At 33.0% G+C, this 72,089-nt stretch overlaps 3 protein-coding genes, 1 non-coding gene and 1 pseudogene across 4 annotated transcripts; 2 read left to right on the top strand and 3 right to left on the bottom strand.

The window, feature by feature from the left end:
- Nucleotides 1-4,544: 4,544 nt before the first annotated feature.
- Nucleotides 4,545-6,385, bottom strand: LOC123205853 (berberine bridge enzyme-like 21). The gene has a single exon (XM_044622897.1). The coding sequence runs from the start codon at nt 6,383-6,385 to the stop codon at nt 4,781-4,783; it is 1,605 nt and encodes a 534-aa protein (XP_044478832.1). The 3' UTR covers nt 4,545-4,780.
- A 10,038-nt stretch (nt 6,386-16,423) lies between these two features.
- Nucleotides 16,424-16,530, top strand: LOC123205858. Its single transcript, XR_006499900.1, has one exon. It is a non-coding gene; the product is annotated as a small nucleolar RNA R71 (small nucleolar RNA).
- Nucleotides 16,531-25,888: 9,358 nt separating this feature from the next.
- On the bottom strand, nt 25,889-27,602 carry LOC123205856 (berberine bridge enzyme-like 21). The gene has a single exon (XM_044622903.1). It carries the CDS (start codon nt 27,600-27,602, stop codon nt 25,998-26,000), a length of 1,605 nt encoding a protein of 534 aa, XP_044478838.1. The 3' UTR covers nt 25,889-25,997.
- Nucleotides 27,603-48,551: 20,949 nt separating this feature from the next.
- LOC123205841 (berberine bridge enzyme-like 18) lies at nt 48,552-50,360 on the top strand. The gene has a single exon (XM_044622890.1). The coding sequence runs from the start codon at nt 48,569-48,571 to the stop codon at nt 50,192-50,194; it is 1,626 nt and encodes a 541-aa protein (XP_044478825.1). The 5' UTR covers nt 48,552-48,568; the 3' UTR covers nt 50,195-50,360.
- Nucleotides 50,361-57,668: 7,308 nt separating this feature from the next.
- LOC123205852 lies at nt 57,669-61,711 on the bottom strand (annotated as a pseudogene).
- Between the last annotated feature and the right edge of the window lie 10,378 nt (nt 61,712-72,089).

The following is a 72,089-nucleotide window of genomic DNA, read 5'->3' as shown; positions in this document are numbered from 1 at the left end:
TCTATTCTTATTATTTTATTATTTCAAGATGGTTGTACATTTTCTTTTTCTTTTTTCTGTTCTTTTAAAGAAAAAATATCAAAGAGTCCAAGCAAATTGCAACAAAAAAGCTTTGTCAAATGTGATGTTTGTAGCCACTTTATTAAGTGAAATATATTATTATATGATAATTTCCTGTTAAATTATGTATATCTTTTATTCAAATAATTATCCTTTTTTATCTTGTCCAAAAGATGTACAATCTGTTAATGACTTTAGCCAGTTTGATCAATAATTTTATCACAATCCTATTCACAAGATCATTAGATCAATTTTCCAAACCTTTTTATAAAATATATGATATTAATTAAACATTCCATATCTAATTGCAGAAGAGTATTATTTAAATGTTTTATAATCATGTTTTTTTAATATGTTCAGAATATGTAAAATTTTGGGAAAAACAAATACCCATTTGAATCTTTTTTAAGGTATTTATACATGTATATTGAAATACAACATTTATATATTATTAAAAAATACACTGGTTTAGTCTCTTTCTTATAAAATTTCACCTCTTGAGGTTTGTGCTGTTGTACTGTATTTGCAATTCACTCACCCACCTCCCTGGGATCCTTAATCTCAAATTATTACATTATATTTTCATTTTTTCAATTAAAATCGAGGAAGAAATAAAACCAAAAATATCAATGACAAATCAACTACAAATTTCAATAACTAAAAATTTAAGGGAAAGCAAAGTCAGTTCATGGAAAAAGAAGAAACCACTCAAATCAATTTCTTAATACAAAAAATCCAAGTTTAAAAGAACCAAAAGATCAATCAAGCATCTAGTCAAACTTTTTACCACTTTGTAACACCCACTTGCTCTACATTATGATTTGAAACAAAATGAGTGAAATGTTTAGATTTGAAAGCAGAGAGAAGAGAGATTAAAAAGAAATTTCTAATACACTAAAGAAGATGATATGAGAGAGGAATTACTAGAGTTGTTGCTACAACTTAAAGGGAGATAATTTGTTGTGTTGAAACCCTAGTTATGGTGAAATCGTAGATCACTTGCTATCAAACACGATGAAATTGACTTGTATTAGGGTTTATGTGGCTTTATAAAAAGGTAGTTTAGTGTAAAATGAAGGATAATTTTGTCCCAAAAAAAAAGTTCTTAGGTCAAAACTAGTACTTAGCATGTGTTATTTTAATTGGAGATAAGGGCATTTTTGTCCTAAAATTATTATAAGTGAGGGTAAAATGATAAAAAAAGTAAAATTACTTTGGTAATTTTAAAATACTTAAGATTGATATGGTAATTAAATTACCTTCTATATTATCTCTTATATTATCTGTCACATCAATTTAATAATAAAATATTATTAAAATATTTTATTATTTTCGTAACCAAAGAAAGTACTCTAGGATAATAAAATATAAATTACCAAAGTAATGTTTGATTCTGTTAACTAAACAGCCTCTTCGGGAATATCCCAGGGCACTCCTCATTGTTTGGTTGGCCTCCAAACGGAGACTATGCACCATGAACCTTGTCCAGGCCCATGACCTTATCGCATTACCTAAGTATATGTTATGTAGATCTTTTTCTAAATCCCATGAACTCATTTTCCTAAGCTGTGATTTCTCTTAATTCTTATCTATGGAAGGAAGTCTCAACTAAGACACATATGGTCCGTTGACTTTCCTATAGTTTTCTTTGCTCTATTAGACTGTCATTCACCTCTGCCACAAAGATACTTTAGACATATCCTTGCATGGTTAGTCCTCTCAACCATAATCTATTTCCTATGGTATGAGTGGAATAACTAAATATTCCATCAGCAACATAGCTTTTGCAAAGTCATTATTATTAATGTCTGTGGCCTTGTTCAATCTAAAATTCATGACATAGCCTCTAGGTTTGCCACAACTTGGTGCCATTTGACATATATACCTTGATTTTCATTTTTTGTATTGGATTCTTGTATTGTAGTTTTTTTGGACATTCATTTTTCGATTTCAACTTAATTTGTGATTGGGCTTGAAGTTGAAAAGAGAAAACTTATGTTTGTTTGTTAGAATATTGTTTAAGTGAATTTCATCCCCCCACATTTTCTTATATTGTTATTGCATTTGTATAGAGGGTGGTTTTGAGCTTTTGTTTTAAGCATTTGTGTTGGCATCTCCTAGGGTCTGCCCCTTGTACTTTGTACATTTTTTTCCTTAATAAAAATTTTACAATTTCCAAGAAAATCCCCAAAATTAACTATACATAGTTAATTTAATTTCTAATTTGAAAAAAAATAGTTTTAAAAGATTAGGGACCTTTATGATGGGGAGAAAAAAAAATTATATAATACTCACAAATTGATTCTCAAAAAAATAATATGAATTGAAGAGGTTTTAGTGTAAATGAAATAACAATAAAACTATATATATTTATAATGAATACATAATGAGTATCAATTTAGGTATTAGTGATAATGTGTCACTATCTGATTGGAGAATTTTTAAATTAAAGATAAAATAATAATTAATTATATGATAATATATTATCATTAATACTTAAATTAGTATTAATTATAAATATGTGTAACTTAAATCTTCAAGGGATTTTAGAGTAAATTTCTGTAATGTTTTTATTGGGTTTTTCAATGTTAAAAAAATTCACACTTACTAAAATTGAATTTTCCAAATAGGGCTCCCAAGGAACATAATTCAAAGAAGCATTACAATTCTAATAAGCAACTCTTACCTACCACACCATAGTGCACCAAATAATTGGTCATTGAAGTTGTTTGAGCCCAACAATCTTAAAAAAGGGTTTAAGAAAACCAAACCTACAAATGAATGGGCTCTTGGGCTATTGACTTTACTTCACAAAAGTGGGCATCAACAAAACCCAACCGCACTAGCCACACCCCCTTCGTTTAACCTAATGTTTTTCATACCGGATTGAAGTTCTCTTAGTGAGTGAGACAGTTTGCTCTAATTGAACAGTTTAACTGTTAATTAAACCAGCTAACTATTTAAATAAATATTAAAATTAATATTTAAAATAATATTATATAGTTAATTATTAAATATATAATTTAAATTGTTATAACATAAAAATAAAATTAGTTTAATAATATATATGATCTAATTTGTCATATAAGGTTTTAGGTTTAAGTTTCAGTAATAAAATTTAGTAAATGAAAATTTTCAACTAATGTCGATAATCAAATCAAACCCAAATTTTTACTTGAGTAAATCTCCAATCAAGACAGTGTGATCGAATTGAACCATTGTCCGATCTGATCTATCTCTCAAAATAATTTTTTTATTTTCGTCAGTTTTTAAAACCATGGTTTGACCATCACTATGTAGGCTTTGAAGTCCGTTCCAGCTATGCATCATTAAACATCTCGTTCTTCGCGTACTTTAATCATGGATTGAGACGTAAATAGAGGGGGTAAAAGGCAGTCAATTCCAACTATGGATTGAGATGTAATTATGTTAAAATTTTTGAAATAATCTAGTTAATTGAGAGTTTTGGATACTATTTGGAAAAAAAAACCCCAAAATTAATGGATTAAGAGCCATTATATTTAAAAGGTCATTGGGTTATAAACCTATTCATTAGAGGTCTAATTAAACAAACCATATGGGTTCCTAGTGTAGCTTTGTAACCAAAAAAAAAAAAACAAAATGAATATAGCTTTAGTAAGTCTCAATCTACCTCCAAGTTATACAGCCTCTGAAGTAAATGCCAAAAAAAAGGGTAATCTCTAAAAGGATTACAATCCTAATTTAGGGTTAAACGGTTTTCCTATTGATTTAGGTTCAAGGTGCCTATATAAATGCCCTTAAATTTGGGATTTTCATATAATTCAATCTCCTAATAAATACATTATATACAATAGTGAATTAGTATGTTAATAATCATTAGACACTTTCTAACCTGTATTGTATCTAAGAAAGATATACTTGCAAACCCTTGCAGAATATTTATCTATCGATTTACATTTGATAAAAGTGTAGCATCCACAGACCCATTTTTATTTTTGTATATCAATGTTTCGATGATGGACCTTCGTAATGTTGAGTAGTTCATTCCCTTAAATGGATGAGACACAATTTGGTATCCTAGACGGTTAGAACTAGTTAGCTGGTAGTGAGGTAGCCCCTCAACTTTTGCTTGATGATTCTTTGTTGAAAATGGGCTCAGTCAACAAGTGAGAGGATCATGCAAGTGACCAAGAAGAGAAGATGATCTGATAGTACTGATAAAAGAAAGTGATATAAAATTACCGATACATAATTTTAAGACACATTTTAATTTATCTTTTTTTCAGAATTCTTTAATAAAGTCCCTGATCTCTAGCAAATTTATCCAATTTTATCCCTTCTCTTCTTCCATTCTAGTCCGGGCAAAACTCACTCAACTGTGGTGGTATGCAGGAATTTAGTTGACGAGGGCAAATTAAATAACTGAATGAAATTACTAAATCAAAACCATAATATTAATTATATTGTTTTATGTTTCACAACATTTTAAATGCATTGCCTAATAAATCTATACAACAAATCCATTATAAGGGTGCCAAGCTGCCATATTTATCAATATTCTTTATCCAGGAGTAGAGCTTTCTCCTTCATCTTAAATGAAGAATAATGCAAGATATTATCGGGATATTAAATAAATAATTTATGTGATTTATTTGTGAATGTTGATAAGGTGAAGGTTATGGACGTTTTACATTTCTCCATGGAACTGTAAGGGAGACTGACAATTGTTAACTATTTCTTATTTGGTAGATTTAGGAGGGATGCTTTGCTCATTTCTGAAGAAGTTTTCAGGATCAAACATTGTCTTAACCTTCACCAATCTCTCATAATTCCCATTGAAATACTTCAACCCATAGACTTCACCTTCCTTGGAACTATCTTTACCATGGTGGTTAATCCCAATATCAAGATCTCTATAGTTCAAATATGCACTTCTTGGATTTTTAGACACAAACGGAGTCATGAAACTATAAAGACTTCTTGCCTGAAATGTGTAGTTCTTTTCAAGTTCAACACTGGGTTCTTTCCAAGTCACCGAGTACTGAATTTTGAACAAGTTCCCAGCTCGGTGTGGCATGGCCGTTTCTGAAGCAGGAATTTCATCCATTCTCCCACCATAAGCATTGAAAACCAACCCAGTTTTTCCCAATTCTATCATTTTTTTCCATAGCAAGTTCAGGGAAAATTTCGTAATAGGTTTCTGAACATAATCTGATTTTCTCTTCAAGAAATCAGCCTTGTTGAGATTTCTGTCAAGCAACGCATCCGGTTTAGTCCCATTGTCGAAATTAGCCCACCACAGAACCGAATCAATCCAACTCATCTCCATACAATTTTCTTTCTTCAGCCCCAGTTCAGGAAAATCCTTAGCCAAAAGGGACACAAGGTCATCCGCCTTTCCTAAATACAATGCCAAAACCGATGCTCTGATTGTCTTTGTCTTGTTTCTCGTCACGGGCTGCAAAAGCATTCTCGTGAACAAATTCTTATCCGTCGTCGGCGCCACCAGCTGCCATCGATAAACCATATCCGTTGCCTTCTCTTCCAAATACCTTTCAACTCTAAAAACAGTAACCGTCGCTGGAACCGGAACCAACTTGATCTTATACGATAACACAACGCCAAAACTCGCTCCACCGCCGCCTCTAAGCGCCCAAAATAGATCCTCTCCCATCGCTTTACGATCAAGAATTCTCCCCTTGACGTCAACAATCTTAGCATCAACAACATTGTCAGTTGACAAACCATACTTTCGCAGCATGTTTCCGTAACCTCCGCCGCTCAAATGCCCACCAACGCCAATAGTGGGGCAGACGCCGGCGGGAAAGCCGTGCACCTTACTTTTCTCCCAAATCCTGAAATAAACTTCACCCAAAGTAGCGCCAGCTCCGATCCATGCAGACTCGTCCTTCATGTCAACATCTACTGAACGTAAATTAAACATGTCGAGAATAAAGAACGGACTTTCAGAAATATACGAAATCCCCTCATAGTCATGGCCGCCACTGCGGATTTTAAGATGATAACCAACTTGTTTGGAGCAAATCACCGCGGCTTGGACATGAGATTCTTGTAAAGGAGTAATGATGATCAAAGGCTTCAACGTTTGGGAGTCATTGAAACGGGCGTTTCGGATATACGCCTGTAAAACTGAAGTGTAGGAGGGATTTGCTTGAGCGTAGACTATCTTTGATAGGTCGTCTGTGGAATTTGTTTGCTTTTTTAGGCATTGGAGAAAAGTTTGGTAGACTGAATCTGAAGCACCCCATGTGAGGGACAGATTCAGAAATTGAGACAAGAGAAGAACAAAAATAGGAGAAAGCAACGTCGTTGTTTTCTTCATTGTTTTTAGGTTTTTTGTGCTATGAAGAAAGCTAGAGAGACATTGTATATATACACCATTAATGGCTGTTATCATGAGTCATACTCAACCAAATGCTAGAAAGGAAACAGACTAGCAAATTTAACTACAAATTTAGAGATTTAGGCAAGAAAATTAAACAAAATCTAAAATTACCATATTGACTATTATTAGATTAATCAACCAGCCAAAAAATATTTCCCACCCAAAATTTGATAAATTTCCCACCATTTAAATTTAGAAAGTATTTTGTCTCTCCTCTCCAACTTCCTTTTCCGCCCTTTTTTCTCCTTTGTTACCTAGGAAGTAAATACAGGAAGGGGAAAAAAAGGTACGAGAATTATATAAGTATAATATGACAAATGGTAAAAAAATTTCATAAAAAAGGTTAAAAAATTCGAACACTAGAAAAATATAAAATGTATATATATAGGTTTAATATGACACACTGTTAATAATATGTTTTTAAAATTATAGATATATCAATCATACTTTTAATATTTTCACGGATCTCCTAGTTAAAATTAATATAACAATTCATATGTAAAATATTTAATTGACCATTAAAATTAATACATTATATTCAATCATTGTACCACTAGATGAATATACAACAAGATTTATGAAAAATTAGTGTCTTAAATTAGTCTATATATCAGATATTGAAAGAATTACAAAAATGACGAAGTTACAAACAAGCGAAGGAAAAAATAATAAAAATTCATCTTTTTGGAGAATAACAAAGATGAAGAGTTGAATGCAACAAAAAAAAAAAAAAAAACACTGATTTGTTGTAAAAAAATTATATGAAAAATTTTTTGTTGCTGTTGTGAATATGAATTTGATGCGATGAATGGAGAGGTTAGAGATTTTAATAAAAAAGGGGTTTTTGTTATCAGTAATATGGTGATTAATTGAAAATTAAAGGGATACTTTCATATTAATATCATCAATAAATGCCATTACAAATTGACTCAAGAAAGAGTGAAAGACTTTGTTCATCAAATCCATGAATATTACTGGTGCATTAGTTAATTCAAAGGGCATCTCCAATAACTCATGATGTTCACAACCAATTTTGAAAGTAGTTTATGAAACATTTGACTCTTTAATCTTTAGTTGATGGCACTTTAAGCGCAAGTCTATCTTAGAGAGAAAACTTTAGCACTTTGTAATTGTTGAACAAATATGAAATTCAAGGCAGTGGATACTTGTTAGGAAGTGTCACTTTGTTCAATTGCCTATAATCAATGCATAATTTGAAAGTTTCATTTTTCTTCTTAACAAACAACATTGAAACTCCATATGGAAAAACCCTAGGCTTGTTAAATCTCTTTTCCACTTGTATTGCAATTGTACCTTTAATTCTTTTAGCATAAGATAAACCATTCTATAAGGGGCCAATGATATGAGAGCTATACCAAGAATCAAATATATTGTGAATTTAATCTTTCTATCAAGTGGCAGCCCTGGTAGATTATCAGGAATACATATGAGAAATCTTTAATCAATAGAATATCTCATATCCTTGATTCACTAACTCTAATGTCCACAATAGGTATTAGATAAGTTTGATATCCCTTTCAAAGAAATCGTCTAGCAACATTAGTGGAGATAGCACAAGAATGAATGATATGATGCTTCCTGCATAAAATAAACTCTTGGTTTCCCTGACTTTCTTAAGGTTGCTTCTTTGCGAAAACAATCTATTATAACACAGTGACAAGCTAGCCAATCCATACCTAAAATCACATCAAAATTTTGGATGTTAAAAGGAACTAGATTTACCTCTAACTCATGGGTACCCATTTTTACTCACAAATTGATTCTCAAAAAAATAATATGAATTGAAGAGGTTTTAGTGTAAATGAAATAACAATAAAACTATATATATTTATAATGAATATATAATGAGTACCAATTTAGGTATTAGTGATAATGTGTCATTATATGATTGAAAAATTTTTAAATTAAAGATAAAATAATAATTAATTATATGATAATATATTATCATTCATACTTAAATTAGTATTAATTATAAATATGTGTAACTTAAATCTTCATGGGATTTTAGAGTAAATTTCTGAAATGTTTTTCTTGGGTTTTTCAATGTTAAAAAAATGGGAAATTATTAAAAATAGGCAAAAGTAAGGGGGCTTAAGCAAAATTACCCAAAAAATTCATATTTAAGCAAAAATGCCCAACATTTGTGAAATGTCTAAACTACCCCTATATATAAACAAGCCAAAATTTCATAATTCCCATTGTAAAACGCCCATAATCACTGTGCAAATAAAAAAAAAATAGACTTTTCTCCCACTATGAACCGCATTCCGTTGTCGTCCCACTGTGAAGCCATTTCTGACGATTTTCTTGCTCTCCGGCGATCGAAAATGGTCAAGAAGGTTAGTATATCTTCCGTGATCTTGTTTGAATCAAGTTATTGTTCATATTATTGAGATTTGAGTGAGAATTTGCAGTTTGAAATATTAGGGTTTGCGGTTTGAACATTGCTTAATATGTTTTGATTTTTGGTTGTTTTTGTTAAATTGGTTGAGGGGTTTTGCGTTAAAGCATATCTAGATTCGATTTATGTTGAAATTGGAGGCCGAAATGAGCGATTTTTGGCCGAAAATTGCATCGGAATTCATCGGCAGTGCGACAGTGGAACAATGTTTTCCACTGTAACGATGAACAACCCACTGTGACAGTGGTTAAGGGGGTTAAGTGGCTTTTTAAAAATATTAGGGATCCATTTGTTATTGTTAGTCCACTGTAGGCGTTTCTAAAATTTGCCATATCATAGTGGATTGGGGGGAAAATTAACAATTTTGAAACTGCAAGGGCGGTAAGAACTTTGAGAATTACTGAGGGGCAAAGGATAAATATTGGACCTGTTTGTAATAGACATTTTATCAGGGGGTAAATTGATATTTTTCACATCCAGGGTTTCTCGACACGTAGTTTTCGAATTTTATATCCGTTTTTTCTGTTTTAAGATTTTTCAATACGTAGTTTTAGAATTTTAGATTAAGTTTCTCGATTTTTGTGCCTCTTGGACACATTTTATGATGTAATAACCTCGTATTTTTAAAATTTTTGAAAAATTTTTCGATTATTACCATTACATGGTATTTTAACTTTTAGAATTCGAATTTCAGTTCCGTTTTTTCAAATTTCACTGTTTTACGATAATCGATTCGTACTTTTCAGATTTCCGAAGAATTTTTCGATTATTGCAGTTCTAGGGTTTTTCAACCTTTAGAATTCGAATTTCAGTTCCGTTTTTTCGAATTTCACCGTTTTACGATATATCGACTCATATTTGTCAGATTTCAAAAGAATTTCTCGATTGTTGCCGTTCTAGGGTTTTTCAATCTTTAGAATTCGAATTTCAGTTTCGTTTTTTCGAATTTTACCGTTTTACGATATATCGATTTGTATTTTTCAGATTTTTAAAGAATTTCTCGATTGTTGCCATTCTAGGGTTTTTCAATCTTTAGAATTCAAATTTCAATTCCGTTTTTTCGAATTTCACCATTTTACGATATATAGATTTGTATTTTTCAGATTTCCAAAGAATTTCTCGATTGTTGCCATTCTAGGGTTTTTCAATCTTTAGAATTCGAATTTCAGTTCTTTTTTTCGAATTTTATCGTTTTACGATATATTGATTCGTATTTTTCATATTTCTGAAGAATTTCTCGATTGTTGCCATTATAGGGTTTTTCAACCTTTGGAATTCGAATTTCAGTTCTATTTTTTTGAATTTTATCGTTTTACGATATATCGACTTGTATTTTTTAGATTTCCCAAGAATTTCTCGATTGTTATCATTTTAGGGTTTTTCAACCTTTAGAATTCAAATTTCAGTTTCGATTTTTTAAAATTTTAACGTTTTACGATATATCGACTCATATTTTTGATATTTCTGAAGAATTTCTTGATTGTTGCCATTCTAGGGTTTTTCAACCTTTAGAATTCGAATTTCAGTTTCGTTTTTTTGAATTTTACCGTTTTACAATCTTGAAATCTTATTTTTAAAATTTTTCAATCACCTCTTTTATTGTGTTGTATTTTTTTTCTTTTTATGATTTTTCCATGAAGACATTTGTTTATATATTTGCTATTTATGAATGGCTAACGAATTTTGTAAATTTTCGCAGGAAATTTCTTGCAAAAGAAGACGTGTTAAAAGCGAGCTGCGAATCCCCGATGAGTCCAGACACTTCCGAACATATTTGATATGTTGTGCACTGGTACGTGCTGTCGTTGACACCCAAATTAAATCCTAAATTCCTGTAACAAAAATGTAGTAAAGGAAAGTAGGGATCGTTCCCTCGAAGAGCCTTGATTAGTATGTCGTCACAAATAAATCGAAACAAATAAATAAAAAGGGGGGTTTTGAAGTGAATGCAATTTATAATGAAAAACACTAATTAAAAATTCAGTAAAATAATCTAAAAGGAATAAATCAATTTAACAAACCTTGGTCTTCGGTCACATCCACCATTGGAACTACGATTGATCATCGAAACAAAATATCAAATTAATTAATTGAATATTCGTTGTGGTATTGAATTAACCTGTCATTCCTTACGATTAGTTAACCAAAAACATGTATTCCAATTAACCCTTATTGATTAATAATTCGGATACGATCTCGAATTTAATTAAACAATAGCATTACGAATTAGAAAGACCAATGAAGCAAGACAACACAAACGTACGACGTTGCATTTAATCTAGTTGATTATTTTCCTAGGATTTAAAGTTTCTGACGCAGAAAACGATAAACCTAGTTGCCACTTCGATTAGATGGATTGAACAATTACAGATTCAGCACCTAAACTAGCAATAGATTATATTAATTGATAAACTATTTGCGCACCTTAGAAATCAACCAACACAATCATGAAAAATAATTCAAAAAGATAACCAATACTCAAATAATTAAAAGATGCATTAAAGAACAAAAATAAATCTCACAATCATTGTAGTTCCATGGTTTCAGATCCTTTCAACCAAGATAAATTATTTAGCCACTGTAAACCATATTTTGCTCTCTAATTCTCTAATTACAATGGTTGATAATCTCCAATAAAAATAAGAGTATATATATTATCTTCCTACTAAAAATCTAGAAAATCTGGAAATTGAAAGTCAATCCTAATCTCCTAATCCAACCAAGCAAAGTGATACATATCTTCCCAAAAAGAAAGGAAAAGATATGTATCTTTAATATATATCCTTCTTCCTAAAATATCCTTCCTTATCTAGCTCAATTAATCCTCTTTTCCAGCTGGTGATTATCCCTTTCCTTGGAAGCAAATCTTAATATTTTATGGACTCTTGCAACAGATCTGGACGTTCAGATCTGCTTTCCGAATTCTGCTCTCGTCTTTCACGTGCCCACGCCTAGTCAGCATTACGAAATTTCCAGTTTAATAGATCTGCTCCAGTTTTTCCTCTTTTTGGCCCAACTTACTCCAAAAATGCTCAAAGCTTCCTAAATGCAAAAAGATAAGTAATTCCATTAGATTGAATCAAATTTCCACACAACACAAGGGAATTATAAATCAAAATAGTAACAATTAATGGTCTTATCAAATTGCCCCACACTTATCTTTTGCTCGTCCTCGAGTAAAACAAAAACAAAAACAAAACAAACACAAAAATGTTCCATCAATCTCTTTTCTCACGATACCAAAAAGTGTGCATACCTTAAGATTCAAACCAACCAAGATTCAAGCATCAACACACATCATAATCAAACTTTACAAGGAAATATGCACAAAGACAAATCAAGATAATCGCATTCTAAAGCATGTATAAAGCTTTGGTGAATCATCCTCACGGTTATCACTCATATCACTCATGTGTTTAATGGTTCGGTGTTTCGCTCAAATTCTTCCAATGCAAACATTCTACCATAAGCTTGCTCATGCACCAAATCTCCACCACTTAGATTATATACATGCATAAATCAAAAGGACTTTATTTTAGGTTGTAATGGGGCTTTGGGTAAAGGTGAGGATTAATGGATACAAAAGGTTAAAACCATGAATATTAACAAAACATTTAAACATATAAGGGGAACAAAAATGTAAAGCTAAAGCCACCACATTCACCACATTTCTTTGCTACTTGCCATTGCCTTTCTCTTCTCTCTTTTTTTTCAACTTCTTTTCTTTTTCTTTTTTTTTCTTCTCTGTTTTCTTCTTTTTTTTTTTTTTCAAATTTTTTTCTTTCTTGCATAACTAAGAGAATTGAAAATAAAGCTAGCAACATAGGGCAGTAACAATAACAACATAAGGCAATAACTAAGAGAATTTAAGTCCCCTTTTCCCCCACACTTAAAATTCTTCAAGATAGCAAATTCACCCAACAACAAATTTTTAGTTTAAATGCCCTGCTAATTTTCATGGTTGGGTGAGGATTTTTACTTGAAGGCTTGGGTTTGTAATATGGTTTTAGCACAAAGAATCAAGGGTTTTGTAAGGCTCAAGGGGCTAACTAAGGAAATTAAAATAGGTTGGCTTTTTAAGCTAAAGGGTTCGAACAAGAATGCCTTTATCATTTTCATGCATGCATATTTCAATGTGGTCTCGAAACGGTTCAAAGCAAGTTCTAGAGATATATTCACATGGAAGAATATCACTCATCAAAGAAAATATAGATTGATATGAATGTTTCAATCTTTTTCGGCTCAAAACTCACGAGTTAAATAAATTCACCTCAACTTCAAACAAACTCGAGCACTCAATTATCAAAATTTGTTTAAATGCATACCCCTAATTAATCTAACAAATCAGTGCTCAATGCTCTCCTATTAAATCGGCTAAATTCCAAGGCATGCATACAAATTAATTCATTCAAAGTGAGATTAATGGACTGTTTAGCTGACTAAAAACAGGGAAGGATACACTAGCTGCCATAAAAATCAAACTTTATCCAGCAAGGAGCAGCAACATAGACAAAACAAAGCAAAAAAAATTGAGGCATAACAGAATAAGCATATCACAAAGAAGACAGAATAAAAAACTGGCAGAAAAAACAGAACAGATAGACAGAACAAACTGAAAGCAGAAAAGAAGGATAAAACATAAGAACAGAGCAGAAAAAAAAATAAATATAGGACTGAAAGACAGAATAGTAAACAGCAGAAAATAAAACACAAATACACCCTCCCCCACACTTAAACCAAACATTGTCCTCAATGTTTAAACAAAACAGAATAATAATAAAAACTGAAATTTAAAAGAAAAGGGAAAGAAAACTTCTCTAGATTTGGGGAAAAGGAACACTAGTTCGAATTTTTGGAGAGTTGTAATGGATGGAGGATTCTTCAGATTTTGATAACAGCTCTGGTGCAGGAGGCCTCCGATGGGTGGGTTTTTGCTGCTCTTTGATGCTTGTGAACGGGTTCTGACCATGGTGTTATAGAATGAAGGAAGGGGCTGTTAGGTTTTTAGTTTAGGTGGAGAGAAATTGTGAAGCGTAGGTTTGGCGAATATGCTCTCTGGAAGCAAATAAACCCAGCCTTATAATCACACTAAATCATATGACCCCCTTGAATTTAAGAAAATAGCAAAACAGAAGCACATGACCCAGTTCCAGAATACCAAAATGTAGATTCCTCCCCTGTGAACATTTACAGAAAGCTAATTGGGACCTGCAGGAGGAAGAAGACGATTGAACAGTAACATAAAAATAAATTAAAATAAACCTAAGCAAAAATCATAAAATAATTGCTAATTAAATATCTAAAAATCCTAAAACTAAAATTTAAAACTAAAATTGGAACACATAAACCGAAATTAAAGCAAATGTCTAGAAAATTAAAATTTAAGCATTAATTAAAATAAGATTGAAAGCTTGGGTTGCCTCCCAAGTAGCGCCTTTGTTTACAGTCGTCGGCTCGACGTAATGCCTTCATCTATTTATCCGGGATCTTTCAACTCCACTTCTCTGATGTTTTCAGTTGGCACTCCTTTGTAAAACAGTTTGAGTCTATGGCCATTAACTTGAAATACTTTTGATGTCGCTAAGCTTTGAATCTCTAGCTTCTTCAGAATTTGCACCAGTTTCTCTTCTTGCTGCTCATTTAACTTGCTGGAAATGATCACTGGTAAGATTTTTCCATCTCCTAGGTACACATATTTAAGGTGATTTGGAAGAGGTTTCAGTTCCAGCTCTGGTACCTGCAAAATAGAAGGTAACAATTTTTCATTAGGCACTGGCAGCTCAATATAAAATAAATTACCTGTATTTTTCAGCTCTCTGAACTCATTCATCTCTGTCCCTGCATTATGCACATCTGAAATTAATTTAAATTCATCTTTTTCTTTCAATATATTTTTATGGTTAGCCACCTTTAACTTATCATCACTATCAAGTATATCCTACGCTAGAGAATCAATTAAATCAACTGAATACACAGGAAAATCCACATCAGAATATTTCATAGCATCATAAATATTAAATTGGACAACTTCACCATCAAACTCCATGGTCAATGTGCCCTTGTGAACATCAATTTTCGTTTTAGCTGTTTTCAGAAAGGGTCTTCCTAGCAAAATAGGTGCAGATTGGTCATTATTTTCCATGTCAAGAACATAAAAATCAGCTGGAAAAATTAATTTATCATTAACCTGAACAAGAACATCTTCCATTAACCCCTTGGGATATGCATTTGATTTATCAGCCAACTGAATAATTGTGCTAGTTTTTTCTAAAGGTCCAAGATTAAGAGCAGAATAAATGGAATATAGCATTACATTAATAGATGCTCCTAAATCTAACATGGCTTTTTCAATTTTTGTTCCTCCTATGGTGTAAGGGATGCAAAACATACCTGGATCTTTGCATTTTTCAGGAAGATTTTTGCGAATTATGGCTGAAACATTTTCTCCTACCTCGATTTTTTCATACCTTTTGAGTTTTTGCTTTCTTTTCAATGTACACAGCTCTTTCAAAAATTTAGCATATCGAGGCACTTGTTTTATTGCATCAAACAGTGGAATATTGACTTCACAGTCTCGAAAGGTCTCATATAAATCCGCATTACGTTCGTACTTCAGTTTTAAAGCTTCAGGAAAAGGAGGAATAGGTTTGTATTCGCTGAAAGGAGGATATTTACCTGTCACTACCTTTTTGGAAAAATTATTTTCTACTACCAATTTTTCTCTGTTTTCTGTTGGCTGTGTTGGTGCAAGTTGTGCTTTAATTGGCATCTCCAACTCCTTTCCACTCCTCAACATTATGGCACTAACATTCTCCTTTGGGTTCATCACAGTTTGTGACGACAGTTTGCTTGAATTTTGTGCTTCCAGCCTATTGATTGCAGTAGCCATTTGGCTCATTTGATTTTTCAGATTTTGAATGCTGGTTCTGGTTTCCTGCTGAAATTTCATAGTGTTAGTAGCCAAACTTTTAACAATATCTTCAAGAGATGTACCTGAATTAGAATTTTGAGTTGGTTGCTGCTGTCTAGGAATATAATGTTGTTGGTATGGCTGAAAATTATTTGAAGGCTGATCCACATGTGCATTCCCATAACGAAAATTAGGATGATCTCTCCAACCTGAATTGTAAGTATTCGAATAGGGATTATAATTATGATTTCGCTGTTGCTGTCCTAAAAATCCGCCCACTGTATTAGCATGTTCAGAGCAGTCCTCCTGAAGTGTTGGGCACATATCAGTTGGATGTCCTCCTACAGAACAGATTCTGCAAACTTTCGCTGCCTCTGTTTTTCCTGCAGCCATTTGACGTACAAGAGTAGTTAGATCATCAAGTCGGCTTTCAAGAGATGATACATTTACCTCATTGACGCGCCAAGACGAATGGTCTAATCTATTTCCAAATTGTTGTGAATTCGACGCCATATTTGCAATTAAATTTTGGGCTGCTTCAGGTGTTTTGTCAGCCAATGCTCCACCACTTGCCGCATCAATCATATTTCTCTCATTCGATAGAAGTCCTTCGTAGAAATATTGAATAAGCAGCTGGTCACTAATTTGGTGATGTGGACAGCTTGCACAAAGTTTTTTAAAGCGCTCCCAATATTCGTATAAAGATTCTCCAGTATGCTGCCGAATGCCACAGATTTCTTTCCTTATGTTGGTTGATCTTGATGCTAGAAAAAATTTCTACAAAAATAATCTTTTCATCTCATGCCAAGTAGTGATACTTCCAGCGGGTAGATAATACAACCAATCTTGCGCATCATCTTTCAAAGAAAACGGAAAAGCCCTCATCTTGATTTGTTCTTCGGTTACTCCATTCGGTTTCATTCCAGTGCACACCACATGAAATTCCTTTAAATGTTTATGAGGATCTTCACCTGCAGAACCACGAAAAATAGGTAAAAGATGAATTAGTCCAGATTTTAATTCGAAGGTAGTATTAACATCTAAATTCGAAAAAGTAATGCAGTGTGGTTGTTGATTTAAATTTGGAGCAGCAAGCTCCCTTAAAGTTTGATTTTCAGCCATGTTTTCCTCTGTTTCGTCAACTGCCTTGTGTGCTTGCAGTCTCCTTTTTGTTTCTTTTCTCAACCCTTTTGCAGTCTTTTCAATTTCTGGGTCAAATTGTAAACTAGCTTGTTTCGAAGATCACGTAACGAACGTACAAAGTAAAAACTCCCCGGCAACGGTGCCAAAATTTGGTACGTGCTGTCGTTGACACCCAAATTAAATCCTAAATTCCTGTAACAAAAATGTAGTAAAGGAAAGTAGGGATCGTTCCCTCGAAGAGCCTTGATTAGTATGTCGTCACAAATAAATCGAAACAAATAAATAAAAAGGGGGGTTTTGAAGTGAATGCAATTTATAATGAAAAACACTAATTAAAAATTCAGTAAAATAATCTAAAAGGAATAAATCGATTTAACAAACCTTGGTCTTCGGTCACATCCACCATTGGAACTACGATTGATCATCGAAACAAAATATCAAATTAATTAATTGAATATTCATTGTGGTATTGAATTAACCTGTCATTCCTTACGATTAGTTAACCAAAAACATGTATTCCAATTAACCCTTATTGATTAATAATTCGGATACGATCTCGAATTTAATTAAACAATAACATTACGAATTAGAAAGACCAACGAAGCAAGACAACACAAACGTACGACGTTGCATTTAATCTAGTTGATTATTTTCCTAGGATTTAAAGTTTCTGACGCAGCAAACGATAAACCTAGTTGCCACTTCGATTAGATGGATTGAACAATTACGGATTCAGCACCTAAACTAGCAATAGATTATATTAATTGATAAACTATTTGCGCACCTTAGAAATCAACCAACACAATCATGAAAAATAATTCAGAAAGATAACTAATACTCAAATAATTAAAAGATGCATTAAAGAACAAAAATAAATCTCACAATCATTGTAGTTCCATGGTTTCAGATCCCTTCAACCAAGATAAATTATTTAGCCACTGTAAACCATATTTTGCTCTCTAATTCTCTAATTACAATGGTTGATAATCTCCAATAAAAATAAAAGTATATATATTATCTTCCTACTAAAAATCTAGAAAATCTGGAAATTGAAAGTCAATCCTAATCTCCTAATCCAACCAAGCAAAGTGATACATATCTTCCCAAAAAGAAAGGAAAAGATATGTATCTTTAATATATATCCTTCTTCCTAAAATATCCTTCCTTATCTAGCTCAATTAATCCTCTTTTCCAGCTGGTGATTATCCCTTTCCTTGGAAGCAAATCTTAATATTTTATGGACTCTTGCAACAGATCTGGACGTTCAGATCTGCTTTCCGAATTCTGCTCTCGTCTTTCACGTGCCCACGCCTAGTCAGCATCACGAAATTTCCAGTTTAATAGATCTGCTCCAGTTTTTCCTCTTTTTGGCCCAACTTACTCCAAAAATGCTCAAAGCTTCCTAAATGCAAAAAGATAAGTAATTCCATTAGATTGAATCAAATTTCCACACAACACAAGGGAATTATAAATCAAAATAGTAACAATTAATGGCCTTATCATGCACAATGCACAACATTATCTAGGATTATGTCTACACTGACCCCGGAGCAGTTACAACTATTTGAGAGGACATGTTTCGGGTATCTTCTTTGTTTACCCGAGACCAAATTCTCTGGTATATTAGTTCATTCATTTATACTACGGCAGCTATATCAATTCTCTGCCAGAGATGAGTTTTGGTTTCGGATTAGCGGGTTGATGTTCATTTTAGCCCGTTTGAGTTTGCTTTGGTGACGGGTCTTTCGTTTAGTCGACGCATTGATATTTCTTCATATATTCCTCGCGCCTCTAATCATAGGATCAGAGATACGTACTTTTGAAGTTGTCCGAAGGTGCAGTATCATCATCTAGAGTGTGTTTTTTTGTCGAGGCCATGGGGGGATGACGATATTGATGCAGTCAAGATGGCCTTATTGTATGTTTTTCACATGGTTTTGTTAAGGAATGATCGACGAAAGAAGGTGTCTTTAGAGTATTTACAGTTGGTCGATCATCTGGATGGGTTTAATTCCTATCCTTGGGGTGTTCCCGTGTGGCAGATGGCATACGAGTCTATATCACAGGCAAGTGACAGAGTATGCTCTGGACGGATGCCTGAGATGCGTAGATACGACCTCTAAGGATTTCCTTTCACCTTTCAGGTTAGTTTTAATTTATTGATTATATATATTAATTTGAAAAAATGTCAAATGATTTATTTAAATCGTAAATGATTATATTGCAGTATTGGATATATAAGACTCTGGACACATTACACGATTGGATTGATCTCGTTGATCCCTATTCGTCCCCACGTATGTTTAGGTGGCGTACGCGAGACGTCTCTTGTTGGACTCATATCGATCGTATTTTCACTGGTGATCCGGTATGTACAAGTTAATTATTAAGTCGATTAATTCATTATATGTTACAATTATTTTGACCTATATATCTTCATCATTAGGAGGATGTCACATTCCCTCTTCGTCCATCATCGATCAAGGAGGGTTTACCTTGGTACGATGAGATTCGTGAGTACACCGGTTTATCCGATGCTGATTCCTCCTCATCTTCTTCGATTTCGACTGCGACTAGAGACGGGGTGTCTCCAGCATCAAAACCTTTAGCTGTACCCGTCGAGTCTTCTGAGTCACATGAAGAGCCTATTCAGCCTCTTGTTACGGAGTAGCCTATATGTTTCCCTGAAGTTTAGAGCCTACGGACGACAGACCATCCTGGAGACGAGGACTATCCTAGAGTGGAGGACCATCCTGGAGTGGAGGATCGCACTACCCATCATGCCACCGAGCAGTGTCCCCCCATTCGTAGCACCCAGTATTTCTACATTAGATGCTACATTAGCGCACTGGGATGCTACGATTTTACGTGAGATATCGAGTTTTTGTGACGATATCTCTTCCCAGATATCCTGATTACGTGACGATATCTCTTCCCAGATGACTTAATTAGAGGATCATATGACTCGTTTGAAGGACATCGTCACACTTACATATCCAGTCCTCGTCGCTCAGGTTGTAAAACCACTTCTAATTTATTACTTAAAAAAAATGTCTATAGTATTATTATTCTGACAACTATTATTACATTCGTATAGGAGAGGGATGACGATATCCGACCGATGTCCCCCATTGATACCGCAATACCATCTCATCACTCACACGAGGTTCGTATGACATTTCAAATTTATATTTATTGTTAAATGTCATTATTATATTATAATATTGTTATTTATGAAATGTCACTAATTAAGTTATTATTACTATTATCTTAGGGTAGTCGCTAGGAGGACGCATCGGTTAGCCCTTTTGTTGCATTACCTGTCCGAGCTGAGGTATTTCACTTATCAATGGAACTTTATTTTGTATTTTTTTTGGTTATCGATTAATATAGGGAATATATATTCGTATAGGGTCTTCCTCATGAGGGTCATCCGGTCGGATCTCATACAGGTTCTTTAGATTCTCCACATGAGGTATGATAATTATTATACATTATATCAACTTTTAGATATGATATTATATTTTATATGAAATATCATTTACCATTTTGTCCTTTTCATGTATATAGGGAATCGGTATTGATATATTATCGATCGAGGGTTCTCCCTGAACACCTTCCCCGGAAGTCTAGGTTATAGGGATTTAAGAAATATCATTGATCAATTTGTCTTTAATAGTATATTTTTTTAATGAAGTTTTATCTCTTTTTCAGGACGAGCGACTATGGTTACTTGCTGATATCCCGAGCTCGACCAAAAAGCTTGTGGATATTAGTTCACAGGAGGAGGACTTCCAGGAGGATGTTTCTGAGACCGTCCACATTGAGGTTTGTCAATTATAATTAGTAAATAAATATAATTGACAAATATATGTCACTAAGATATTTTTATATGTAATTATGCAGTCTGTCGAGGGAGCACGCGATGTGGACTTGACCGTGATTCAGGATTCTCCAGCTAAACCTCTTCTCGCATACATGGAGAAAGTAACATAAATCGAATAATATGTATGATTTTGTAGAATGAAATAATGAATTAATAGTTTTTTGTATCATGCAGTTGGTTCGTACAACATGTGGACGGATCGCCCGGAAGGGTCCGCTGGTTCACACCCCGTATACAAATCCACTCAGAGAGAGGGCAAAACGATAACTCATGACCATTCCATCCTCTACGTCACAGCGTGAGGAATCTTTCCTCACATGGTATACCAGAGCTACGGCTTCTAACACACATGATGTCTACTTCATAGGATCGAAGTCGAAGGACAGCTTTTGGAGGCTTGTAGTAGAGTTACGCGAGTGGTTGACCGACGATGTGAGTTGTCTATACTATATAATTTGGTAAAAAACTTGATATATTTATTAATAACTAACACGTGAACTTGTTTATACCATTTTAGCATGTGGATTCCTTTTTGGCTTTATTACGTTGGCATCAGGCTGATCGCCAGTCGATTGTATCACAGCGTTGGACGACTGCCCACACATTCTTTGGAGGCCATATTGAGATGGCTTGGAAGAGTTGGCAGACCACACCGATTGACGAGTTTGAGTTTTTGGGGCTCTTTACGAGGATGGTTGATGCAACGTACACCCCGGGATTACTGTACAAACCATGGGGGTGGTCGATCAGGTATAATATATATATATATATATATATATATATATATATTTCTATTACATTCAATTGGTTAACGACAACGATAATTAACTAAAATGTGTCATTGTTTATAGGTTTTCATCCCTATAAACTTCGAGAACGCACATTGGGTCGCTAGAGTTATAGATTTTCGTGAGTGGTCGATTACGGTATACGATTCAAAGGTATCATATTCGGGGAATATAGGGACTATTGAGTAGCGGATGCGACTGTATATGACATTCATTCCCACGTTATTAGAGACGATGAGTTTTTGGACAGCTTCGGGGAGGCCTCCACGACGTGATTTCCTCATTTTACATCGAGCGACGGATGTCCCTTAGCAAGGATTGGGCTCCGGTGACTGTGGCGTGTTTATGTTACGATTTTTTGAGTGTTTAGCGTTGTCACGGAGCTACCATTTTCCCCGAGAGTCGTCTACCTCTATGTGTCGATGTTTAGCGGCGCAGTTGTATTTTTATTGTATCGAGTAGCTCACGGATGTATATTTAGTTGACTCATTGTTTATTTATCGTTCTTTCTATGTTTAGATGTATTTATTTATTGTATGTGTGTATGTGTATGATATACTTTATCTATGGTTATATATGGATATGTGATTTTAGTGATGTTACTATTAAGCATGAGTTGATATATTGTAAAACGATGAAATTTGAAAAAACGAAACTGAAATTCGAATTCTAAAAATTGAAAAACCCTAGAATGGTAACAATCGAGAAATTCTTCAAAAATCTGAAAAATACGAGTCGATATATTGTAAAATGGTGAAATTTGAAAAAATAGAATTCAAATTCAAATTCTAAAAGTTGAAAAACCCTAGAATGACAACAATCTAAAAATTCTTCGAAAATCTAAAAAATACGAGTCGATATATCATAAAACGATAAAATTCAAAAAACAGAACTGAAATTCAAATTCTAAAAGTTGAAAAACCCTACAATGGTAACAATCGAAAAATTCTTCAGAAATTTGAAAAATACGAGTCGATATATCGTAAAATAGTAAAATTCGAAAAAACGGAATTGAAATTCGAATTCTAAAAGTTGAAAAACCCTAGAATGACAACAATAAAAAAATTCTTTGAAAATCTGAAAAATACGAGTAGATATATCGTAAAACAGTAAAATTCGAAAAAACGAAACTGAAATTCGAATTCTAAAAGTTGAAAAACCCTAGAATGGCAACAATCGAAAAATTCTTTAAAAATCTAAAAAATACGAGTCGATATATCGTAAAACAGTAAAATTCGAAAAAACGGAATTGAAATTCGAATTCTAAAAATTGAAAAACCCTAGAGTGACAACAATAAAAAAATTCTTCGAAAATCTGAAAAATACGAGTCGATATATAGTAAAACAGTAAAATTCGAAAAAATGGAATTAAAATTCGAATTCTAAAAGTTGAAAAACCCTAGAATGGCAACAATCGAAAAATTCTTCGAAAATCTGAAAAATACGAGTCGATATATTGTAAAACAGTAAAATTCAAAAAAACAGAATTGAAATTTGAATTCTAAAAGTTGAAAAACCCTAAAATGGCAACAATCGAAAAATTCTTCGAAAATCTGAAAAATACGAGTCGATATATCGTAAAACAGTAAAATTGGAAAAAACAGAATTGAAATTCGAATTCTAAAAGTTGAAAAACCCTAGAATGGCAACAATCGAAAAATTCTTCGAAAATCTGAAAAATACAAGTCGATATATCTTAAAACGATAAAATTCAAAAAAACGGAATTGAAATTCGAATTCTAAAAGTTGAAAAACCCTAGAATGGCAGCAATCGAAAATTTTTTCAGAAATCTGAAATATATGAGTCGATATATCGTAAAATGGTGAAATTCGAAAAAACGGAATGAAAATTCGAATTCTAAAAGTTGAAAAACCCTAGAATGACAATAATCGAAAAATTCTTCAGAAATCTGAAAAATATGTGTCGTTATATCAAAATACCCCCCAATTTTTAATAACATTTCATTTAACCCCTCAATTATCTATTCCTAAAATTTCATTGAGAAATTTATAATGCTCTTAAAATGTTTAATATTAAAATACCCCCTAATTTTAATAAAATTTCATTTAACCCTTTCTAGTTAGTGAGAAGGTTTATATAAATGAAAGAAAGGGTAATTTTGATAGTTTAAAAAAAGTCATGGGCATTTTTACTTAAGAATAGTGAATCTGTCTATTTTTGCTTGAAAATAATGGTTTTAGGCTTTTTTGCTTAATAGGGGGGTATTTTGGCCATTTTAAATAATTTCCCAAAAAAAATTCACACTTACTAAAATTGAATTTTCCAAATAGGGCTCCCAATGAACATAATTCAAAGAAGCATTACAATTCTAATAAGCAACTCTTACCTACCACACCATAGTGCACCAAATAATTCGTCATTGAAGTTGTTTGAGCCCAACAATCTTAAAAAAGGGTTTAAGAAAACCAAACCTACAAATGAATGGGCTCTTGGGCTATTGACTTTACTTCACAAAAGTGGGCATCAACAAAACCCAACCACACTAGCCACACCCTCTTCGTTTAACCTAGTGTTTTTCACACCGGATTGAAGTTCTCTTGGTGAGTGAGACAGTTTGATCTAATTGTTGATTGAACGGTTTAACTGTTAATTAAACCAGCTAACCATTTAAATAAATGTTAAAATTAATATTTAAAATAATATTATATAGTTAATTATTAAATATATAATTTGAATTGTTATAACATAAAAATAAAATTAATTTAAAAATATATATGATCTAATTTGTCAGATAAGGTTTTAGGTTTAAGTTTCAATAATAAAATTTAGTAAATGAAAATTTTCAACTAATGTCGATAATTGAATCAAACCCAAATTTTTACCTGAGTAAATCTCCAATCAGGACAGTGTGATCGAATTGAACCATTGTCCAATCTGATCTATCTCTCAAAATAATTTTTTTATTTCATTTTAATAAGTGACGGTGAGTTTTTAAAACCATGGTTTGACCATCACTATGTAGGCTTTGAAGTCCGTTCCAGCTATGCATCATTAAACAACTCGTTCTTCGCATACTTTAATCATGGATTGAGATGCAAATAGAGGGGGTAAAAGGTAGTCAATTCCAACTATGGATTGAGATGTAATTATGTTAAAATTTTTGAAATAATCTAGTTAATTAAGAGTTTTGGATACTACTTGGAAAAAAAAAAACCCAAAATTAATGGATTAAGAGCCATTATATTTAAAAGGTCATTGGGTTATAAACCTATTCATTAGAGGTCTAATTAAACAAACCATATGGGTTCCTAGTGTAGCTTTGTAACCAAAAAAATAAAATGAATATAGCTTTAATAAGTCTCAATCTACCTCCAAGTTGCATAGCCTTTGAAGTAAATGCCAAAAAAAGGGTAATCTCTAAAAGGATTACAATCCTAATTTAGGGTTAAAAGGTTCTCCTATTGATTTAGGTTAAAGGTGCCTATATAAATGCACTTAAATTTGGGATTTTCATATAATTCAGTCTCCTAATAAATGCATTATATACTATAGTGAATTAGTATGTTAATGATCATTAGACACTTTCTAACCTGTATTGTATCCAAGAAAGATATACTTGCAAACCCTTGCAGAATATTTATCTATTGATTTACATTTGATAAAAGTGTAGCATCCACAGACCCATTTTTATTTTTGTATATCAATGTTTCGATGATAGACCTTCGTAATGTTGAGTACTTCATTCCCTTAAATGGATGAGACACAATTTAGTCCCTTAGACGGTCAGAACTAGTTAGTTGGTAGTGAGATAGCCACTCAACTTTTGCTTGATGATCCTTTGTTGAATATGGGCTCAGTCAACAAGTGAGAGGATCATGCAAACAACCGCGAAGAGAAGATGATTTGATATTATTGACAAAAGAAAGTGATAAAAAATTACGGATACATAATTTTAAGACACTTTTTTAATTTACCTTTTTTCAGAATTCTTTAATAAAATCCCTGATCTCTAGCAAATTCATCCAATTTTTATCCCTTCTCTTCTTCCATTCTAGTCCTGGCAAAACTCACTCAACTGTGGTGGTATGCAGGAATTTAGTTGACGAGGGGCAAATTAAATAACAAAATGAAGTTACTAAATAAAAACCATAATATTAATTATATTGTTTTATGTTTCACAACATTTTAAACGCATTGCCTAATAAATCTATACAACAAATCTATTATAGGGGTGCCAAGCTGCCATATTTATCAATAATCTTTATCCAGGAGTAGAGCTTTCTCCTTAATCTTAAATGAAGAATAATGCAAGATATTATCGGGATATTAAATAAATAATTTATGTGATTTATTTGTGAATGTTGATAAGGTGAAGTTTGTGGACGTTTTACATTTCTCCATGGAACTGTAAGGGCGACTGACAATTGTTAACTATTTCTTATTTGGTAGATTTAGGAGGGATGCTTTGCTCATTTCTGAAGAAGTTTTCAGGATCAAACATTGTCTTCACCTTCACCAATCTCTCATAATTCCCATTGAAATACTTCAACCCATAGACTTCACCTTCCTTGGAACTATCTTTACCATGGTGGTTAATCCCAATATCAAGATCTCTATAGTTCAAATATGCACTTCTTGGATTTGTAGACACAAATGGAGTCATGAAACTGTTAAGACTTCTTGCCTGAGATGTGTAGTTCTTTTCAAGTTCAATACTGGGTTCTTTCCAAGTCACCGAGTATTGAATTTTGAACAAGTTCCCAGCTCGGTGTGGCATGGCCGTTTCTGAAGCAGGAATTTCATCCATTCTCCCACCATAAGCATTGAAAACCAACCCAGTTTTTCCCAATTCTATCATTTTTTTCCATAGCAAATTCAGGGAAACTTTCGTAATCGGTTTCTGAACATAATCTGATTTTCTCTTCAAGAAATCAGCCTTGTTGAGATTTCTGTCAAGCAACGCATCCGGTTTAGTCCCATTGTCGAAATTAGCCCACCACAGAACCGAATCAATCCAACTCATCTCCATACAATTTTCTTTCTTCAGCCCCAGTTCAGGAAAATCCTTGGCCAAAAGGGACACAAGGTCATTCGCCTTTCCTAAATACAATGCCAAAACCGATGCTCTGATTGTCTTTGCCTTGTTTCTCGTCACGGGCTGCAAAAGCATTCTCATGAACAAATTCTTATCGGTCTTCGGCGCCACCAGCTGCCATTGATAAACCATATCCGTTGCCTTCTCTTCCAAATACCTTTCAACTCTAAAAACAGTAACCGTCGCTGGAACCGGAACCAACTTGATCTTATACGATAACACAACGCCAAAACTCGCTCCACCGCCGCCTCTAAGCGCCCAAAATAGATCCTCTCCCATCGCTTTACGATCAAGAATTCTCCCCTTGACGTCAACAATCTTAGCATCAACAACATTGTCAGTTGACAAACCATACTTTCGCAGCATGTTTCCGTAACCTCCGCCACTCAAATGCCCACCAACGCCAACAGTGGGGCAGACGCCGGCGGGAAAGCCGTGCACCTTACTTTTCTCCCAAATCCTGAAATAAACTTCACCCAAAGTAGCGCCAGCTCCGATCCATGCAGACTCGTCCTTCATGTCAACATCTACTGAACGTAAATTAAACATGTCGAGAATAAAGAACGGACTTTCAGAAATATACGAAATCCCCTCATAGTCATGGCCGCCACTGCGGATTTTAAGATGATAACCAACTTGTTTGGAGCAAATCACCGCGGCTTGGACATGAGATTCTTGTAAAGGAGTAATGATGATCAAAGGCTTCAACGTTTGGGAGTCATTGAAACGGGCGTTTCGGATATACGCCTGTAAAACTGAAGTGTAGGAGGGATTTGCTTGAGCGTAGACTATCTTTGATAGGTCGTCTGTGGAATTTGTTTGCTTTTTTAGGCATTGGAGAAAAGTTTGGTAGACTGAATCTGAAGCACCCCATGTGAGGGACAGATTCAGAAATTGAAACAAGAGAAGAACAAAAATAGGAGAAAGCAACGTCGTTGTTTTCTTCATTGTTTTTAGGTTTTTTGTGCTATGAAGAAAGCTAGAGAGACATTGTATATATACACCATTAATGGCTGTTATCATGAGTCATACTCAACTAAATGCTAGAAAGGAAACAGACTAGCAAATTTAACTACAAATTTAGAGATTTAGGCAAGAAAATTAAACAAAATCTAAAATTACCATATTGACTATTATTAGATTAATCAACCAGCCAAAAAAAATTTCCCACCCAAAATTTGATAAATAGCAATTTCCCACCATTTAAATTTAGAAAGTATTTTGTCTCTCCTCCATCAAATGGTGATTAATATCACTTAAACCTATATTTACACAAATTCATTTTGACTCTAAGTATTTTATACTTTTCATTTTCCTCTCCAATTTCCTTTTCTGCCCTTTTTTCTCCTTTGTTACCTAGGAAGTAAATACATGAAGGGGAAAAAAAGATATGAGAATTATATAGGTATAATATGACAAATGATAAAAAATACTTCATAAAAAAGGTCAAAAAATTCGAATACTAGAAAAAAACAAAATGTATATATACAGGTTTAATATGACACACTGTTAATAATACGTTTTTAAAATTATAGATATATCAATCATACTTTTAATATGTTTATGGATTTCCTAGTTAAAATTAATATAACAATTCATATGTAAAATATTTATTTGACCATTAAAATTAATACATCATATTCAGTCACTGTACCACTAGATGAATATACAACAAGATTTATGGAAAATTGGTGTCTTAAATTAGTCCATATATAAGATGTTAAAGGAATTACAAAAATGACAAAGTTACAAACAAGCAAAGGAAAAATAATAAAAATTCATCTTTTTGGAGAATAACAAAGATGAAGAGTTGAACCCTACAAAAAAAAAAACATCGATTTGATGTAAAAAAATTATATGAAAAATTTTTTGTTGCTATTGTGAATATGAATTTGATGCGATGAATGGAGAGGTTAGAGATTTTAATAAAAAAGGGGTTTTTGTTATCAGTAATATGGTAATTAATTGAAAATTAAAAGGATACTTTCATATAAATATCATCAATAAATGCCACTACAAATTGACTCAAGAAAGAGCGAAACACTTTGTTCATCAAATCCATGAATACTGCTAGTGCATTAGTTAATTCAAAGGGCATCTCCAATAACTCATGATGTTCACAACCAGTTTTGAAAGTAGTTTATGAAACATTTGACTCTTTAATCTTTAGTTGATGGTACTCTAAGCGCAAGTCTATCTTAGAGAGAAAACTTTAGCACTTTGTAATTGTTGAACAAATATGAAATTCAAGGTAGTGGATACTTGTTACGAAGTGTCACTTTGTTCAATTGCCTATAATCAATGCATAATTTGAAAGTTTCATTTTTCTTCTTAACAAACAACATTGAAACTCCCAATAGAAATACCTTAGGCTTGATAAATCTCTTTTCCACCTGTATTGCAATTGTACCTTTAATTCTTTTAGCTTAAGATAAACCATTCTATAAGGGGCCAATGATATGAGAGCTATACCAAGAATCAAATATATTGTGAACTTAATCTTTCTATCAAGTGGTAGCTTTGGTAGATTATCAGGAATACATATGAGAAATCTTTAATCAATAGAATATCTTCACTACAAAGAAATCCCTTTCAAAGAAATCTTTAATGAGTAGATTATCAGGAACTTAATCTTCACTAACCCTAATGTCCACAAAATGTATTAGATAAGTTTGATATCCCTTTCAAAGAAATCGTCTAGCAACATCAGCGGAGATAACACAAGAATGAATGATATGATGCTTCCTGCATAAAATAAACTCTTGGTTTCCCTGACTTTCTAAAGGTTGCTTCCTTGCGAAAACAATCTACTATAGCACAGTGACAAGCTAGTCAATCCATACCTAAAATCACATCAAAATTTTAGATGTTAAACGGAACTAGATTTATCTCTAACTCATGGGTACCCATTTTTACTATGCAACCCTTATACACATTCTCCACCATAGGAATAGATACCTCAAATTCACATTCCAAGGGTTTTAACTTTGTTGGCATGCTTAGCAAATGCATATGAAACAAAAGAATGAGTAGAACCAAAATCAATTAAAATGAAAACCTTTCAATCAAAGATAAGCAACACACTTGTAACCACCTCTAGAGAGGCATTTGCTTCTTGTTTTGTCAGAGCAAAAATAAATGCTTGAGCCTGAGGTCATCCTAGTCCCTTATGTTGATCACTGCTACGATAAGTACCATTAGTTTGCCCTTAAGTACCTATAGTAGACCCTTCCCCAGTTTGAGGTCATTGTGTTCTCTAATATCAACCACTATTCTCTTGAAAAATTTGTTTGACTAGTCTTTGAGTGACACTCCCACCTTGAGCTAATAAAGGGCAATCTCTTTTAAAATTACCAAACTAACCATAATGATAACAACTCGTTGCCCCTTTTTTGGCATTGTCTTGAATAAAATCTACCACAATTGTTACATTGTGAGTGTTGACCCTTGCCACCTTATAGTGTGTTTCCCAAGGACCCTTGATTCCAAGTGTTATTGCCCATTAATTCTTGTCATTTAAACTGTCTTTGACCCTTTTGAGATTTGGATCTTATACTCTGAAAAGATTCACTTGATTGCCCAAAAAATCTACCTTCTTTCATTGGCATTCTATCTTTAAGCTCACTTGTTGCCTAAACACTAACTTTACGCTTGTGTCCTTCAGATTCTTTTCACTTTACGCTTGTGTCCTTCAGATTCTTTTCTCTTTACTTCTACAAGACTCCTCTCAATTCTCATAGTTGCCTTTACCAATTTCCCAAAATCTGAGTAGAAACGCGTAATCACTACTTTTTTAATTCGTCCTTGATGATCATCTTAAAATTTTCTACATTTCTCTCTCTCATCACCTACAATCAATGGAGCAAACCGAGAGAGCTCATTGAATTTATTCATATATTCTCTATAGACATTCTTCCTTGGGTCGACCTAATAAATTTACTTCTTTTAGCAACCTAGTACACCTTTGAATAGACCTAGCCACAGGCTGGTTTGGCCCGTGAACCAAACCGAAACCGGTTCGGATAAAACCGAAACCGGAACCGATAGACCCAAAACCGGACTGAACCAGAACTGAAACCGTGGTTCTACGGTTTGGTTTCGGTTCACATAAATTGGAACCGTGAAACTGCCGATTCACACCGGTTTATGAACCGACGGTTTACTGTGTTGAACCGAAAAAAATTTGAATTTTTTTTGAATTTTTTTGAATTTTATTTAAAAAGCCAACGGTTCCCTGCGCAGGGAACCGTTGGCTTTGAAAGAAAAATTGCAGGGGACCGTTGGTCCCCTGTAATTTTCAGAGAAGTTGCAGGGGACCGTTGGTCCCCTGCAATTTTTAGAATTTCAATTCACCCCCCCTATTTTTAATTTTTTTCAAAAAAGTTTTTTTCTATATATACCCCTTCAAATTATATTCTCTCAAATCTCAATCTCTCTACTCTCTCACTCAATCCTTTAAACTCTCATTCTCATTCTTTAAACTCTTAATATTCTCTCAATCTTTCAATTCAATCAAATTTTCTTAAATTTAATTAAATTCTTTCTTAATTTTTTATTAATTTCAATTTTTTTTATACAATTCATAATTAATTATAGAATTTATTTCTATAATTAATTTTATTTATTATTTATTTATTATCTTTTATAATTAATCATATAATTTATTTATATAATTAATTTTATTTATTATCAAAAAATGGCAAGTAGTGAAAATTCTTCCGGTAATAGGAGATTTGGTCAATATTCACATATATCAAATGTGAATGAAAATCAATTTATAGATGATTTTCATTCACAAGAAAGTGAAAACCAATATGAAGAGGTGGAGCAACAACAACAACATCAACAACAGATGGAGATGGAATAACAATCTCAAAAAATTCCTATATCTGATATTTTCAAAATTCATTTCAAGAAAATACAAAAGGAAGATGGTAATTTTGATGTTGCTTGCAATTATTGTAGACAAATTTACAAATTCAAACAAGGAGGTGGATACGGGACATTCAAAAGGCACTTGGAGTCAAAGCATTTGGAAAAAATGGGGCAAAGCTGAGGCCAAACACAAATAACCGGGTATGGTTCTATACACAAATCTTTATTTATGTATAGTGATAATAAAAGTAAAGAAGAATTTACAAAAATGGTAGCAATAGATAATTTAGTATTTAGTTTTAGTGAAAATTTAGGTTTTAATAATTATTGTAAAACTGCATTAAATCCTGCACATAAAACTATTCCAAGAAATACATTAAAAAGAACATTATTTAGTTTATATAAAAAACAAAAAAAAGAGTTAATTCAATTTTTTACAAATTTTAGTGAACGTGTATCTCTATGTAGTGATATTTGGAGTGACCATTGGCAAGTTCACTCTTATATGGGTATAACTTGTCATTGGATAGATGACGATTTTCTATTACAAAAAAGAATTTTATCATTTAGGGTGTTTGATGAACGACATACTGCTGATAATATTTATAGAATAATTAAAGGAATATTAGAAGGATATAAATTACTTTATAAAATTTTTTCAATTTCATTTGATAATGCACGTTCAAATACTGCCTCAATAAATGATTTAATTGATATTTGTAAACCTAATTTAGGTGGTAGATTTTTTCATATTAGATGTGCATGTCATGTATTAAATTTATGTGTACAACATGGTTTACATTGTCTTAATAATTTTATTAGTCCAATAAAAATAGCAATTTCATATTTATGGACACATCCCCAAACTATAAAAGAATGGGATAAATTTTGTAAACAACATAATAAAAGACCAAAAAGATTTCCTAAAGACGTGTCGACTCGTTGGAATTCAACATATGAATTACTCAACAAGTCATTTGATTATAAGGATTTATTATGCTCATTTATTTCACAAAATGTGCCACAAATTATATTATATCCCCAACATTGGGATATTTGTAAAAAAATTTTAAATGTATTAAAAAATTTTAATAATGCAACATATGCTTTAAGTGGGTTTATTATCCCACTTCTCATTTGTTTTTAAATGAAGCTGTTAATGTTATTAGAGCTTTACAAGAAGCCGAACAAGATATTATTCTACAAGAAGCTGTTTCTTTAATGAAAACAAAATGGTTAAATTACTATAAAATAATTCCAGAACTTTTTCTTGTTGCATGTTTTTTTGATCCTAGATTTAAATTAGATGATGTAACAAATTATTTGACATTATATTATGAATGTTTGCAATTAGATGAAGTTAATATTCCATTAACTATAACTAATATTATTAATTTAATTAAAGAAATTTATGCTGAATATGCATTAATTTATGGTGGTTCTTCTCCTCTCTACCACCTATTGCCCCATCATCAACCCAAAATATGAGTTATGGTGATCGTATTATGATGCAAAGGGGCAAAAGACCAAGAGGAACATTAGGCTCCACCTCGGAGCTTGATATTTATTTAACTACTATTTTTGAGTTTGGTGACAACAATTTAGGTAAAGACTTTCTAGTTTTAGAATGGTGGAGTCGACACGAATCAACTTTTCCAATATTAGCAGCTATTGCTAAACAAGTTCTAGCAGCACCAGTATCAACTGTTGCAGTAGAACAAGCTTTTAGTCAAGGGGGTAATATATTGGATGAGAGACGATCAAGTTTGGCTCCCGAATCTATTGAAGCTCAAGTATGCGTGGACGATTGGACAAGAGCCGAATTACGCCAACAAGAAATGAAAGTGGACTTCAATAAAGAATCGCTTGATTTAACTACAGATAGTTCGATGACGACGGGAAATAATACTCAAGATAGTGGAGGTGAATGATAAGGTAAGGGGATACTGCCAGCTATTAGATATGCAAAGGTAAGAGAACTACGTAGGCTTTGATTCTTCTAAACCCCAAGAAGATACGTAGGAAGCTTAATTGAAAAATTAAGTCCAAGCCTTTCTTTTAATTTTTAATTATTGTAATTAATAATTTAAAAATTAAATCAAGATCATGTATTAGAATTGATGGTTCAATATCGGTTTCGAACAGAAACCGTCGGTTCCGAACCGAAATCGTCGGTTCCGAACCGAAACCGTCGATTCTGAACTGGGGCTATGAACCGAAACTGGCGGTTTCGAACCGTGGATGAACCGTCCTGTTATGGTTTCGATTCAAGGTCCTTATATTTTCGAACCGTGAACCGGTGGTTCTGAACCGAAACTGGCGGTTCATGAACCGTGGCCAGGTTTACCTTTGAATAATGGTGATCTAAGAACCCTTGACAAAAATTTTCCTAAATTATCTTATAGGTACCCTGTATTTTTATTGTATCATTTTCCACTAGTGATATGCCTTTCCCTCCAAGAGAAAAATAGCAAACCATAATATATGAGTGTCTGAGCACTCCATTACCTCAAATGCATGCTTAATTCTAATCATCTATGACTCTGTAACTGTAGGATCTTTAGTCCCATCAAAGTTTTTTGCTCATAATTTTCTTGCCCATTCAATCATGTTGACACTTTCTTGATATACTATAACCTGATTTTGAACCATTTTAGTGACTAACTGAGCCAATATGCCAATAGTTTTCTCCACATTAATCTCATCAGTTTAAGGTTTCACATTCAATTCAACTATTGGTTTAGCTTTTACATTAGGACAATATGCAACTGAGTCTATAGGTGATACTTGAGAATCGAGTTTATGGGCGACCGATTTTCCTATTACTTCGTCTCTAGGTTTATTTTCCCTTATTGTAACTTGAAGAGTTAATAAATCTCCAATAGGTCTTGTGCAAGGTTGGCCATGTCATCTCATATTGATGCCTACAAAATGCAATTAAATTGACTTTAAAAAAACTTATGTGCATAGTTTGTTGTACATTCATCCTATCAGTTTGAGGTTCCACATTCGGTTCAACTACTGTTTCAACCTCTACATTAGGACTATGTGTAATTGAGTCTACATGTGGTACTTGAGAATCGGGTCTATGGGCAACCAACTCTCTTATTACTTCATCTCTAGGTTCATTTTCCCTTCTTGCAACTTGAGGAGTTAATAAATCTTCAATAGGTCTCGTGCGAGGTTAGCCACAAGGTCTTGTGTTGATATCTACAAAATGCAATTAAATTGACCTTAGAAAAACTTATGTGCATGTTTCATGAAATGCCCTTAGAATTTAAAACCTAAGCTCTGATACCAAGTTAACGTGACCCATCTCAACCCTTCAATCCCACAACATTCTAGCACTCTAATAGAACCTAGAAGGTCGAAACACGTCTTGCAAAATTGTTTAGAAAAATGATTTTATAGCTACCATAAATCACTTAATTATAACATAATATCTAAGCCTTCGACCTTACCATATTTACCCACAAAAAACATCTTGATTCTATTTTAGAATCATGAGAATAAGTTTTTAGTTAAACCTCTTACCTTTTAAAATTTATATAAAAATTCTATAGACATATACAAAATGAGACACTTATTAGAGATGTTATGTCGTGGCACAGCCTTGAGCAAAATCACTGCTTGGCACAGTCTTAGAGACGTCCTACAGAGGAAAAATTTTTATAAAGGTGAGCTAAAAGGCTTAGTGAGTAGACAGTTATAAATCCTTCTGAGAATATTGAATACATATTAATAGAGAAAAAAATGTAATATTTCATAATATGTCAACCTTGTGAAGATGTTAAATTCTAAAGAAATGATTGAAAACATCCTGATTGAAAGCTATACTTAACCAAACAAAAGTTAATTATTGCCAAAAACCACAAACTATATCATACACATTTAACTTGAATATATTCATAACATAACTCTCTTATTCAAGTTCAGACATTTAACAAGAGAGAAAGAAAATACAAACTAGAAATATCAATGCCCTGTTGAACAAGAAACATCCGCACAATCACATCATCACTACTTTAGGAAAATTTAACAATACTAAACCTTATCTTATATAGATTTCTTAAATCAGTCATCATACTTCCATATTTTTAATCAATAGCCACTGTGATATGTAAATTAATTAATTGATACAGTTTCTATGCATACTAAAATTCTGAAATAATTTAATAGAATAAGCGACATACTGTTACAAATGCATACTTAGGAAATATCATGTTAAACACAAGGTTTGATGTTCAACAACTTATAATTTATTTATTTTTGCTATTTATTTTTTATTTTTAAGCATCTCACCAAACAATCACTTTAATTGTTCACTATTTCTAATATTCTCAAGAGAAATCTGTCATACCTAGTGAGAGTCCCCACACAGGCAGGGCGAGAGAGAACTATCATATCCGACATGCTAAATCTTGTTTGGGCAAAACATTTAAAGTTGTCATATCTGACATAAAATACTGTATAAGTAGAATAGTTAAATTTAACATACCTGATATAAATATTGCGTAGACAGAACATTTAAATCTATCATACTAGACAAAATACTACACAGATAGAACACTTAAATTTGTCATACCTGACATGAAATACTATATTGACAGAACATTTAAACTTGTCATATCTAGCATGAGATACTATTCAGATAGAACATTAATCACGTGATATGCATTAGCAAAGAATATTTGAATGATATCATCTCTTAATACAATAATCATAATACAATAACTCAATAATAGAATTTAAAATAATCATCATCGGGCAATCCACCGCAACCACACCATTCTAAATTAACTACATTCAACTCTATAGTTACCCACGACACTAAACTAAGCGACAATCAATAATATAGTCATACTTATCACTAAATTGAGATTTTCTTCAACTCTACAACTACACACAATGTCGAATAAATTAATATTGAACAATTTCATTCATACACATGACTAAATTTAGAAATTTGTTAGCTCTACAGCCATACACAACATCAATAATTTAACCTTAAGCCATTTCAATCATACACAACTACACAAAACATCAATAATTTAAATTTAAGCAATTTTAGTTAGACCAAAACTGAATTAAACAATTTTAGCTTCATAGTTGCACATACAATATCAGTTAATTTAACATTCAGAATTTATAATAATACACAATACTAGATTTAAGTGACCTTCAACTCTAAACCTACCCCTAGTGAAAATCAACATGTATAAAAGTTTTATTAATTTTTTTAAGAGATGTCCATAAAATCTATAATACTATTTGTCAAGGATTTAAATTAAGACTACAAAATTTGCATAAAATAAAAATATAGTTGAAAGTTTGTTTCTTACTCATAGATTTGAGTAGATCCAAATTCGATGTTAGAATCTCCTACAAGTCTTTTTACTTCTTCACTTGTTCGCACTAATTCAAAGCAACATAGTTAAAATATTTGAAATCCCCAAATTTGAACAGTAAATTCAAAACTTAGATCTAAAATGAGTGAAGATGGATATCCTACCCTCTTTTCTATCAATTCCCTTTTCTCTTCCTTCTTCTTCTCTTTTTTTTCTCTCTTTCTTTCTCCTTTCTTCTCTTCTCTCTCTTTCTCTCCTTTCTCTTTTGCGTCTTTTTCTCTTGTAAATGAAGAAGAAAGCCTAAATGACTTTATTTAGTGTATTACTGGCAATTTACACCTTAAACCCCATATTTGTACATAACTCCATAGGTTTTCACAAAAGATATTTTGGCTTTGACCTTCCTAACAAGCATAATTTACCCCTTGAAAGAATCTTGGGGTATTTAATAAAGTTTTATAGGTTCATGTGAACTACTAAATAACTCTTGGATTTGTAATGTTTTATGCATAAGTCTTCATGCATAGTCTAATAAATTTAATCTTTTTCCCCCCTACTTTGTTAGATATTAATTTCTATGTTTCCCTTATAGTTTATGTAGAATTTAAATATAGTTTTTTGGCCTTTTAGAATATTAGGGATACAAATTAGGTTGGACCAAGTTGAATCCTGTTGGAGTGGCCAAATGTTTCTAGCAAACACTAGAGTAAACTAATTGGAAACTTTTAGTGTTGTGGTCAAACATGTCACCATTAAAGTTGTGACATGGTGATACATTATCATTGATATTCATAATAGGTGTACATAGTTTTATTGTTTCTGTATGTATATAATCTAAAATTTCTATTTATTGATTAATTAGAATAAGTTTAGAGAACTTTATGTGACCAACAAAGATAATCTTATACACTTTACTGATTATGATATAGGTGGACAATTCAATGTGGCTTGTTTGGTTATTAGACATTTGATAGGATGATTAAATAATCTCCTCTATATTGACTTTCTCTTTGAAACATTAGCATAACAACTTTTCCAATTGAAAATTGTCAATCAAGAAAGTTTGAGGAAAGAAAGACTAGTCACCTCTAATTGGACCTTTGATGAAGTCCATTAATATATTATGTATTGGTTAAGTTCTCCCTTTGAAACCAATGCAATATAACTTTACTCATTGAAAGTTGTCATTCAAGGAGATTTCAAGAGTAAGACATCAGTCATTCTAATGCAAATAATTTCGAAAACTCTATGTATTCAGATTGTATGATATTTCAAGAATTCTTATAACCTTGAAGAGTTTCAATTATGTAATTTATAATCTATGCGTAGTTTCTACAAAGTTAGGATTTAATGATTTTACTTTCAATCCATGTACATTAAATCTTACAAATCAAACATAGAGTTTGTTGTTAAATTTTGAAAAATGAGATAAAATGCATTTTATTCTTTTTTCTTTCTTATTAAGAAAGATTTGATCTTCTTTTGAGTTCGAGACTGTTTTGTAACAATTATTGTTCAAGAGTTTCCAATTAGAGATGTATTGATGTTGGCTTGGATGTTTTTGTGAAAAACTAAATTAAATAAACATTATATTTAAAACTTTATTACGAAGGATTAAAATTTGGTTGTTAGATTAGGGAAAGTCTGGAATAATCTCTAATTTTGTGGAAAAAGGAGATAATAATGACCATTTCATTACTTGACCAATTAGGTTACATCCCGCGTCCCAAGTTAAACCTTAAACCTGGAATTTAAGGAAATAATATCTCATAAAAAGTAATATTATGCGTATTTATTTTAGGTACACAAATATATATACACTTATATGTGTCATCACATAATTGAGTATTATTTTATTTTTAATTCAAAATTATCAAATTATGTAATAATATACTAAGTGTATCCATATTTATATACTTAAAATGAGTATATATAATTTTGTTTATCTTGTAAATATCTAGTTTTATATTTTCATAGATTTCCAGATTATTGAGTTTCAATTTTCAACTTGGATTTTTCTTAGAAAGTTAGATGACAAATTTTCCCTCGAAGGAACAACAATAAAATAAAATAAATGGTCGAGATTTAATTAAGTGAATGATTTAACAGGAATGCTTCCACGAATATTATTAACATAAATGGAATGACTATCACTAATCCATGCTTTATCAAGTGGAGTCGAACGACGTGTGTAAAGGCAAACAAATTGGCACTATGAATTTACATAGTAGGCTTTACAGAAAACAATAGAGGAACACAAGATAATAGCCATTTGTTTTATGATCTCTTTAGATATATTTGGTTTGAATAATTTTTTATTATAAAAAGATAGTATAAAAATAGAGTAATTAAAAGATTATTATATATAAAATTATTATTATATTTAATAAAAAAATTATCAGTATAATTAATTTTTATATTTAGTTGGAAGTAATAAAAAAAATATCAATATATTATTTTATTAAAATGTCTTTGTATATAATTATTTTAAGAGAAATTATTAAAAATGATCAAAATACCCTCCCACTAAGCAAAAATGCCCAAAGTCACTATTTTCAAGCAAAAATGCTCAAATTCACTATTCCTAACAAAAATGCCCATGACTTTTTCTAAAATACTTAAATTACCCTTCCCTTCATTTATATAAACCCCCTCACTCACTAGAAGGGGTTAAATGAAATTTTATTAAAATTAGGGAGGTATTTTGATATTAAACATTATAAGAGCATTATAAATTTCTCAATGAAATTTTAGAAATGGATAATTGAGGGGTCAAATAAAATGTTATTAAAATTTGGGGGGCATTTTAATATATCGATTCGTATTTTTTAGATTTCTGAAGGATTTTTCGATTGTTGCTATTCTAGGGTTTTTCAACTTTTAGAATTCGAATTTTAGTTCCATTTTTTCAAATTTCACCGTTTTACGATATATCGAGTCATATTTTTCAGATTTTTGAAGGATTTTTCGATTGTTACCATTCTAGGGTTTTTCAACTTTTAGAATTCGAATTTTAGTTCCGTTTTTTCGAATTTCATCGTTTTACGATATATCGAGTCATATTTTTCAGATTTCCGAAGAATTTTTTCATTGTTGCCATTCTAGGGTTTTTCAACTTTTAGAATTCGAATTTCAATTCTGTTTTTTCGAATTTCACCGTTTTACGATATATCAACTCATATTTTTCAGATTTTCGAAGAATTTTTCGATTGTTGCCATTCTAGGGTTTTTCAACTTTTAGAATTCGAATTTTAGTTCTTTTTTTTTCGAATTTCACCGTTTTATGATATATCGAGTCGTATTTTTTAGATTTCCGAAAATTTTTCGATTGTTACCATTCTAGGGTTATTCAACTTTTAGAATTCAAATTTCAGTTTTGTTTTTTCGAATTTCACCCTTTTACGATATATCGAGTCGTGTTTTTCAGATTTTTGAAGGATTTTTTAATTGTTGCCATTCTAAGGTTTTTCAACTTTTAGACTTCGAATTTCAGTTCCGTTTTTTCGAATTTCACCGTTTTATAATATATCGAGTCGTATTTTTCAGATATTTGAAATATTTTTCGATTGTTGCCATTCTAAGGTTTTTCAACTTTTAGAATTTGAATTTCAGTTTTGTTTTTTTGAATTTCACCATTTTACGATATATCGAGTCGTATTTTTCAGATTTCTCAAGAATTTTTTGAATGTTGCCATTCTAGGGTTTTTCAACTTTTAGAATTCGAATTTCATTTTTGTTTTTTCAAATTTCATCGTTTTACGATATATCGAGTCGTATTTTTGAGATTTTTGAAGGATTTTTTGATTGTTACCATTCTAGGGTTTTTCAACTTTTAGAATTCGAATTTCAGTTCCATTTTTTTGAATTTCACTGTTTTATGATATATCAACTCATGCTTAATAGTAACATCACTCAAATCACATATCTATATATAATGACAGATAAAGTACATCGTACATATACGCACATACAATAAATATATACATACGAACATATAAAGAACAATAAATAAACAATGAGTTAACTAAATATACATCCGTGAGCTACTCGATATACTGAAAATACAACTGCGACGCTAAACGCCGACGCATAGAGGTAGACGACTCTCGGGAAAAATCGACGTTCCGTGACAACGTCAAACACTCAAAAAAATGTAACATAAACACGTCACAGTCACCGGAGCCCAATCCCTACTGAGGGACATCCATCGCTCGATACAAAGCGAGGGAATCACGTCGTGGAGTCCTCCCAGAAGCTATCCAAAAACTCGTCGTCTCTAATAACACGGGTATGAATGTGGTATACGGTCGCATGCACTGCTCAAGAGTCCCTATATTCCCTAAATATGATACCTTTGAATCGTATACTATAATCGACCACTCACGAAAATCTATAACTCTGACAACCCAATGTGTGTTGTCGAAGTTTATAGGGATGTAAACCTATAAACAGTGACAACTTGTAGTTAATTATCGTTGTCGTCAACCAATTCAATGTAATAGAAATATCTATATACTATACCTGATCAACCATCCCCCATGGTTTGTACAACAATCCCGGGGTGTACGCTGCGTCAACCATCCTCGTGAAGAGCCCCAAAAACTCAAACTCGTGAATCAATATGGTCTGCCAACTCTTCCAAGCCATCTCAATATGGCCTCTGAAGAATGTGTAGGCAGTCGTCCAACACTGGAAAACAGTGGCACGGTGCTCGTCTTACTGCCGACATAATAAAGCCAAAAAAGAATCCACATGCTAAAATGGTATAAACAAGTTCACATGTGTTAGTTATTTATAAATATATCAAACTTTTTCCCGAATTATATAGTATAGACAACTTACATCGTCGATCAGCCACTGGCGCAACTCTACCACAAGCCACCAAAAACTATCCTTTGACTTCGATCTGATGAAGTAGACATCATGTGCGTCGGAAGCCGCAGCTCTGGTGTACCACGTGAGGAAAGATTCCTCACGCTCTGAGGCAAAGGATGGAATGGTCCTAATTTACTGTTTCACCCTCCCTTTGAGTGGATTCGTATACGGGGTGCGAACAAGCGGACCCTTCCGAACGATCTGACCACGTGCTGTACGAATCATCTGCATGATCCCAAAAAATAATTAATTCATCATTCATCCTACGTAACAATTAGCATTAATCGATTTATTTTACCTTTTTCATGTATGCGGGAGGAGGTTTAGCTGGAGAATCTTGAATCACGGTCAAGTCCACCACGCGTGCTCCTTTGGCGGACTAGAAAATTGTAATTTTGAACATCTTAGTGACCAATATATACGAATATTTATATATTAAGTATGATTGATATACCTCAATATGGATGGCCTCAAAATCGTCTTCCTGGAAGTCCTCCTCCTGTGAACCAATATTCACTATCTTTTTGGTCGAGCTCGGGATATCAGCAAGTAACCATAATCACTCGTCCTGAAAAAGAGTCAAAACATCATTACAATTTACAATATAATTGAAAGGACAGATCAATCAATGACATTAAGCCAAGAAAAAGTTAACCTCAACTTCCGGGGAAGGTGTTCGCGGAGAACTCTTGAGCGATAATATATCAATGTCGGTTCCCTATATGCAGGAAAAGGACAAAATGGTAAATGATATTTCATATAAAATATAATATCACATCTAAAAGTCGATATAATGTATAATAATTATCATACCTCATGTGGAGGATCTAAAGAACCTATATGAGATCTGACTGGATGGCCTTCATAAGGAAGACTCTATACGAATATATATACCCTATATTAATCGATAATTGAACAATCATAAAAATAAACTCGTCCAGATGATCAACCAACTGTAAATACTCTGAAGACACCTTCTTTCGTCGATCATTCCCCAACAACACCATGTGAAGAACATACAATAAGGCCATCTTGACAGCGTCAATATCGTCATCCCCCCATGGTCTCGATAAGAAAACACGTTCTAGGTCATGATACTACACCTTCAGACAATCTCGAAAGTACGTATCTCTGATCCTATGTCTAGAGGAGCGAGGAAGATATAAAGAGATATCAATGCGTCAGCTAAACGAAAGACCCATCACCAAAGCAAACTCAAACGGGCTAAAACGAATATCAACCCCACTAATCCGAAACCAAAACTCGTCTCTGGTAGAGAATCGATGTAGCTGCCGTAGTAGGAATGAATGAACTAATATACCAGAGAATTTGGTCTTGGGTAAACAAAGAAGATACCCGAAACATGTCATCTCAAATAGTCGTAGCTGCTCCGGGGTTAGTGTAGACGTAATCCTAGATAATGCTGTACACTGTGTACGACATATTAGATCAGTTTGGAAGTGTCTGGACTCATCGGGGATTCGTAGCTCGCTTTCAACAAGTCTTCTTTTGCGAGAAATATCCTGTGAAAATTTACAAAATTCGTTAGTCATTCATAAATAGCAAATATGTAAACAAATGTCTTCATGGAAAATTCATAAAAAGATAAAAAAATATAAAACAATAAAAAAAGTGATCACAAAATTTTAAAAATAAGATTTCAGGATTGTAAAACAGTTAAAAAAAAAACAAAACTGAAATTAGAATTTTATACGTTAAAATACCATAGAATGTTAACAATCAAAAAAACGGAACTGAAATTCGAATTCTAAAAGTTGAAAAACCCTAGAATGGTAACAATCGAAAAATCCTTTAGAAATCTAAAAAATGCGAGTCGATATATCGTAAAACGGTGAAATTCAAAAAACAGAATCTGAAAAATACGAGTCGATATATCGTAAAACGGTGAAATTTGAAAAAATAGAACTCAAATTCAAATTCTAAAAGTTGAAAAACCCTAGAATGGCAACAATAAAAAAATCCTTCGGAAATCTGAAAAATATGACTCGATATATCGTAAAACGATGAAATTCAAAAAAACGAAACTGAAATTCGAATTCTAAAAGTTGAAAAACCCTAGAATGGCAACAATAAAAAAATCCTTCAAAAATCTGAAAAATACAACTCGATATATCGTAAAACGGTGAAATTCAAAAAAACGGAATTGAAATTCGAATTCTAAAAGTTGAAAAACCCTAGAATGGCAACAATAAAAAAATCATTTGGAAATCTGAAAAATACGACTCAATATATCATAAAATGGTGAAATTCGAAAAAACGGAACTGAAATTCAAATTCTAAAAGTTGAAAAACCCTAGAATGGCAACAATCGAAAAATCCTTCGGAAATTTGAAAAATACGACTCGATATATCGTAAAACGATAAAATTTGAAAAAACGAAACTGAAATTCGAATTCTAAAAGTTGAAAACCCTAGAATGGCAACAATCGAAAAATCCTTTAGAAATCTGAAAAATACGAGTCGATATATCGTAAAACGGTGAAATTTGAAAAAACAGAATTGAAATTCGAATTCTAAAAGTTGAAAAAACCCTAGAATGGCAATAATAAAAAAATCCTTTGAAAATCTGAAAAATACGAGTCGATATATCGTAAAACGGTGAAATTTGAAAAATGGAACTGAAATTCGAATTCTAAAAGTTAAAAAACCCTATAATGACAACAATCGAAAACTCCTTCGGAAATCTGAAAAATACGAGTCGATATATCGTAAAATAGTGAAATTTGAAAAAACGGAACTAAAATTCGAATTCTAAAAGTTGAAAAACCCTAGAATGGCAACAATCGAAAAATCCTTTAGAAATCTGAAAAATACGAGTCGATATATCGTAAAACGGTAAAATTTGAAAAAACGGAACTTAAATTCGAATTCTAAAAGTTGAAATAACCTAAAATGGCAATAATCGAAAAATCCTTCAGAAATCTAAAAAATATGAGGTCATTATATCGTAAAATGTGTTCGAAAGGCACAAAAAACGAAAAATTTAATCTCAAATTCGAAAACTACATATTGAAAAATCTTAAAACAGAAAAAACAGATATAAAATTTGAAAACTACACGTCGAGAAACCGTAGATGTGAAAACTATCAATTTAACCCCTAAAAAAATTTCTATTACAAACAGGTCCAATATTTATCCCTTGCCCCATCAGTAATTTTTGAATCTTTACTGCCCTTGCAGTTTCAAAAAAGTAAATTTTCTCCTCAACCCACTATCACACATGGCAAATTTCAGAAACGCCCACAGTGGACTAATAATACCACCAAATCCCTAAAGCTTTTGAAAAGCCACTAAACACCCCTAACCCACTGTCACAGTGGGTGTTCTTCATGACAGTGGGAAACACTGTTCCCACTGTCGCACTGCAGATGGCTTCGGAGGCTTTTTTCAGCCAAAAATCGATCATTTCGACCTCCAATTTCAACATAAATCAAATCTACATAAGCTATAACACAAAACCCCTCAACAAATTCAACGAAAACACCTAAGAATCAAAACATATTAAGCATTGTACAAAATCAAAACCCTAATATTTCAAAATGCAAAATCTCACTCAAATCTTAATAATATTAACAATAACTTGATTCAAACAAGATTACGGAAGATATACTAACCTTCTTGACCATTTTCGCTCGTCGAAAAGCAAGAAAATCGATGGAAATCGGCTTCATAGTGGGACGACAGTGGGCGACGGTTTACAGTGGGAAAAAAGTCTATTTTTCTTTGGATTTGCACAGTAAAAATGGACGTTTCACAATGGAAAATAAGAAATTTTGCCTTGTTTATATATAGGGGTAGTTTAGACATTTCACAAATGTTGGGCATTTTTGCTTTAATCTGAATTTTTTGGGCAATTTCGCTTAAGCCCCCTTACTTTTGCCCATTTTTAATAATTTCCCTTATTTTAAAATATTTTTCATGAAATTTGTTATATTAATTAAAATTAAGGGTATATTTGTCTTAAAATTTTAATTAACATAAAATTGTAACAAAATCAAAATTATCTTAATAACTTTTTCATCCCTAAAATAAAATTGATAATTAAATTATTTCTTGTATTACTTTCAACTAAATAATCCCTTGGTGTTCAAGAGATTTTGGTAAGAAAGTGATCGTTTAGAATATATTAAAATTTTAACTCTTAATCAATTTTAATAATAGGCCTAATTGTTGGACTAAAACTAAAATTGAAACATATATCATCACGTAAGAGAGAAACTTAAGATATCATTTAAAATATATAACATTGTTCTTACAATAACACTATACATATATATTTTTTTGGTACATAATTTGTATATACAAATGATATATTATTGGATAATTTTGATTTAAATATAAAATAATATCTAATCTCATAATGACATATCATCTATATATCTAAATTGTGTATAAAAAATATGTACACATAATATTTTAGGTTTTTTCATGATAAATACATAGTAATTAAATCTCAAATTACTTTGATGGTTGAGATTCAGTATAATTTACATAAGTAATGGAAAATGCTATATTTCAATGCAATCTCAACCATTTAAATGTATCAATTTAATGGCTCCTAAATTGTGTCAAGACTTGTATGAAAAATATTAAGAGTGCATTTGTTCAGATTATTTTTTATTATCAAAAATAAAATATTATTACAAAAATAGGTAATCTAGATGATTACTAGTATAAATTGTTAAAATATTTGATGATATTAGTATGTAAAAATAATTATTGTATTTGATTGATAGTAATAAAAAAATATTAAGATATTATTTCACTTAAATACACTTAAAAAAATTATTGGATATAAATTAGTATTATATGTAATTAAAGTTGTGTTTTGTGTATTTTTTAAAATATTCTCTATATTAATAATATATTAGAATTTTTTTTATATTGTCCAATTATGGCATGAATTCATTAAATTATTTTTTAACTTAGTTTTAGTTTTTTTATAAATTTTCTTAAAAATTTAATATGTAAAGATAAAATTATATCAAAATTAAATTATTTTAAAAATATTTTAATATCTAAAATAGAAATGCTAATCCAATTATCTTCTGTATTACATGTTATATCATCATGAATAATAAAAATTATCAAAAGTTTTTATCATCTAACAAATAAACAAACAAATAAGCTAATATTAATAATAAAAAATAAATTATTAAGTAATCTTTGATTATTCAAAACCAAACACCCCTAATACTTTTAATTCATACCCACGTAAGACACACATACATTCATGAATAACTAAGGAAAATCCATGCAGTAGCTATCAACAATAAAAGTCAAATATAAGCCATCAAAATTTAAATGTCAAAATTATATGAGAAATATAATTGCTGGGAAAGGGGAAAAATTCAAATTGATGACTACTGACAAACATGAAATTTGTGCTGCAGCTTGTTATAAAGAAGAAAGTCATACTAAAAAAATAATCTAAAAAGAAATGAAACGGCCTAAAAGTGATCTTACCGCCCTAATTAAGTGAATAATTTAACAGGAATTATGAGTTATGTTTGCATGAAGAACAAGGTTTAAAACAAAAAGGATTGCGTAAATACATAAGCTTCTTATCATTGAATCATAAGATAATTAATAGGGGATGACGAATTGAATTTAAAAATAGGGTTCTTGTTCCGTCCCATTTTGCATGGAAAAAAGATTCTCCTAACACAAATGGGAATAGAAAAAAGGATAAAAACAAAACCTGAAAGTGGGAACGGGTCATGTCCTCTCTCCACTCCGTATCTACTATAGTATAATTTATAAAAAAATCTATTACATGTTTAATTATACAATTACTATAATATTTTTACAATAATAGTTAATACGTAGAGAGGACGCGAAAAGAGTGAAGATAAAAAAAGAATTATTTCTAATAGGTAAAAGATAAAAATTTCTTACAATCTCGTATCATGCATAAGGAGAAGACGGTATGTGATCCACCTTATGGGGATGGGGACAAGGATCACTATCCCCGCCCACCATCCCCTCCCCTCCCTCCCCTCATATTAATTAATATAAATGGAATGAATATTTGTGCAATAGTCCATAATTTATCAAGTGGAGCCATAGAGGAGTGTAAAGGTGAACAAATTCGCTCAATATGCATTAATATCACACAACCATAATCCAAAATAAATTTAGTCGATGAATATAAGCCATTTAGGAATAGTCAGAAAATAATAATAATAAAAATGTCAAATTCATCTATATTTATATATGACCATATTATGTTACTTAACGTTAAACATAAGGTAATTGAGCTAATTAGTCTTGTATATATACTCAATACATGTATTGAAAAGTTGACTATATTATTATTATTACTATTATTATTATGAAGCTTTTGGTTGGAAATGGCTATATATAAAATAACATGCATATAATTGTATCTAAATATTATATATTCCGCTAATGTGTAATTAATAATAGAATAATATCTAATCACATGATAATATATCATCTGATTACTTAATATGGTACTCAAAACTAGAGAAAAGAATTAAATTTCAAAAACAAAGAAATTAAGCATGGAATTGGTCAAATTTGAGACGCTTGTCCTTGGCAATTACCAATTAATACCGTGTTCATTTCCTGATGATGATAGCTTGAATTGAAAGAGATCAATTACTAAATCTAGATGCTTGAATTTTCTCCATACGCACCACAGAGAAACAAGACTTTGCAATCCAGCGTTCACATTTTTTTTCAGAATTCAACTAGCTTCTTGTTTATTTCTATAAATGAGGGAGTTCCAGTCCACTCTTGTGCACACCAAATTCAGCAATCTTCTCATAAATGGAGCCTCCAAGCTATTCATGGATCTCCCCATTCTTTTCTTTTGTTCTTCTTTTATCATTTCAAGCTGTAACTTTAGCTGATTCTCATCAGAATTTTCTTCAATGCCTTTCCCTTCATTCTGAAAATAATGGCACCTCCAATATTTCCCAAGTAATTTACACTCCAAACAACTCTTCATTCTCATCCGTCCTGGAATTTTCCATCCGAAATTTCAGATTCTCAACTCCCACAACCCCAAAACCTCGAGTCATTATAACACCATCACAAGTTTCCCACGTACAAGCAGCCATCCTTTGCTCCCAAAAATATGGCCTCCAAATCAGAATCCGAAGTGGCGGCCATGACTATGAGGCTCTTTCTTATGTTTCGAATGTCCCTTTTGTGATTCTCGACCTTATAAACCTTAGTGAGATCAGTATTGATGTCAAAAACAAAACAGCTTGGGTTCAATCTGGTGCAACCATTGGGCAACTTTACTATAAAATTTCTGAGAAAAGTAAAACTCTTGCTTTTCCTGCAGGAGTTTGCCCCACTGTTGGTGTTGGAGGGCATTTTAGTGGCGGTGGTTATGGTTTTCTGTTGCGCAAATTTGGCCTGGCCGCTGATAATGTTGTTGATGCGCTAATAATTGACGTAAAGGGACGATTGCTCAATCGAGAATCGATGGGGGAAGACCTATTTTGGGCCATTCGAGGAGGCGGCGGAGCCAGCTTTGGTGTCATCCTGGCCTGGAAAATAAACTTGGTGACAGTTCCATCAACCGTAACAGTCTTCACAGTCCACCGGACCCTGGAACAAAACGCAACAAAGATTGTTAACAAATGGCAATACGTTGCGGACAAACTTCCTGAGGATTTATATGTCAGACTTTACTTAACGAGATTGAATTCCAGTTCAGGGAGGACAACAATCCGAGTGACATTTGAATGTTTGTTTCTCGGCGGGGTTGATTTTCTTGTTCCATTAATGCAGCAAAGCCTCCCGGAGCTCGGTTTGGTGAAATCGGACTGCAAAGAAATGAGCTGGATCGATTCGATTCTCTACTTTGGAGGATTCGAGGGAGAATCCGTGGATGTTCTGCGGAACAGGACTCCGACCAGCTTTGATACTTTCAAGGCAAAATCGGACTATGTGAAGGAACCTATTCCTGAGGCAGCTTTTGAAGGAATATATGAAAGATTTTATGAGCAAGAAGCTGAGGGCGCGGTAATGATCTTGACTCCATATGGTGGGTTAATGAATAAGATTTCGGAATCCGAAACTCCATTTCCACACAGAGCTGGAAACATTTACAAGATTCAGCACTTGGTGTCTTGGCAAGGAGGAGGAGCTGAAGCTACGGAAAGGCACATAAACTGGATCAGAAGGCTGTACAGTTACATGGCTCCGTTTGTTTCCAGGAATCCTAGAGCGGCCTACATGAATTACAGGGATCTTGACATTGGAACGAATAATAATAATGGATATACAAGCTTTAAACAAGCCAGTGTTTGGGGATTTAAATATTTTAAGAACAATTTCAACAGGCTGGTGCGAGTTAAGACTATGGTTGATCCTGGAAATTTCTTTATAAATGAACAAAGTATTCCACCACTTTATTCAAGGAAGAAGAAAGGCGATTAGATGAAGATCGAATCATTAGTAGAAAAAGTTCTTGATTGCACGTAATATTTTTTCTTTTTCAAGTTTTATAGGTTCATGTAAACAGCTATATAACTCTCCGATTTGTAATGTCTTATGTATGAGTCTTCATGCATAATCAAATAAATTTCATCCTCTTTTTCTTCCACTTTGTTAGATATTAATTTCTCTGTTTCCCTCATAGTTTAAGCAGAATTTAAATATAGTGTTTACCTTTTTAGGATAAGTATACAAATCAGGTTGGACCAAGTTGCATCCTGATGGAACCTCACAAAGACTTAAGAGGCTAGACTTGTGGTCAAAAGTTTCCAGCAAAGGTTGGGGGTTGGGTTGATTACCTGGAAATTTTTAGTCTTGCGGTTAAACATGTCACTATTAAAGTTGTGATATACTGATATATCATTATTGATATTCAAATTGGTATTCATTATAAATGTAAAAGGTTTTATTGTTTTTATATATAATCTAAAATTTATGTTTGTTTATCAATTAGATTAAGTTTAGAGGATTTTATGTGATCAATAAAGATAATCTAATATACTTTATAGGTAGGGGTGGATGCGAGCCAAGTTGAGCCCGAACAGGGTTCAACGCGTTTTCATTTAACCTCGGCTTTGGTTGGGTTTGGGCTCGTCGAGCTCATTGAAACACACATTCGTGTTCTACTCGTTTTATAATTTTAGTATTCGTGCTCGGTTCGTATCTAACTCAGGTTCGTATCTATTAGCTCGGGTTCGCTCGGCTTGGCTTCAGGCTCGTATTATAGGCTCGTCAAATTATGGATTATTCTTAAATTCAACAGTTAATAGACATAAATTTCTTAACAAATTCAACATTACTAAAACCTATTAAGCAGAACCCTCATTTTTGTAAAAAAATCCTAACCAAAAGAAGATTTCTGTATCGTCAAGAAAATGACATAAAATCATCTCACAGGACTATTCACCTCAGAGTAAGTTCCAGGTGGCAACAATCCCAGAATGCCAAGGTCTTCCTTAACCTCTCTCTCTTAAATTCAACTAATTATATTAGAGGTAGAAGAAAGTAAGAAATTTACATCAGTGTTGTTAATAACAAAAAGGCAATTTGGACAAGCTTTACTTGGATTGCTTTTCCAATTAATTCTTTCCAGGTCGCAAGTCCCAGATGTACTCTTGATTTTTGTTGCAAATCTATTATCATCCACCAACCATGATTGTCTGCAACAAAGTACAAGTTTTTGCAGTAAAAAACATATTACAAAACACAGGGCATGTTTACATTTTTTCGCCAAATCAGACCTCAATTAGTATATGATTTAACCCATGACTAGAAGCTGTAAGAATTTGTGAAATCTCGTCAAATAAAAAATTCTGTAAACTCCTATCATACTTGGCTTAATGAGTTGAGGTATAAACATTAAAGCAAGTGTGGATATTTGAAAGTACTCTCCAACAAAGTATTTGTTGAAATTAGTGGCTCTTTATGTCCCACATCTATTAATTTAATCTCTTTGTATTTTACCAAAGGCTATAAATAGAGGCCTTGGTTTTAGTTCAAAATCATCCCTAAGACAGTTGTAGTCAAATACAATTGTATTGAGAGAATCCTATTATTTAGGGATTTCTAATAGTTTATGTTTCCTTTGTAACTATTCTTTGAAGATAGTGAAAGTAGTCAGCGGCGCCGAGGACGTAGGTACATTTACCGAACCTCGTAAATACTTGTGTTCTCTTTCTTTTATTTTTCTGCATTTTATTTTCTGCTTTAATTGTTTATTATATTCAATAGCATAGAAGTTGTGTTTTATATTTCCGCTGCACAATAAGTGGTATCAGAGCCTAGGTTTAGGACAGTGAGTAGCTATTTATATGGTTATGTGCATGTCTAGGAAAATGCTGTCTAAGGAGGCTGGTTTTTAAGGAGGCTTTGTCCCCACTAATCTTTCCTGGGTACTTTCCTGGTGCATATATTATCATTTTTGGGCACTTACTACTATCCTAGGTTATAGTAATTTTGTTCTAGCTATTGAATATAAATTTGTGGAACTTGGTTATTTGAAAAACTATCTACCAAGTAAATCGTAGTTAGCAGAAAATGACATCGACATCAACAAAGACAATTGTGACAACCGCAAAAATTGATGTGGAAAAATTTGATGGCCGCAACAATTTTGGCTTATGGCAATGTGAGGTGATGGACGCCCTGTGTCAAGAAAATCTTGATATAGCTCTGGAGGAGGAAAAACCAGAGAAGATGGATGACAAAGACTGGGTGAGGATCAACCGTCAAGCTTGTGGTACAATTCGTACGTGTCTTTGTAGAGAGCAGAAATATCCATTCATGAAAGAGACGTCTGCAAGTAAAATGTGGAAGACGTTAGAGAACAAGTATATGAAGAAAAGCAATGAGAATAGACTTTATTTGAAGAAGAGACTGTTTCGTCTTCAATTGAAACCTAGTACAAGTATAAGTGATCATATTGATACTTTTAACCAGTTGATAGCTGATTTACTGAATCTGGATGAAACTTTCAAAGATGAAGATAAAGCAATGCTTCTACTAGGATCTCTGCCTGAAGAATTAGATCATCTAAGTATTACATTACTTCATGGAAAGGAGAAAGTGACTTACGATGAGGTATGTGCTGCTCTGAGTAATAATGAAATTCGAAAGAAAGATCAACAAGAGAATAAAGAGACAACTATTGAAGCCTTTACTGCAAGAGAACGAAGTCAAAGTCGAAAGCAAGAAAGAAGGGGTAGATCTCATAAAAGACCTAGTAAAGATGAATGTGCTTTCTGTCGAGAGAAGGGACATTGGAAGAAAGATTGTCCGAAGTTACAAAGGAAAGATAAAGGGAAGACCAAAGTTGCTTCATGTGTAGCTGAAATTGAAGAAGATGGGTCAGATTTTGCTCTAGTAAGTCTACCAACGACATCTCAGTATGATGAATGGCTTCTAGATTCGGGTTGCACTTATCATATGTGTCCACACAAGGAATGGTTCTTCAATTATGAAAAACTAAATGGTAGAGTTGTTTTCATGGGTAATGATAGTCCTTGTAAAACTGAAGGGATAGGTTCAATCCGTTTGAAGAATAATAATGGGTCAACTAGAGTTCTGACAGACGTTCGACATGTACCACAGTTAAAGAAAAATCTCATTTCTTTGGGAGCTTTGGAATCCAAAGGCTTCAAGGTGTCAATACAAGATGGAGTCTTGAAAGTTATCTCTGGTGCCCTTGTAGTGATGAAAGGTATAAGAAGAAATAACTTGTATTATTATAATGGTGGTACAGTTTTTGGATTAGCAGCTGCCGTATTTGGAAAAGATGTAGATGATGAAACAACCAGACTTTGGCATATGCGTTTGGGACATGCAGGGGAAAAAGCTTTATTTAGTTTGGTGAAACAAGGCTTATTGAAAGGAGCAAAGACCTGCAAGTTAGATTTTTGTGAGCATTATGTCTTGGGAAAACAAACAAAAGTAAGATTTGGTACTGCAATTCATAATACTGAAGGTATTTTGGATTATGTTCACTCTGATGTGTGGGGACCTACTAAGACAGCTTCTTTGGGAGGTAGACACTACTTTGTTACTTTTGTTGATGACTTTTCTAGAAGGACGTGGGTGTACACTTTAAAGAAGAAGAATGACGTATTCGATGTGTTCCTGAAATGGAAAAAGATGGTTGAAACTCAGACTGGCAGAAAGATCAAACGACTAAGAACAGATAATGGTGGTGAGTATACTAGTGATCCGTTTTTTGAAGTTTGTCAGGCTGAAGGTATTGTACGTCATTTCTCAGTTAAAGGAACACCACAACAGAATGGGGTGGCTGAACGCATGAATCGAACCTTGCTAGAGAAGGTTAGATGTATGTTGTCCAATGCTGGGTTGGGCAAACCATTTTGGGTTGAGGCTGTTACATATGCATGTCATCTCATTAATCGTTTACCATCCACTGCAATTGAAGGGAAATCACCCCTTGAGGTATGGTATGGAAAACCTGTTAATGACTATGATTCCTTACGTGTGTTTGGTTCGACTGCCTATTATCATACAAGGGAGTCTAAATTAGATCCAAGAGCTAAGAAAGCAATCTTTATGGGGATTAGTTCTGGAGTGAAAGGATATCGTCTTTGGTGTCCAAAGTTGAAGAAAATTGTTCACAGTAGGGATGTTACCTTTGATAAATCTATCATGTTAAAGAAGGTAACAAAGAAGATCGATGATACTCAACAGCAGGTGGAGTGTATTCCACAACAGGTGGAGTTTGAGACAATCACAACAACAAACCCAGTTAGAGTTGTTGAAAATGATAGTGATACTCCAGTGGCAGAGGAGGAAAGTGAAGATGAAGAGGTTTCAACCCAAGAACCTCAACAGCAACAAGAATCAATTGCATCACATAGGCCAAAACGAGAAATACGTAAGCCTGCTCGATTTGCTGATATGGTGGCCTATGCACTTCCAATTGTAGATGATGATATTTCTTCCACTTATAAAGAAGCAGTCAAAAGTCTAGAAGCTGAAAAGTGGAAGAAAGCCATGGATGAGGAATTACAATCCCTTCAGAAGAATGAAACTTGGCAGTTAGTTCAATTGCCAAAACATAAGAAGACAATTGGGTGCAAGTGGGTATATGCAAGAAAAGATGGATTTCCTAATAAAGAAGATATTCGCTACAAGGCAAGGTTGGTAGCAAGAGGTTATGCTCAAAAGGAAGGGATTGATGAGGTATTTTCTCCAGTTGTTAAGCATTCCTCTACTAGAATTTTGTTGGCCTTGGTAGCACAAATGAATCTTAAACTAGTTCAACTTGATGTGAAAACTGCATATCTACATGGTAATTTGGAAGAGGAAATCTACATGACTCAGCCTGAAGGATTTAAGGTTGCTGATAAAGAAAATTGGGTTTGCAAATTGAAGAGATTGCTTTATAGACTGAAACAGTCACCAAGACAGTGGTACAAGCGATTTGATCAATTTATGATGGAGCATAGGTACACAAGAAGCAAGTATGATAATTGTGTATATTGTTGCAGGCTACAAGATGGGTTTTTCATTTATCTATTATTGTATGTTGAGACTGCTGAGAATCCTATAGATATGATGACCAAGGTGGTAACAACGATCAAGTTCAATCATTGTTTGAACTTGATCAACATCCTACAAGCTTAAATTGCGCCGATAGGCGCATTTGGAGTCGTCGCTGAAAAAGATCGTATAAAGGAAATTTGGTGGGACTCACTAAATCGCCAAGGTGGAGATTGTTGAAATTAGTGGCTCTTTATGTCCCACATCTATTAATTTAATCTCTTTGTATTTTACCAAAGGCTATAAATAGAGGCCTTGGTTTTAGTTCAAAATCATCCCTAAGACAGTTGTAGTCAAATACAATTGTATTGAGAGAATCCTATTATTTAGGGATCTCTAATAGTTTATGTTTCCTTTGTAACTATTCTTTGAAGATAGTGAAAGTAGTCAGCGGCGCCGAGGACGTAGGTACATTTACCGAACCTCGTAAATACTTGTGTTCTCTTTCTTTTATTTTTCTGCATTTTATTTTCTGCTTTAATTGTTTATTATATTCAATAGCATAGAAGTTGTGTTTTATATTTCCGCTGCACAACAGTATCTTCTGATTCAACATTAATCTAAGAACAATAAATTCCAGATTTGAACACAATTTTTCACTAAAATTATAGTTTGGAAAAGCTACCTCACTTGATGAATGGGACTGAGTAACCTTGCTGCTGGAGTGGAGAACCACCGGAGAAATGATAGAGAAGAAATGCAAAAGGCTGCTGTGCAGTGGAGAAAATAGAATACAGAGATAAACCTCATTGGGGGCTGAACGGCGTTGCAGTCATGGTGGCTGAACAGTGTTTAAACTATAAGCGAATAGAGGAGTCTGAACGGCAGCAACAGTTCTGGAGAAATGGCAAGAAGAAAAGCAAACAAATGTTAAGTTTTTTTTTAGATTTAGTTTAGTTTAATTGCTCCCAAACGGTGACCTTTTTTTAATCAATAGAAGGCCAACAAAGCAAGCTTACGAACAATAATCACTGTAGACAATAGAAGGCCAACTCAACGCAATAGAAGGCTAGCTTATGATTTAATTGGCAAGCCCAACTCAGCTCGTCGAGCCGATTGAGCCAAGCATTACCCTATTCGGGTTTGGGCTCATATTCGTTTTTTGATTTTTATTTAGGTTCGTGTTTGTATTCGTGCTCATTTATAATAGGTTTGTTCGAATCAAACTCATTTCGAATCCAAATAAATTCACTTCGGATCCAACCCTAAAAATAAGTCTTTTGGTTTTTCTTTTTCTTTTTTCTTTTTTAATTTTGAGGGTGGGTTAGAAGGTCCACCCCTGGATACAAATCCAGTTGGACCAAACAGAATCCTAATGGAACCTTGAAAATTTTAGTCCTATGATTAACCATGTTACCATTAAAGTTGTGATATACATTATTATTAATATTCAAATTAATATTTATTATAAATATATATAGTTTTATTGTTTTATATATATAATCTAAAATTTCTATTTGTTAATTAATTAGATTAAGTTTAGAGTATTTTATGTGATTAATAAAGATAATCTAATATAATTTACGGGTTATAATATAAGTGGACAATTTAATGTAACTTATTTGGTTACTAGACATTAAATAGGATGATTCAATAATCTCTTGTAGGTTGACTTTCCTTTTGAAACCTTAACATAACTTTTTGTTTTAAAAAATTGTTATCCAACAAGGTTCAAGCCAAGAAAGACTCATCACCGCATAAGAGGAATTTAAGAAACTCCATGAATTTAGACAACTTTAAGTATTCCAATAACACTATGAATTTTTAATTCAATATTTTATATCGAAAGGGAGATCCTGTGGATTTATACTGTTTCATATATCGATTATATTATGTTTTACAGTCAAAATCTTATTTTTGTTAGCTCATTATCCCGTTATGCAGTAGTATCCCAGGAGAAAAAGGCCAGCCAAATAAGATGAGAATACTTTTTGTTATTATAATCTCATGGAATCATATGTTGACATCCTGCTAACTCAAGCCATTATGTTAATTTGGAAACTATTAGAAGTTTTAAACTGAGAAGATTACTTTGAATCTAGTTAATACTTGAAAGTTGGAAACTCATATAATCCCAAAAAAAAAAAAATTCTGATTGAATAAAAAATTCTTTTATTAATTTATTAAATTTCAACAAGAAACTAGAAAAACCAGAATATCTTTAATATTACAACCACTAAATAATCACAATAACCTAGTTTTGAGTGCCTTATTAAATATTCAAATAATATCTCTTTGTATGATTGAATATTATTCAATTACATATTATTTAAATATCTAATTACATATCATTTAAATATATTATCAGACACTCAAATCGAGCTATGCATAATTTTATTGTATAAATATTTTATTTGGAATCATCAGCATTAAACTAGCTTGAAATAACTGGAATACTTTGTTCGTTCCTGAAAAAATTATCAGGATCAACCTTACTCTTGATCTTCACCAACCGCTCGAAATTTCCCTGGAAATACTTGATTCCATAAGCTCTTCCTTCCAAGTAGCTCCCATTTCCATTGTGATTGATCCCCAAATCAATATCTTTGTAATTCAGAAACGCCTGTCTTGGATTCTTCGACACAAATGGAGTCATCTGGCTATAAAGCTCCCGAATCAACCCCAAATGAAAGTTTTCCGCCTCAGTCCCTGATTGATTCCAGGCCACTAGGTACTAAATCTTCCATAAGTTTTCAGTTCTATGCGGAAATGGGTTCGCCTCCGCCGCAATCTCCTCCATTCGACCCCCATAAGGATTGAATTTCAGTGCTGGTATCTCTAGTTCAGTCATTTTCTTCCAAATTCCTTCCAGGCCGTCTTTAGGAATTGGCTTCTTCACATAATCCGACTTTATCTTAAAGAAAGTCAGCCCTGGCGCACGATTTAGTAAAACACTTGTCGAAGTTCCGGACGGAAACTCTCCCCAAAAAACAACTGATTCAAGCCAGCTCGATTTGATGCAGTCCGACTGAGTTAACCCCAGTTGAGGAAAGCTCTTGTACATGATTGAAAGAAGTTTATCAGAGCTGCCGAGATAAAAACCCCAGAAGTTTCCAATCTCAGTCTTATTAACTACGTCTAATGCAAGCCGCACGAAGAGCTCTTCAGGAAGTTTGTAAGTGACGTGTTGCCATTGATCCACAATCTCAGTTAGATTGTGTGATTCTAGAGTTCTTATTACTAGAAATGAAGTCACTGTTTCCGGAACCGGAACGAGATTGATTTTATAAGCGATGATGACTCCGTGCTGAGACTTTCCTATTACTACGATTTAGTTAAGAAATTATAGAAACCAAACCCTAGATCATGAGATTAAGTCAGAGACGAGAGAGAGCAAATGAAAGAGAAGAAAAGTCTGGAAGAATAAGAAAACTGTTTTTATTAGAAAATGAACAGCAACAAACCAAATATTTTCGCGGGTTTTATAGTCAAGGGGCACAATCACACTTGGCCCCTTGGCCATTTACAAAAGAGCCGCAAAGCATAGAAATATTACAAATTTACTCAAGGCACAGACACATTACAGAAATAGCATTTTCACCCTTACATGACAACATCCTCCCTTGAACTCAACCTTCTCTACTTTCCAATAGTACTCCAACATCCCCTTGTAAACTTGACTTTCTTCAGACTTCAAGAGTTCTTTAGTGGCAGGTAGTGAAACGGATGGCATCTTTCAGTTTGGACAGTAATAGTTCTTTTTCTCTCTTTGTTTTTTTTGTCATTTTGTTTCTTTCTTCTCTCCCTTTTTTTTAATCTGTTTTTTTAATCATTTTTTTTCAATTTTTGTTCGTTCTGCTCTCCTTTTTTTTTCTTTTTTTAAAATCATTTTTTCTCAATTTTTTTTTCTTTTCTTTCTTCTCTCCTTTTTTTTAATTTGTTTTCTTTTCTTTCTTCCCTCCTTTTTTTTTTAATCATTTTTTTCATTTGTTTTCTTTTCTTTCTTCTCTCCTTTTTTTTTTTTTTTAAGATTGAAGAATTAGAGAGATATACCTGACTCATGGCTTGAGATTGCACTTCTGATTTACCTAGTGCATCCTAAAATTTTAAGAAACAACACAACAAAATAGTTAAAACAAGCAAATCACACATGGAGAAGGTAACCTCCAGTAGTTTATTTTTTTTTGGAATGACAACATTTCTGCCTCAGAGTCTTCACCTGTACTTGAAAGGCTGCATTAGTAACAAGGCATTTAACAACAAAAAAAAAAAAAACAGGTAAGATCACAAATTAGTATTAGGCAACAGCCTAAGTGACAATGCACCCAGCCAAAAATTGGCTAAGCCGAAAAATAGGTTTAACAGCCTAGGTGCTTGTACTTAAGCGTGGGTATTGGAGACTCAAATAAAAAGAAAGAAAAAGAGTCCCACATCTAATGAATACAACATAAAAGAGTGGTATATAAATGTTGTGGATTAGACCTTAAGACAAACCAATTGGTTTTATGTAATATGAGTTTCAATCTTCACACTTGTAAACCCAATATATATTTCCCACACTCCGAAACTAGCTCCTCCGAAACCTCTAATACCTCAAAATGAATCCTCCCCCATGGATTTTCTATCCGGAAGCCTCCTATGAGCATCAACAAGCCTTGCATCGAGGATATTATCGACAGTGAGCCCGTATTTTCTCATCATATTGCTATATCCTGTTCCACCAATGTGTCCACCAACACTAACGCTGGGACAAACCCCATCCAGGAAGCCATAAGTTTTACTTTTCTCCACAATTTTAAAATAAACTTTTCCAAGAATTGCCCCCGTCTGAACCCAGGCACTGTTGTTTTCAATGTCAACATCAATGGCGTGAAGATTAAACATGTCAAGGACGAAGAAAGGGACTGCAGAGATATAAGATAAGCCCTTGAAGTCATGGCTGTCGCTTCTGATTTTCATTTGCAGGCCATGTTTCCAGGCACAAATGACTGCAACCTGGACGTGGGATTCATGCAGTGTAGTGATGATAAGGAAAGGTTTGAGAGTTGAAGTTGAGTTGAAACGAAGATTCTGGATGTAGGATAGCCATACGGAGGAAAACAAGGTGTTTTGTGGGGTGAAAATGGCGGGGGAGATTGGATGGGAAGGCTGAGAATTATTGAGAAGACAATGGAGGAAGTTTTCATGAACAGAATCTGAAGTTGCCCGCCATGAAAAAGATGAAAAGAGGATGAGAATTATTGAAAAGAATGAAAGTTTTGGCGTATTTGTGATTTTTTCTATTGGAAAGCAAATCAGAATCATTGGATAGGAATCAGAATTATTGGAAAGCAAATCAGAATTATTAGAAAGCAATCAGAATTATTGAAAAGCAAATCAGAATCATTGGATAGGAATTAGAATTATTGGAAAGTAAATCAATCATTGATACACACTAATCTTGTTATTCCATACTTAGAACTTATTTTGTATAATCTTTATTTTATTGATTTTATTTCCTTAGATAAGTCTATTTTACAGTATAAAATCATGCTTTGTAATTTGTAAAGACATACCAATATACAATTTCTTTCTTCACTTATTCTTGAGCTATCTAATCAATCCTTGATTGAATCATCTCTACTCACTCATAATTTTGGCATGGTATCAGAGCAGGTTTGAAAATCGAGCACTCTTCCTATCATTCCTCCTTCATGGAGCAATCTCTTTGCTGTCGTATTACATTCCTCCTTCTTTTCTTTGCCTAAAATTCCATCCTGGCATCATCTCATTTGCTCTCCAGGAAAACTGCCTACTGAACTCTGTACTTTTTATTTTTACGGTTGCAAATTATTACTTGCAAATTGACTACTTTCATACTCTCTTTCTTTGAAACTGTTGAAGATTTTTGTTGGCACATGCAGGAAGAGCAATCGTCCCACAAGCCATCCAACTCCACACATTTAGCTATGTTTTTTTTTCCAGTCTACAACTTCTCCATAATCTGCAGAAAAGGAAAAAACATTGATTGGCTCTAATTTCTTCTATAGAACAAATGACAGCACCTGGCAACACACAAAGCAGACCCTCATCACCTACACAAGATTCTGAAATGCTGCAAGGTTCTGAACCAAATCATGCATCCCAGCAGACGTTCCATATCATTCCCACAAACAAAAATAAGCCAGAACCTAGAGATATGTTATATGCTCCTCCTTCAGATGGACCAGAATTTGTGTTAGTCAAACAAACACTGACTAGAGTCAAAAACTATACTTAATTGGCAAGAGATTTCAGACGAGCCTTAATTACAAAAGACAAAATTGGGTTCATTGATGACACTATTCTCATACCATCTGAACTTAATCTTATGCGCTTTTGAACTCGATGCAATACTTTGGTGAGAGCATGAATTAGCAATAGTATATCTGTAGAAGTAGCTGTTGGACTTCCACTTACAAAAGACGCCGGAGAACTATGGGCATATATCAAGGACATGTATGACACACTGGACTTTGCAAAAATATATACAATAAGACAAAACCTTGCTGGAATCAAACAAGGAAATCGGTCAGTGACTTCATATTTCAATCAGCTCTCCGCAGTGTGGAATGAACTCGATGTCATCGAGGAATTGATTGTGGCTCCACCAGAAACGTTACGATAGATTCAGTGAAGCTGACGTGATTTCTGATGGGATTGAATGAAAGTTTTATGGCATTTAGAACCCAAGTACTTACTACTGTCGAACCACCTTTACTCCAACGAGTCTTTCAACTTGCCATCCAAGACGAAAGTCAGCGAAGTATAGGACAAGAAGAGACTGGTACAACGACACATTCAACGTATCAAAACAGAGGAAACATGGTGAAGGTAGCTCAAATGACCTAGGGCATGCAAATTTTTTCCCTTTATATGAAAAGGTAAACAACCCAGATACATTTAAGGAATCACAAAATGTGTCCTAAACAAAAAGGCAAGTTATACTATGATCACTATAAGCGGCGCAATCATACTATTGACATATGCTGGAAATTACATGGTCACCCTGGGTTCAATAAATTCAAGCCAGAAAGGTCCACAACAAACCAAGTAACTTCAGCTCCAAACAATCCAATCTCACCTCTGATCAATACAACCAGCTGGTTCAATTGTTACGCCAATTTTCAAAAGGCAACGATGCTTCCGCCTCATATGCAGGTACTACTTTATGCCTTAATGCTTTTATTTCTGCAAATGTTTGGATTATAGATTCAAGGGCTAATGACCACATTATATGCTCCTCTAACCTCTACACCAATAAAAAACATTTATCATCACCTACAACTGTCAAATTATTGAATGGGACCACAATTCATGCCACACAAATAAGAGATGTTCAATTAGGCAGCCTTATACTCAAGAATACCTTATGCATTCCTACATTCCATTTTAACCTTATCTTCGTATCCAAAATTTGTGCAGACAATAATTGTACCCTAACCTTTTTCCCTACTTTGTGTACCTTTCAGGACCATTTAACTAAGAATCTGATGGGCTTGGGTAAACTACAACATGAGTTATATTACTAGACACCAATTACTACAAATTTAATGTTATCCAATAAAGTTTGTATTACTTTTCCATCTTCATTTTTTAATACAAATAAAACCTCATTTATTTCTCACCAAAGATTAGGTCACAGTAATACTATTCCATATCCTACTTATCCCATTTGTCCCCTTGTAAAACAGTCTTGCACCAAATTCCTGTATAGTACATCTACTACCACCAAAATATTTGATTTAGTACACATGGATGTTTGGGGTCCCTACAACACACCTAACTATGATGGTTCCAAATATTTTCTTACCATAGTAGATGATTTTCTCGGGCTATGTGGCTTTATCTCATGAACTCTAAAGCCCAAACACACTCTTACCTCTTACAATTTGTGACTATGGTTCAAACACAATTCCAAACCAAAATTCGATGCATTTGCACAGATAATGCTCGAGACTTCTTTAATCACCTCACCACATCCTTCCTAGACTTCCACAGCATACTTCATGGAAGCTCTTGTTCTTACACACCTTAAAAAAATGGTGTTGTAGAACGAAAGCACAAACATCTTTTAGAAGTAGCTCGTGCCCTGAAACACCAAGCTCATATTCCTTCTCATTTTTGGGGCGATTGTGTGGTCACGACAACCTATCTGATAAATAGAATGCCCATAAAAGTCTTAGGTGGTAAAACACCTTTTGAACTTCTGTTTGGCAAATCACCAACCATCCAACATTTAAGGGTATTTGGGTGTCTTTGCTATGCCACAAAACTACAACATTTAGACAAATTTGATACTAGAGCAACACGTTGTGTCTTTATGGGTTACCCTATATTACAAAAGGGGTATCGTTTGTATGACATTGAGGGAAACAGATTTTTCATTAGTAGAGATGTCATATTTCATGAAGACATTTTTTCCTTTTCTAATATGGCTTTAGATACAGTTCTATCTTCTCAGCCTTCAGTCATGGTAGATGACACTCCTCTTGGTTCCTCAAAATATGCCATTATCCTAGCTATAAATATATTCCCTGACTCTTCTTTCACTAAACCTGCCTCTATAGTGGAATCTGATTCGCTTTCAATAGTTCCTGCTTCTGAGCCCACAACAATTGTTCTAACTACAACACCTCAAGTTAGGCGATCTATTTGAACAATCAAACCACTAATTTGGAGTACAGATTATGTCAGCATGACCTCCTCTGAGTCTGTAAAACCACACTGTATTTCTTAATTTGTCAGTTATGACAGACTTTCTTTTGCACACAAAGTTTATATTAGCCATATTTCTAAGCACCGTGAGCCTGAGACATACTCTGAGGCTGTTCAGTCTCCTCATTAGTGACAAGCTATGGTCGATGAGCTCCAAGCCTTGTCCCTTAATCAAACTTGGGAACTTGTTCCACGACCACTACACAGACAACTTATAGGATGCAAATGGGTTTTTAAAATCAAGTACTGTGCAAATGGATCAATCGAGCACTACAAAGCTTGATTGGTAGCTAAAGGATTCACCCAGCGAGAAGGACTCAATTATCAAGAGATGTTCTCTCCTATTGCCAAACATATCACAGTTCGCACACTCTTAGTTGTTGCTGCCTCTTATGATTGGACTTTACACCAGATGGACGTCCATAATGCATTCCTTCATGGTGATATAGATGAAAAAATTTACATGGAAGTTCCACCTAGCATTCACAGACAAGGGGAGATATTGGTATGTCGCTTACGAAAATCCCTATATGGCTTGAAATAGGCTTCTTGACAATGGAATGCTAAAATCACAGAAGCATTGATCTCTCTGGGTTTTTGCCAATCAAAACATGATTATGCGCTTTTCACAAAAAGGCAAGGAAAATCATTTGTATGCCTTATTGTCTATGTAGACGATATCCTTATTACTGGGAATGATATCACAACCATCGAATCCTTAAAGCATCACTTGAACAAAGCATTCAGAATTAAAGATCTAGGGCAACCAAAATATTTCCTGGGAATTGAGATTACAAGATCACCATAGGGTATCTCTCTGAGTCAAAGGAAATATGCCTTGGAACTCATATCAGACGTGGGGCTTACGACATGTAGACCAAGTATAACCCCAATAGAGTAGAATACCAAACTTATTAGTAGAGAGCATGATCAACAACCTTTAGAAGAGGATCCATTTTTACAAGATCATTTTCAGTACCAACGTCTGGTCGGACGTCTTATTTATCTCACTATGACTCGTCCAGACATAAGTTATGTTGTTTAGATACTTAGTCAATTTATGCATGCGCCAAAGCAATCCCATATGGATGCTGCTCTCAGGGTTATCAAATATCTTAAAGGATGTCCAGGCCTAGAACTATTACTTCCATGAAAGAAGGACTTAAAAGTGACAGCTTATTGTGATTCTGATTGAGGGACATGTCCTATGACTAGGAGATCACTCACAGGTTTTTGTCTAAAATTGGGAGATTCACTTATCTCATGGAAGATAAAAAAGCAATCCACTGTATCTCTTTCTTCAGTAGAAGTAGAATACAAGGCTATGGCCAAAACCACATACGAGATTATATGGGTTCGTGGTCTACTAAAGGACCTTGGAATCGAAACCACTGAATCGATAAGTTTTTTTTTTTTGTGATAATAAGGCAGCAAATGATATCTCAGCAAATCCAATTTTCCATGAAAGAACCAAGCACATTGAAATTGACTGCCATTTTGTCAGAGACAAAATTCAAGAGGGAATCATAAAGCCATACCACATCCGAACAACAGAATAACCAGAAGATATTTTCACTAAGCCGTTAAGTTCCAAACAACACTTTTACCTCTTGAACAAGCTTGGGGTTTATGATATTTATAAACCACAAGCTTGAGAGGGAGTATTGGAAAGAAAATTAGAATCATTGGATAGGAATCAAAATTATTGGAAAGCAAATTAATCGTTGATACACACTAATCTTGCTATTCCATACTTAGATAAAACTTATTTTGTATAGTCTTTATTTGATTGATTTTATTTCCTTAGATAGGTCTATTTTACAATATAAAATCATGCTTTGTAATTTGTAAAAGACATACCAATATACAATTTCTTTCTTCACTTATTCTTGAGCTCTCTGATCAATCCTTGATTGAATCATCTCTGCTCACTCATAATTTTGGCATTTTCCATCTCTCGATATTGTATTCTAGAAAGGGCTCTTGTTGTTTCTTTATAAAGAGGTGGCTTTATTTGGCAATGAATCTTTTGTTAGGTAATTCTATTATAGTAAGTACTATTTCCATATCTGGAGTTAGAAGATTAATAAAGTAGTTTATCTTTTTATTTTTAAATAATTCCATCATTGTTAATTTTATAACAAAAATACTTTTATTTTTAATTAATATAATAAATAATATAAAAATATTTAAATATAATTACATAATATTTAAGTAAAATGATATCTGAATATTATGATATTTGAATTGTGTATCATATCGTGTATCGAAAATCTAAAAAATTAAAATTGACACATTATTATTTTGAAAAATATCACAAATACTCTTAAAATTTTAAAATTTGTCATATACACCCTTACTACATCATTATTTTCTCTAAAAATGTGTATTGATATATATCGTATCGTATAATATATTCACTGTATTGTATTAATTTGATATACTTTATGATACATATCATTTTTCATTTATATTATAAATTATCATAAAATACGTATCATGTACCATATAATACTAATAACTATAGCATTTTGTGGGATGAAAATGGCAAGGGAGCTTGGATGGGAAGGTTGAGAATTTTATAGAGGAAGTTTTCATGAATGGAATATGAAGTTGCTCGCCATGAAAAAGATGAAAAGAAGATAAGAATTAAAGTTTTGGAGTATTTGTGATATTTTCCCTTTCCCTTTATTATACTCTATAATGGGCTCTTGTTGTTTCTCTATAAAGAGGAGGCTTTATTTGGCAATGTACCTTTTATTAGGAAATTCAAAACAATGGTAATATAGTAGGTACAATTTCCATATCAGGAATTAGAAGATTAATAAGATAATTTTGATTTTTTTTTTTACAATTCTATCCTTTTTAATTTTTAAAATAAAAATACTCTTATTTTTGTAACACTCACAGCTAAGCCCAAAGACATTTTAGTCTTTTCCCTTGCATTTAATTACATTTCTTAATGAGTTCCCAAGGAGATGCACACATGCTTATGTTGACATACATAGTCGTGCATAATCAACAAAGTTTGAATTTGAGATAAGATAAGAATCGTAGTAAAATTGGATGATGTCATATTTGGCCAACACAACACATGCTCGTGTATAGTGCCTACACACTTGTGTGTCATGGTAGACAAGCAAAAATAAAAAAAAAAGGTGTTAACCTAATTTTCATTATTTTTATGCACCCAATCATATAGCAAAAGAGAAAGTAGAGAGAGAAAAGGGTTTTGGTTGCCGGAGGAAGTCATTGATCGTTAGGAAACACGATAGCCACGTTAAGAAAGTGTATTTTATGGAAGAGAAGTAAATTGGTCTCTCTTTCTCTCTCTCGAATAATCAAGCATGTTTTTAAATGAGTTCAAAACCTTGCAATCAAACCTATGATTTTTGAGCAATTTCATGATGACATGATAATTATTTGATGCTTGGATATGTTTACATGATGCTAAATTAGTTTGTTATTCCCATTAATATGTTATTGAATGATATTTAGAAGTTAGAGATAATTTCAGTTTGGATTCACGATACTAGGCAATTTGTGTGTGTGTTTTATTGATAAGATGTGTTTATGATGTTTAAACACTCTTTCTATGTGTGTATGGATTGTTGGGAATAGATCAAAAATAGTTGAAATTAACAGTCTGCGATCTTCAAATTGTGATACACAGTCATGTAAGGCATCTTACATACCCGTGTATCTCTTGTATAATATAAGGAATTTCATGGTTTTAGCGTTTTCGTCTATAGAAAGCCATATATGGTCATGTGATATAAGACACATGATTGTGTGTGATTTTCCTAAAAGGTGATGCCATGCTTATGTATTGACACACCCGTGTTTGGGTGATGACTAGCACACGGGGGTGCATCCAAGATAGCACGCCCATGTGGGTTGAAAGAAAAGAACACGGAGGTGTGTCTTCCATACATATCTGTGTAAGTACTAAGAGATAGAAAAAGATCATTATACCTTTAGACTATGGGCAAGGGTATTTTAGCCTTTTCCCTTACATTTAATTAAGTTTATTAATAAGTTCTTAAAGGGATGCACGCCTATGTATGTTGATATACATGGCCTTAGATAGTTAGCAAAGTTTGAATTTGAGATAAGATCAGAATCATAGCAAAATCGGATAATGCCATATTTTTATGACATAACATACACCTATGTATATTGCTTACACGCCCATGAATCATGATCGACAGGCAAAAATAGGGGCATTAACCTAATTTTCAATATTTTTACCCACCTAGTCGCATACCAAAAGAGAGAGTAGAGAGAGAGAAAGGTTTTGGTCACAAGAAGTTGTCGTCAATTGTTGAGAAAGACAGTAGCCATGTGAAGAAATTGCATTTTATGAAAGACAAGTAAGTTGGTCTCTCTTTCTCTTAGTTAATCAAACATATTTTTAAATGAGTTTAAAAGCTTGCAATCAAAGCTACAATTTTTTAACAATTTCATGATGGCATGATGATCATTTGGTGTTTTGATATGTTTACATGATGTTGAATTAGTTTGTTATTACCATGAGTATGTTATTGAATGATACTTAGAGGTTAAAGATAATTTCAGTTCAAATTCATGATACTAGGCGATTTATGTGTATGTTTGATTGATAAAATATGTTTAGGATGTTTAGAGACACTTTTTGTATATTGATATGTATGGATTGTTGAAAATGGATCGAAAATAACTAAAATCAATAAGTCTACAATTTTCAAATTATGATACAAAGTTGTGTAGGGTACCCTACATGCCTATATATCTTTTATATAAAACAAGTTATTTTGTGGTTTTGGTGCATTCATCTACGAAGAGTCATACATGGCCTTGTGGTATGAGATACATGACCATGTGTGATTGTCCAAAAAGGGGACATTGTGCTTATAAGTTGTTAAACACTCTTATAATGGCTAATATGAACCTAGATGGGGGTGAATAGGTTCTTAACAAAAAATTAAATGATACACTGTAATGAATTCTAGAGCAAACTTTACAAACCACACAACCGAAACACCAATAATAAATTCAACAGTAATAAACTTTAAAGCAGAAATAAATAACAACAGCAGTAGAGACAAATAACAAGTTGAAATAAATAATAACAACAACTATAAATGATAATATTAACTACAACAATGAATAACAATAAATATCAATAATAACAGATAATATTTAAAGAGATAGAGTTGTAGAAATATTCATTTAGAGTGGCTCAGAGCTTTCTCTTGCAAGCCTCATATGTCAACTTCTCCAAGTAAACTGCCTTGGAGTTTCACTATCTCTTAAAAAATTTTCTATAGGTAATATATTCGAGATTTCACTCATTCCACTAGTTAATACGAGATTGCACCCACAATGTTTAATTACATGATATGAAAGTATTAATGCCTCTTTAAGGCTGTAAATACAAGTTTAAGTGCCTAGAACTCTCAATGAATAAAAGTTTGAAACTCAACGAGAGTTACAGAGAAATTAGAGTAATAATTTGTTTTTCTTTTTCTTTTTGACTTCTTTTGATCTTTCTTCTCTTTTTCTCGTCCCTCTTGCTTTTCAATTTGAAACCAATTTATAAAGCCATTTGATTTCCATTGGGTTGAGTTTTTGTCAGGTTGAGTTTCCATCGACAATCGTCTAAAAACATTTGGTAAAGAAAAAGGACTTTGATCGAGTTCAACAGATAGGTTTAAATGCTTTAGTGGATAACTTTTAACATGGGTGACAAAATCGTTTCACAGGTGGCTTGCTTTATTTTTGTGTTTAAAAGACAATCAAGAAGCTTGAACAGGTATATGTTGGCTTACGCACGATTGAAGTACAGGTTTGATTTTAAGAACGACACGACTGGAAAGTTTTGAAAAACTGCATAGGAAGGACAAACTTTACACATGTCACACTTATACTAAATTCTATATCACGATTGGGATAATTTTCAACATGGACTGATAGGACAATAAATATGTGGACACATGACAGTGACGCTTTAAACAATTGGGAGACGACATTTGACAGCAATTCAGAGGAAAAATTGTCATGGTTGGGAAGGTTTTCAAATGGCTCAGCTGGGACATTTAATGGAATTAGACACATAGCAATTAACAATGAATTTGAAGCTTTCTTGGACACATGACGACAAGACATTCGTTAGAAGTGACACTTGGCAACAATATATGAGGAGAAATGTCATGGGCGGGATAATTTTCAAATGTCCCAACTGGGACATTTAATGTTTAAGGTTAAAAATAATTAATATTAGTTGATTTGGGTCAACTAATTAACATTTAAAAACATTAATATTTAATTTGGTTCATTGTTGAACTATATCATTTGATTTCCAAAGATTGAACAATTGATGCATGATTAGGTCATAGTTTAGTCATGGGTAGGTAAGACCAATTTTCACCAATATTTTCTTGATTCAGATTTATCTACAAATTTCACATTTTATCCATCTTGTAATGCATTTCAACATTCTTTAGATGTATTAGTAAATTAAATTTAGATTTTTATCATCATCAAAACATTAAGATTCAACATAAGCTAACGCACCTGTGTTTGGATGTTGACTAGCATATGGTGGTGCATCTAAGGTGACATGCCCATATGGGTTAAAAGAAAGGAACATGAAGGTGTGTCTTCCATACACACCCATATAGGTACCAAGAGATAGAGAAATACCATTACACCCCTAAGCTATACGTAAAGAGGGGGCGAGCAAGGAAAGAGAATAGAAAAGAATTACCATGACTAAAGAAATTAGTTAACCAAAAGAAGAGGAAGATAACACCGATCCTAATCAAGTTGGATTTGGGTCAAAAATCAAGAAAGTTAAGAACATATACAAATAATTAGACATGTCTTTGCACACATTTCATCATCCACATTACAAGTATTAGCATATCATCAATTATGTAAATCAATAAGGTTAAGAAGAAAAAAATTAAAAGTAGATATTAAAATTAGATGGAATTCAAAATACCTCATGTTGAGAGCATGCAAAGAATATGAAGTTCCTATAACATGGTATTTCAATACCCCAGTAAAAAATTCGACAAATCCTATTTTTTGATAAATCAAGATTGGGAGATAGCTATGACTCTAATGAACATATTAGACCTATTGAAGACAGTCACTAACCATTACTCAGGTGTGTGTTATCCAATTTCTTGTTCAATAATATATAGTATAGTAGAAATAAATAATCTTTTTAAAGAACATAAGTCACATAAATCTCATCATACTTTTCAGAATATATCTAGGTAAATGGAACAAAAATTTAAAAAATATTAGAGTGAAATTCTTTTACTTTATTTCGCATATACTGTTTAGATCTTAGGGCAAAAACTAATGGACTACAAAATTTATTTGATGTTACTAATGAAAATTTGTCAATTAATAGCCATGTTAATTCTGTTGAATATGTTCAAGATTTTTTACTTGAAATGCATAGTATTTATGAACAAAAACAGAGAAGGACAGGAAAAAGTTATGTAACAAAGGTAAGTTCAAGTAGTTCAGGCAAAAACAAAAGTCACGCATATGGTTGCTCTTACACAAAGGTAAACACTCTGTCAATCAATGTACAAATTATGGTCAATTTTATAATTATATCAAGGCCAAAAGACTTATTCCCCCGCAAAGTATGTTGTTTTCCTAAGTTTCCGTTCATTAACTTTGAAAATCTTATTTACCTACCCATAGACGGTTAAAAGTAACTGAGTTCATTAGTTCTATTAATTCCCCCCAAACCTTAAAAACTAACAATTTTTCCTCAACCCAAGTTTTCAAAAATCGCATTTTCCTCCTAGGCTTTTGATATTTTTCAGATTCAATTTTTTTGAAGACTAAAAGACTTCTTCAGTGATCTCCAAACAACGTCTCTTCCTCTTTGACGCATCCTCCTTTTGGTTGTCCTCCTTCTGATGCCCTGTGACATCATCATCATTAGAGAACGAAGACAAGGTTTTCGTCGACAATGAAGACTTCATTTTTGTCTTTGGATGAAGATGATTTTCGTAAAATGTCGGAAGAAGGACAATCGGAAGGAGGACACGTTATAGAAGAAGAGATGTTGTCTGGAGATCATTAGAGAAGTCACTTCATCGTCGAAAAA

Source organism: Mangifera indica, unplaced genomic scaffold (genome assembly GCF_011075055.1).
Source record: "Mangifera indica cultivar Alphonso unplaced genomic scaffold, CATAS_Mindica_2.1 Un_0017, whole genome shotgun sequence".
Taxonomy (NCBI): domain Eukaryota; kingdom Viridiplantae; phylum Streptophyta; class Magnoliopsida; order Sapindales; family Anacardiaceae; genus Mangifera; species Mangifera indica.
Note: the sequence above shows the minus strand (reverse complement) of the source record. Positions and strands in the feature narration are given on the sequence as shown.

Excerpts from the sequence above, each read along its gene's own strand:
- LOC123205853 (XM_044622897.1), bottom strand. The coding sequence starts at position 6,385 with ATGAAGAAAACAACGACGTTGCTTTCTCCTATTTTTGTTCTTCTCTTG.
- LOC123205856 (XM_044622903.1), bottom strand. The coding sequence starts at position 27,602 with ATGAAGAAAACAACGACGTTGCTTTCTCCTATTTTTGTTCTTCTCTTG.
- LOC123205841 (XM_044622890.1), top strand. The coding sequence starts at position 48,569 with ATGGAGCCTCCAAGCTATTCATGGATCTCCCCATTCTTTTCTTTTGTT.